At 39.1% G+C, this 72,089-nt stretch overlaps 1 protein-coding gene across 1 annotated transcript; it reads left to right on the forward strand.

The window, feature by feature from the left end:
• Nucleotides 1–43,488: 43,488 nt before the first annotated feature.
• On the forward strand, nt 43,489–45,821 carry LINGO2 (leucine rich repeat and Ig domain containing 2). The gene has a single exon (XM_027088929.1). It carries the CDS (start codon nt 43,693–43,695, stop codon nt 45,511–45,513), a length of 1,821 nt encoding a protein of 606 aa, XP_026944730.1. The 5' UTR covers nt 43,489–43,692; the 3' UTR covers nt 45,514–45,821.
• Nucleotides 45,822–72,089: the final 26,268 nt, after the last annotated feature.

The following is a 72,089-nucleotide window of genomic DNA, read 5'->3' on the forward strand; positions in this document are numbered from 1 at the left end:
TACTAGAGAGAGTATCATATCTCAAAGTGCTTAATGACCTGGGAATCTTACCTCAAAATGAATGCCATTGTATTTCAGCTGGAGTTTTGCTGAATTCTGCAGAGAAGAGCTTGCCCCCCAGTTAATGAGCACATGCAAACTCTTAAGTCTTCTACATCTGCCAGATGAGTGCAGATGTGGATAATTAGGCCTGACCTTGAGCAGCCTATGTGGTTCACCCAGTTACAGATGTTGCAGCCAGTTGTCCTGGGCTTTGATTAAATTTGGTATAAAACCAGCAAGAACCATTATGTGTCAGAAATAACTGATGGTTTTGCAAGGAATCTTGCTGAATGTGTGTGAATATTAAATTCCTCTTTGGGAGATTATAAGTTCAATTGGACATATCCCTATACAAGAGGTTCTTTGAAAGCTGTGTCCATTAGAGCGGAAAATAACAGATATGTATGTGTGTGCTGTGAAAGTATAAATCAATCTTTTTAAAAATAAGATAAGCATTTGTTGAGCTCTTTATATGCTTTTAGCCCTAAGCTAGGTACTAAGGGTGAGCGCTAAAATATAAAATTACCTCCCTTTAAGGAATTTCTAACTAAGTATAGTGGTGAAGACGAGTACATATAAATATTGAGATATAAAGAAGTGATCAATTATTAATTCCTATCTCTTTAAACATAGATTAAGAAAAGTAAAAAGAGCTCCCATTTAGGATTTGTTATTGACAGAAAAGATTTCATGGGAGTGCAGCTTGATATGGACTTTTAATGATAGACAGTATTTGAAGAGGGAGAATTCAGAGTTAATATTGACATATTATTCATGAGGAACCAAGGATAATAATACTCAAATGATCCGCAATCCAGCCTCAAAATGCTAGTTACCAAAAAAGCAAAGAAAATCTATTTCCTGACCTAGGATACATTTGAAATGGCCAAGGAAAAGAGGAATAAATCACCAAACATAGTGTATGGTATTATACACTCTAGATTATATTAATGTAAATTAAGTTGTAATTCAAACGTTAACCTTACCTCCAGAAAACTGGACAAATGTTAGCATCGTCTGTAATTTTTCATATTAGTCAGTAAATCCTCTTCATTAACAATGGTGGAGTGGTTAATGCCTCTTATCCAGAGAATTATTGATTCTACGGCTGACTTCCTGTCTAATGACAACATACTCCAACTAATATACGGAGAAAACAGTTCCGAGGGCTTCCCTGGTGGCGCAGTGGTTGAGAGTCCGCCTGCCGATGCAGGGGACACGGGTTCGTGCCCCGGTCCGGGAAGATCCCACATGCCGCGGAGCGGCTGGGCCCGTGAGCCATGGCCGCTGAGCCTGCGCGTCCGGAGCCTGTGCTCCGCAGCAGGAGAGGCCACAACAGTGAGAGGCCCGCGTACCACAAAAAAAAAAAAAAAAAAAAAAAAAAAACAGTTCCGTTGGTTCCACATGTGGCCTTTTCAGTGACGTTAATATGGATCCACCCATCAGCTTCACATGCCCGTTACAGGAAGTCTGTCAGTTTGCTTTTGCACTGCCTCTTATTTAGACAAGATCCATTTTAGAAAGCGATGCTTCAGCCAAGGCTCCATTTACTTAGTTAACACTCCCTCACCAAATGTTCATTTATTACAGAGAAAGCAAAGCAAACACCAACTGGAAATCTCCCACTTTAGCCCATTAGCGTCATCTTCCCTCCTTGCCTTCTAATGCTCATCCATATGTACATATAACGTGTCCACAGTATTAATCCAAGTTTATTCTTTTTCACTTTACATTATATCATCAGACTCTATCCTAAGGAGAACGTACTATATAGCACAGGGAACCCTACTCAGTGATCTGTGGTGACCTAAATGGGAAGGAAATCTAAAAAAGAGTGGACATTTGTATACATATAACTGATTCACTTTGCTGTACAGCAGAAACTAACACAACGTTGTAAATCAACTATACTTCAATTTAAAAAATTAAAAAAAAAACAAAACTCTATCCTAGTTGCTACAAGAGCTTCTATAATGACTAGTTTTCTGGCTGCACTGATTGCTCCCTTCTCTATTTTTCCAAAGCATGCTATTCTCACCTCTATTTTAACATTTACCATGTTGTATAACTTACGTGTTTTTTTTGTTGTTGTTGTTTGCTTCTTTTCCCTGTGTACTAGACTATTTCACCAAGAGACAGTTTCTTTTGCCTCTGCTGTAGTGATTTGCACAGGGTATGGCACAGAGATTCAAGAAATAATTGTTAAATAAATTAACGATGGTGCATACATTACTTTGAGCCTTATGTCATAATTTATGTAACCGCTGTTTCTATGATTGAAATGCTATCTTATTTTTTTCACTTATATATAGCCCCTCTTGGAATGAGTACTCAAATTTTAGAAAATATAAGGATTTGAGACAGTGTATGAAGCTGACAGTGTTGTCAGTAATAGGTTAGGGCAAAAGACTGGAAAGGCGTTTTCAATCAAAATTCATCAAATTGATGGTGAGTTACTGAGGTTCACAGCCAACTGCATTATTATCACCTTTGCAAGTAACTTGAAAGAAGCAGTAAAGCAATATAAATCAATCTGAATACCCAGGGTGGGAATTTCCCATAATCAAGGTGTGGGTTTAGCTGGAGAAAGCAGTGAAAATGAGTATGGATTTGATGACAGCTGGAACCTTGTGGAAATCAAGAGGCAGGTGAAAGAAGATGGGGAACAGGGACACGTTTTTGAAATGGAAGACAGCTCAGCTGACTCATGGAAGGCATTGAAACACATAATATTTTAATATGATGGTCCATTCCCCACAAAATAATGCAAATACATAACGGGATTTCCTACTACATAAAGAAAATCATATTCCTCAATTTTTGTCTTCAGAGATGCTCTACCTCCGTAGGCATCCTGTAAAGTGGGAAAGACAGCTAGTCTGCCAAATGTGAAGTTACATAGTCGCTGTGTTATGGCCAGCGATGTTGTTACTCATCATCAACATTTGAGTTGTGTTCCTGTGTGTTCAAAGTTGCCCTTCACGTTGTCTGCTCCTCCCTTTTTGTCTGTATTCTTTTCATGGGCAACCAACTCCAGTGTTCTAAAAATAATGTTTCTACACCTGGCTTCTGCCCAGCCTTGAGAGAATGGCACTAATTATAGTTCCCAGAGAAGAGGAGCCCAAGTGAAGCTCTCAGCTATCTTTGTGTTATCATCTGAGCACAGATCTTGAGGGCTTATGGGGGTAACCTTCGAGGTCACCTCGTCCATTTGCTTGTTCTCAGGTAAAAAGACCAAAACCACAAGTGAATCATCCCAGAGAGGAAAAATTAGCCTCTCTCTTAGCTCTGACAGAGAAAGCAGTAGACACCACCAGTAACGCAGTACACGGAAATTCTTCCACTTGTTTATCTTGCTTAACCAAATTCCATATGTAACGGCGTGAGTTCCTTACTATAAGTACTTTGAGAAAGAAGAACAGAGCTTAGAGGAATCATTAGGATTTGTATTATTTTTCCTCGAGTTTTGATTCATTGATGGCTCTTCTGTATAGTGTGAAGTTTACCTGCTATGGTCCTGACCTGCTCAAATGTACTTAGTGGGAAGTAGGCAGGAAAGGATTCTTGCCCCTTGGAAAGTGACTCTCTTTACCGGTGGTCCTGAACTTCTTGGCTTCTTTTTTTTTTTCTGTGGGATCTTCCCGGACCGGGGCACGAACCTGTGTCCTCTGCATCGGCAGGCAGACTCTCAACCACTGCGCCACCAGGGAAGCCCTTTTTTTGTTGTTGTTAAATTAATTAATTAATTAATTTATGGCTGTGTTGGGTCTTCGTTTCTGTACAAGGGCTTTCTCTAGTTGCAGCAAGCAGGGGCCACTGTTCATCGCCGTGCGTGGGCCTCTCACTATCGCAGCCTCTCTCGTTGCGGAGTACAGGCTCCAGACGCGCAGGCTCAGCAGTTGTGGCTCACGGGCCTAGTTGCTCTGTGGCATGTGGGATCCTCCCAGACCAGGGCTCAAACCCGTGTCCCCTGCATTGGCAGGCAGATTCTCAACCACTGCACCACCAGGGAAGCCCCTTCTTGGCTTCTTTAGCAGAGCAAAGTCAGTTCTCTGTTTTTAGGTATGGTGGAAAGAACGGATGCCAGGTAGCAGTTAGTGTGTGATATTTATTTCCATGGCATGAACATCTTATTTCTACAGAGAGCAAAGCATTTGATGCCTCTTTGTCAGAGGTGATGTAGTATATCAAAATGGTTAAGCACACAGACTCTGTGTCAGACAGATTTGAGTTTTAATTGTTGAATTGCTATTTTTGTAAGTCAAGAATAGTAGAATATTAGCAATTTCATAAGATTCAGTCTAATAACTAGACAGTGTATATCATCAGTAAAAGTGGGAGAAAGCATGTACTATTTGCTAAATGAAAGTTATCAAAAATTCATTCAAAGGAAAGACTACTTAATACATGCTGGAGCAACAGGGGTGGACTTATATAGAAATGGGGCTTAATTGAAGCCTCTGAAGCTGGGGCTCCTCTTCATTCTTTATTTCTCTTCTTCTCTTGCATCCTAATGAGCTTTCCTAACTTTGCTAGCAATGTAGAAGCAAGAGGAGAATACAGTCAGTAATATCATAATAACTTTGTATGGTGTATGATGTATCAAAATATTGAATCACTATATTGTACTCCTAAAACTAATAAGTCAACTATACTTCAATAAAAGGAAAAAGAAGCAATAGGGGGAAAACAATAGATTTGAAGTCATAAAACTTGGGTTCAAATCCTGGCTCTACCACTTTCTTGAATGAAGTTGGTCAAATGATTTTACCTTTTCAGGTCTCTCTTTCCTCATCTGGCCTGTATGAGAAAAATGTCAGTCTTGTTGGGTGAGAACTAAATGAGACAGTATATATGAAAGAGTGCAGGACAGTGTTTGACCCACAGTTATCTGTGTTCTTTTGTTCTGGTCATGGGGCTTTGGTTCCAGTAGCACATAGTGACAGTACAATTGCCACACGAATGATAATAATGATGGCCTTGTGGCCACATCTACCCAAAGCATTTCATGGCTGCCCAAAGCATGTCTGCCCAAAGCATTTCGTCCCCCAGTGCTTGCCAGAACCTTCCCTTCATGGTGTAGTTTCTTCTGTAGTTCCCATACACACACACACACAGTTCAATAGGTCATTTAATAAGTACTTACTGCAAACACACTGTATACTTTGAGGACGATGCAATGGATAAGATAGAGTCCCCACCTGAATGGAGCTTATAGTTCCATTGGGAAACTAAACAATCAAAAATGAATAAATAAACATATAATACAGTTCCAGGGAGTGACAGAAGCTTTGAACAACAACAAATCAGGATGAGAGGAAAGGATGATAGATGGACCCTTGATCAGAATCCGGAACTTAGTGAAGGAGCAAATCAGGCAAAGATCCAGGAAAGAGTTTTCCAGGCAGAAGGAAGAGAGATTGCAAATGTCTCAAGATGGGAATGATCTGGTGACATTCAAAAATATCAGTAAAGTTAGTGTAGCTGGAGATGAGGGAATAGAGGAAGAGGACAGAAAAAAATGACAATATAAACTTTGTCAACCTGGCTTTAAAAACAAGAGTTTCTTGTGTGGACTTGGAAACAACGAGGGTGAAGAGTGGGGTAAGGGTGACCTGATTGCTCTGGGTGTTGAGTGGAAATTAGGAAGGCCAGCGTGTGAGCGCCTATAGAGGAAGGAGGTGGAGGGGTGACTGCATTCATCTAGGCAAGAGATAATTACAGCTTGAACTAGGGTGGCAGTGGTGGAAACAGTGAGAAGTAGTTCGTGTCTCAGTCTTTACCTTTTGAAGATAGAGTAATCAATCCCATTGCTGATGAATTGGGTGAGGGGCATGTAGGAGAGAGGAATCAAGGATAGCTCTTGATTTTTGCCTTGAGCAGTCGGATGCTTGGGGGTGCCATTTACGGAGACGGGAGGAGTCAGGGAGCAGCAAGTCTCCAGGGAGGTCAGTTGGGGTGTTTTTTTGGGGGGAGGGGTAGTGGTTGATACTCAAAGAGTCATAAATGAAGCTGGGCCCCTCATTCTATAAGTGGAACTTTATAAGTCCACATGATTTTATGGACTCTTTCCAAGGCTATGGTCTGAGCAACAGATAGTATCATTCATGCATAAAGCCAGGGGTCGCTTCACATATGATCCCACTTCTCCCATAACCAAATGACTTTTTTTGGCATTCAAAGTAAATAATTTCAAATCGAATATCTTGTTTACTTAATATAACAGCAGTCTAAAGCTATTATCTCAGCTGTTCAGGGCATGGTACTTTCCATGCTGATGTTGAAAATCTAATTCATACTTAAACCAATTATTTTTAAAAAAGAGAAACTTCCCTGACTGTAGACATACTCCACCCCCTTGAAAGTGTTGAGCATTCCGATTCAAAATCAAAAACTGCTTATTAAGAAGATCTGATAGGGCTTCCCTGGTGGCGCAGTGGTTGAAAGTCCGCCTGCCGATGCAGGGGGCACGGGTTCGTGCCCCGGTCCGGGAAGATCCCACATGCCGCAGAGCGGCTGGGCCCGTGAGCCATGGCCGCTGAGCCTGCGCGTCCGGAGCCTGTGCTCCGCAACGGGAGAGGCCACAGCAGTGAGAGGCCCGCGTACCAAAAAAAAGAAGATCTGATATAACAGATACTTGGCTCAGTGTAAAAATCATCTCATTTTTATCCTTATATATATGCTTTCAGGTGGGTTTTTGAACTCCATTATATTGAGTAGGAGACTGAAATGTAGGAAAGTTAATAATTACCTCAGGCTCACAAAACAAGTTGGTCATTAGTGAGATTTCGTGAAAAAGTGGGAATTACTACTTCTCACCCTCATCCCATAGAAAACAGCCCCCAACGCAGGTCTTCCTGACTCTGAGTTGAGAAGACCTACAGGGAGGCTTCTTTCATGCCACTTATCCTTTTAGATGGTGGGAGAACATTCCAAAAAGAAAAGAAAAACAGTGCCACACATTTTTCTACCTTTATACATATCTCTCCATCCTCTAGCTCCTTTCACCGTAGTCTTAAAAGTCATCACGTCACATATTGCCTTTAAAACCATGTATTTTAGAATATATAGTTCTACATCATCTGGAGAATGGTTTCAGAGACTTTGGGGAGAACATGCTCAAGGGAGAAACTGGGGGTATTCTAACTTTTTATGTTGCATGCGTACTGTGAATTGTATGCCTGATGCCTTGCTATGGATCTGCTAATTTTTTTAAAGAGAGACATAGTTTTATTTATTTATTTGTTTGTTTGTTTATCCAGCCTTATTGAGGTATAATCGGTATACAAAAAACTTCACATGATTAACGTATACAGTTTAGTGAGTTAGGACACCATTAACGTATACATGTACACTTGTGTTACCCTCACCACAATCCAAGTAGTAAACACTTCCATCACCTCCAAAAGTTTTCTTCTGTCCTTTTGTTCTTTTGTTTGTTTTTCTGTGGTAAGAACACTTAACATGAGATCTACCCTCTTAACATATTTTTAAGTACAGAATAACGTATTGTTGCATGTAGGCACTATTTTGTACAGCAGATCTCTGGAACCCACTCATCCTGCCTAACTGTAAATTGTGAAATATTATTTTGACTAACTAAACTTTCACACATTCACATCAAAGCAAACCCAGAGCCAAAAAGAAGTAGAGAAAAAATAGATACATGTGTATACATGATGCACATGGCTGATGTGTTATGACACCCATCTTGAGGCATGAGAATCCACTGATAGACACACCCTTTCTCCTCACTTGGAAAGAAAAATGTCATAACAGTTCTGTTGTCTCATTTCCATGCATTTATATCACACCTCGACTGTCAAACTAAAATAATTCAGAGTCAAGAGACACGTGACTAATTGCTTTTTTTAAACAGAAGTGCTCACTTTAGATTAGCCTCTCCCCCCAAAACACCATTGTTTACAGCTTTTATCTCATCATTAAATACCCCATTCTCTTCTCCTCCCCAACATCTACTGTGATAATTACATCTTAAGCAGATCATTAAAACTCTGTAAATCTTTCCCCATTTGTAAAATGGGAATGCTATTAATACCACCACGTATGGTGTCATAAGGACTTTAAAAAGTAATAGAGGATGAATATAAACTAGTAACACCATTCTCCTCACCCCACTCTGCTTCTCGAATGTAAACATTTAGAGCAAGAGTTAGCTATGATGTCTAATTTAGAGCTAGAAGCACAGACAATGGATTAACTATGATGCTGACTTTGTCAGTGTCCTATAGTGGATTTCCATTTCCTTAGCCCAGAAAAGCAGGGTGCTCTTTTTTTTTTAATTGAGGTATAATTGATGTACAATGTAATATGTTTCAGGTGTACAACAGTGATTCACAATTTTTAAAGGTTATTCCATTTATAGTTATTATAAAATATTGGCTATATTCCTTGTGTTATACAATACATCTTTGTAGCTTACATAGAGAACAGACTATTGGTTACCAGTGGGGAAAGGGAAGGGGGGCCTAACAAGGATAGGGGATTAAGAGGTACAAACTATTATGTGTAAAATAAACTGTGCTCTTTCTATATTCCTCTCAGACCTTAAGCCAGAGCCCAAGCGCAGGCCTATTGACTGTTAGTTTCAACCACCAGGTGGCATTGAGGAAATGATGTGTTTCCCTTCTACTGAGAGCTTTGAAGGAAGTTTTTTTTTTAACATCTTTATTGGAGTATAATTGCTTTACAATGGTGTGTTAGTTTCTGCTTTATAACAAAATGAATCAGTTATACATATACATATATCCCCATATCTCTTCCCTCTTGCATCTCCCTCCCTCCCACCCCTCTAGGTGGTCACAAACCACCTAGCTGATCTCCCTGTGCTATGCAGCTGCTTCCCACTAGCTATCTATTTTACGTTTGGTAGTGTATATATGTCCATGCCACTCTGTCACTTTGTCCTAGCTTACCCTTCCCCCTCCCCATATCCTCAAGTCCATTCTCTAGTAGGTCTGTGTCTTTATTCCCGTCTTACCCCTAGGTTCTTCATGACCTTTTTTTTTTTTCCTTAGATTCCATATATATGTGTTAGCATACAGTATTTGTTTTTCTCTTTCTGACTTACTTCACTCTGTATGACAGACTCTAGGTCCATCCACCTCACTACAAATATCTCAATTTTGTTTCTTTTTATGGCTGAGTAATATTCCATTGTATCTATGTGCCACATCTTCTTTATCCATTCATCTGTCAGTGGACACTTAGGTTGCTTCCATGTCCTGGCTATTGTAAATAGAGCTGCAATGAACGTTTTGGTACATGACTCTTTTTGAATTACGGTTTTCTCAGGGTATATGCCCAGTAGTGGGATAAAATAAATAAATGAAGGAAGTTTTGAAGTAGGAACGTATGTACTTAACAAGACAAATGTTCCGAAGACTCATTCCATTTCTTGACACCATTTCCCCTGGCCAGATGTGCTACAGCTCATTGCTCACCTATTAAAGCCTAGTTGGTTCTCACATTCAAGATGCATTGGGAAGGTCCACACACAGCCTCCCACTGCTAATAAGATGAAGGCAATGGTTGTTCAGGGCTCGTAAACCTGTGACCCTCATAGATCAATTTCAGAGCAATATTGTGCTTAAATGAATACAGTCACAGCAACCAAGAATAATTTTAAAACAACTCAAACGAGCATTACTCAATATTATGAAGGGGACAGGAAATCCCCCAGCAATAAATTTTAAAATCCCTTTCCAGGTTCTTCCCAATCCATTGCCACACACAGTACAGCTCTGCTTCTCAAACCAGTGAAAACTCTTACAGCCCTTGTTTTTGCTTCCCCCTGCCTGCTTTTCTATCATTTCCCCACTGTACAGCCCTGGAACTGCCCAAGACTACATCTTGCAGCTGAAGAGAAGGGTAGGTTCTAATGTAGACCTTGCCAGAAATCTCTAGTGGGTAAGCAGAGAAAACAATCTGGGAAAACTCAAAAATTAATCACTTACAGTTTGTTATAAATTGGATAAAAGCCTTTTGTCAGAGATATTGTTGCAAAAATTATCCAGTCTGTGGCTTAGCTTTTTTAAAACTATTTCTTTCAAAGAGAAATAATTGTTAATCTTGGGCAAAAAAAAAGTGTTATGGCAATAAAAAGTAAACCCTGGCAGAATGTGAAACGAATCACTTATATCTTGGCATATTGTACCCACACTTAAGAAATGCAACAAACAGTGCTGCAAATTGCAAAAGGAACAATGAGATCTGGTTGCAGAAAACACTGAATTAGAAATCTAAAGTTTCATTCCAATCAATTGTAGAAACTTTAAAAGGTGACTTTACCTCTCTGATTCTTCACTTTCTCCCTTTTATTGATATGGAAACCAAGGCTTTTCTTAGTAAGATGAAAAGACTGACATAAAGTCCCGAGGGTCATCGGGTAAGCAGGAGAGCTCTAGGAAGGCAGGAACCATGTCTTTATGGGCTTTTGTATCTCTGGTACCTACTTGACAGGGCCTGGCACGTGTAAGCACCCAGTGGCTTTTGGATGGATGCGAGACTTGTACCTGGGCTGCTGAATCCAGAGCCAAAGCCCATGGCCTATCCCACTTGGTATCTCACTTCCTCACTGTGCTTCTTTTCTATTAATGTCCCACCCCCTTCAGATGATTGACAGGCACTTCTAGTCCACGCACTAAAGGTACAGAATACCAGTCCTCAACCATGTCATTATTTTAATGGTGAGAATATCTCTAACGTTTAGTTTTTTTTTTGTTGTTTTTTTTTTTTTTGGCGGTACGCGGGCCTTTCACTGCTGTGGCCTCTCCCGTTGCGGAGCACAGGCTCCGGACGCGCAGGCTCAGCAGCCATGGCTCACGGGCCCAGCCATTCCGCGGCATGTGGGATCTTCCCGGACACCCGTGACCCCTGCATCGGCAGGCGGACTCTCAACCACTGCGCCACCAGGGAAGCCCGTTAACTAGTATTTTTGAGTTAACATTTAGATGTTAATGTTAACAGAGCCTCTAAGCTGCATGTATTTTTCATAACTAGATGGCACAATTTGTTCCCATTGCTCTAAAATTATTACCCCATTTTCTCTGAGAAAAAAATGATGCATTCATACCCTTATTGTTAGCATCATGATTTAGGAGGATATCTCAAGGTCACTTGGTTGTATTTAATTAGAAATTACTATTTTAAGTGTTACGTGTTTTTATGTGTCTAGTGTATTATGGGATGGAGTCAGGGCAACAGAGAAGAACCAAGTAGGAAAGACAGAGCGTGTATCGTGTACTGTATCCACAACTGATTGATGACACGCATGTAGCACTTTGCAGTTTACAAAACGTGCCTATTTTCTGTTTAACTCCTGAACGATCATGAGACGTTGGTATTATTGTTAACCGGTTTACAGATAGGAAGCTGAGGCTGAGCACCATTTAAGTGACTTGTTCAAGATCACAGAGCTGGGTCTGAGATTCCCAGCTAGGTTCTCTGCTCTCAGAACAAATTTTGAGCCAGGACAGTAGGACAATTAAGGATATATCATCTTTGGCCAGATTGCTTAGTATTAATATCCCAGTGTTGCTACTTATTAGCTGTGTGAGCTAGATAAGGCAAGTCATGTCATGTTTCTGTGCCTTAGTTTGCCATTCTCAAAATGGGAAGAAAAATAGAACTTACCACATTGGGTGTTCAGGGGAATTGCATTCATGCATATAATTTTCTTAGAAAATTTTCTTAGAACCAGCATGTTAGGAAATACTTAATAAGTGTGTGTGTGTGTGTGCACGTGTGTGTGTGTGTGCACGTGTGCGTGTTTTCACTAGACTGAACTGTTTCTCACATTTCTGGAAATCTCTCACACATTAGCTCCTAAAGTACATTTCACTGCCTTTCATCAAAAGAGCTGATTCTTGGCGGCAGCCTGATTATAAATTATGTATAGTGTATTTATGAGGAGATCGTGAGTATGCATCAGCACATCCATTTGGGAACAGGGTCCCAACGTGTAGAAGATGAACACAGACAAAACCCTGACCTCTAGTGTAATCTTCATTAAGGTGCTTCTCAGATAAAATCCCTGTGCTTCAGGAGCTGATTGCCGCAGTAACCCTGCAGCCCAAAGAACATAATGCAAGCTCTAATTTTAAATATCATGCAGGAAGGGAAACTTACAGTTTTCACAGAGTCTGTAGATCAAACACAAGACGAGAACTAAGTGTCTGCCCAGTGTGTCAAGCATGGAAGCAGGCAGTGTGGCTTTTGAGTTCTTCCCTAGTCAATTTTATTGATTAAACCTCAAACTCTCTAATGTGGTTCCTGTTGCTTGGATGTCTAAAAGCAGCCTTTGAACAAAGTGAGGAGACTCAATCCAGGCAGTCAGGGAGTAGAAATACCGTTCAAAATACAAGCTGTATCTGCTTTAGAGCCGCTAAAAACCAAGGGACCAAACTGAGTCTCAAAAGGTTTAGGGTCACACGTGCTGAATTCTATCACTTGACTTAGAGATGCCAGGTTTGATTTGCTGGCCCTTCACTATGCTAGATGCACAGGAGACTCTGCTCTTTGAACCAGGCTGGAGCAGCAGCAGCCCCAGGGCCCTCCTGGGTGGGTTAAGACAGCTCCTAGGCTGCCTGGTTGGGTGCATTTCCTTGTCAGCCTCATCTTTCTCACCATCTTCGTTCAGATCAGGCCATGCTACAAAACTACCCTCATTCTGCCTCTGGGAGACCATATGGGGTTGCAGAAATCACGTGAACCTCAGGGTCAGGGAAAACTGGGTCTGTTTGAGTCCATGATTTGCTTTTTATTACCTGCGTGATGAAGGGCAACTCACTTATCCTCTTTCTGCTTCAATATCTTTTATCTTTAAATGGAGATAAAACATAGTAATTTACAACGTTGTCAGGAGGATTAAATGAGATAATACATGGGAAAGTATTCAGCACATATCAGGATCAGGTACTTAAATGTCAGTTCAGGGAGAGAGAGGAAGAGAAACAGAAGCCGTTTGTATTGACTGACTTTTAGAGAGAGAGAACTTCTAGAAAAGTACAGATGAGTATCTGACTTGTTAATAAAATTTTAACTTGACTGAGATCAATAAAATGCCCCACGTGTTGACTACAAATACACACTCATCAGCAATCCCCAGGAAAATCTATCAGGGTTATTTCCTTTCATTAAAGAGCAATATAAAGAGTGATCAACTCTCCTAATTGACCTGTGGTTTGCTTTCATACGTGACACTTCTGTTCTGCACAGAGGGCACAAATCTTCCAATTACCTTTAGTTCATAATTCATTACATCACATTAGAAGCTAAACATGAACACAGAAAAAGGACCACTTGAGGGGCACTTCTCCTATTGCGTTCTTATCCCCCAAAGCTGCCTGAGCCCCCTCATGGTTGATGTGTGTAAGAGCCAAAGGAATATCTTCACCCACCCCAGGTTGGCCAACCTCTTACATCTGAAATCAAAGCAACTGCATAGTGGCGTCAAGAGACAGCCCTCTCACTCAGGACCAGAAATGAATAGCACACCAACTAAGGAAGAAGGCATTACAGGCCTGATGACACAAGGAGGCCTGGAAAAATGCCAAGGCAAAATCTGTAGTTTCATAAAGATGGTGAAAGGCATGCTAATCGTCTTGTTGATGGTGGTCAAACGTTGAAGATAGTCCCTTTAAGGGCAGTGACAATACATTCTGTCTTTTGGACTTAGAAGCAAAAGTACTGGATGTCCAGAATCCTGGATGATTATCTGGTACTGGCTATCTTTCTGGAAATCTGAGTGCTTCAGACTTAACCAGCAAAATAGATTATTCATTAGGGAATTTTCTTGCTAGTTCATTGCCAGGGAAGTGACTGAATGAATGAATGAATAAATGACATAGAAAGGTACTGGGCATCCTGCAAGTTTGAGGACATTATAGCCAGAGCTGTGCCTTTCTCTACCTCTGTTTTGGACTGGCTTTATTACTATACATTATTTTTTTTTAACATCTTTATTGGAGTATAATTGCTTTACAATGTTGTGTTAGTTTCTGCTGTATAACAAATACTATACATTATTTCGTTTCTTCTGACTGAACAGCAGTCCTTCCTTTGCACCTTTGTCTCTTAGCATCAAAACAAGATTCTTGCCACCCAGTGAAAGAGAAGCTAAAGCACCCTGAATAGCTAGTGTTGGAAACAGGTACTCAGTACCCTGGGCCCTGTCCCCTTCGTATGTCAACACTGGCTGGAACGGGAACCCAGCTCCCTTAATTAGTGAGAAAGGATGACTACCCAGGTGCAATGAGACTCTTCCTCTTCAGGAACCACACTGGTTTTCTCTGAACGTGTTTTCCTTTATTTGTTAGCCATATGAATATGCAATTTTGTCAAATGTTCAGTTTTTTGTCTGTGTCTACATTGGGTTGTCTGTCTTTTTAGTATTGATTTGCAGGAGTTCTTTTTTTTTTAACTTTGTATTTTATATTGGAGCACAGTTGATTAACAATGTTGTGATAGTTTCGGGTGTACAGCAGAGTGATTCACGTAAACATATACATGTATCTGTTCTTTTTCAAATTCTTTTCCCATTTAGGTTGTTACATAATATTAAGCAGCGTTCCCTGTGCTACACAGTAGGTCCTTGAACAACACTTTTAGAACAACTCTGGTTTTCAACTGGTTCTCATTTACATGAAGGGTTTGGTTTGCTTATTTCTGAGAAAGAGTTGGCTTTAGTATTTCCTTTGTAAGCCTTTGTCCTTTAATATGTGACAATAGAATTCTTCCACTTATTATGACGGGATATCTTTCATTTTCTTATTGTCCTTAATATCAAAGGATCACAGTGGAATGTTCTTCCAAATTGTCTTGACGTTGCAGAAGTGAGCTGGAGGGGAAGTAAAATGCATGCTTCTGCTTTCCATAAAGATTATGTACTTTATCACACCTCTCTTTTTCTTTTCCATTGAAGTAGGTTACTAGCAGAAAGAGAATAGAAAATGACATAAAACAAAATTCACAAGATAATTTAAAAACTACCTCATTGGTACGATCATTTTAAAATATATATTTACACATGATATTTAATCCTAAAGATCATCCAGTTCAGTTCTTTCAGGACATATAAGAAAAACAGACTAAGTGACCTCTCCCAGATAACCGAGTGAAAGAGTGACCCAGGAGTACGTTAACCCTATGTCTTCCCACTTCACTGCATTTCCTTCCCGTGTGTGTTAAACTCATAGGAAACCGAAATAGGACATAAAGATCAATGACTTGAGGGACAGTAAAATGGAAATGAAGATGGCAAATCCTGGCACAAGAGTTCCACTAACCTTGCACTGCTAATTGATCTGATCCTCTTTCCCGGTGAGCCCACACACACAGCCTTCTCAACCCAGTGCTTCGGGTAGCCATTCCCATGGATTAGATTTGTTACACAATGTGAAGCATATTTCCTATTCTGGGTTTAGCAGTTAAGTGCATGGAGTTTGGAATAGGATTCATCAATGTTCAAATTCCAATTCCACCACTTACCAGCTGTGTGACCCTGAGCAAGTGACTTGACTCCTCTGAGCCTTGAGTTCTGTAAAATAGGAGGTAGTTTTCCTTCTGGGGTTGGTAAATGGTGAGTGAAGGGCTTGGCACAGTGCGTGGCATATAGTAAGTACCCTCTCAATCAGTGATATCAATTATTATTCAAAAGAATCAACCACTTTTCTGTATTTTCTACTTTTCAACTTTGAAGCATTAGGTTTATCAAAATGTGTGTGGGGAGAGTTTTATGGAGCTATTCAATGGCATCTCAGGCCTTGTTGCTGGATTCTATATTAAAAGTAAGTCTAGGAGAGACTCCATTTAGAAATAAATTCTCGGGCTTCCCTGCTGGCGCAGTGGTTGAGTGTCCGCCTGCCGATGCAGGCGTTTGTGCCCCGGTCCAGGAAGATCCCACGTGCCGCGGAGCAGCTGGGCCCATGAGCCATGGCCGCTGAGCCTGCGCGTCCGGAGTCTGTGCTCTGCAACAGGAGAGGCCACAGCAGTGAGAGGCCCGCGTACCGCAAAAAAAAAAAAAAGAAAGAAAGAAATTCTCCCAGGTAGAACCTGTTTGTCTCTTTTCAGCCACGTGATCAGTGTCCCTCCAAAGTATTGTTGCATTGAATTGCAGTTCAGCTAAAGATCGCTCATTTAGAGGCTAAAGAAGGCTGGCAAGAGTTTAGAATTCAGGATGGAATCAATGTCAAAGCTGAATCTGGAGATGAATTGTTCTTATATCCATCCCATCCCAGAAGCAAAGGGTACAAGAGGCAAAAACAATATAAAGTGTGGCCAGGTCGAAAAGGCTCTTTGATGAGATGTCCTTTCCGGAGATGCTATCCAGGAAGAGGGAGCTAAAAGCAGTAGAGCACACACTCGACTGAACCAAAAATGTTTTCATTGATGCCCACTGGGGCTTGTTTGCAGAGCCTGAATCTGGGGCAAACAGCTTGACGCATCTCTTAATGCCTGGTCTCAGCACTTACTTGAGATGTATTTCTTTCCTGTTAAAAACAGTTGCAGTCACTCTTTGGCATGAATTGTTTTCTGGAAAGCATGGTGCCAATGTGAGACTGTTGTATTGGCTGGTGAAATGTTTAGGCTTCCATGTGATTGGGGAGCAGTTCAGATAATCACTTTAAATATTTCACTAACATAGTAGTAATATTTTAAATAAATATTTTAAAAGTATACTGTGATAGAGCTGCTGTTTAACATACCCACACTTTTTTATTTTTAATAAAATTTGTCTCCTGAGGATATGTCATCAAGAGCTCTCCCTAGAATATTATCATTTGTAATAGATGCTTCTGAATAGTTTATTTCTATTTATACTAGTAGCTGGGGAGTCATGGTAACCTGGGGAAGTGCAAAAGCAAAACATATTTTTCTTTTGAGGACATAAGGGTAAGCCACAGTAAAATTGTCGGTTGCCCTTCGAGTTCTCTGTCTCCTGAAGTAACGAATTAGTCACCCAGAGGGGCATGAATATTCCCATCAGGCAAAGCTTCCCCGGTTGTCTGGGAGGTTTAATTCTCAGATATTGACCGTTAGGAGTGACTGTGAAATGCCACCTCCCGTCTTCGTGCCTATAGTGTGGTTGTGAGCACCATTTCTCCCTTCTGGTCGTCTGCTTTTTTGAAAGAGAAAAAATGGAGACAAAGTCCTACTTTTAGCATGATGCCTAGAGTCTATTTCCATGAATATTGAATAATTACTGAGAGAGAGCCTCTTATGAATTTTCAGGTGTGTGCTTCCAGTTCATTTTTGTTTTCCATTTACATAAAAAGTAGATTGGAACACGAGTCTTTGTCGTTGCCTTAGTGGAATCTTCTCATGGGATTTCTCACAGAGATTTCTGTGCTCGAAACCAAACTTAGATCAAAAAATATACAGAAGGTTCTGCAAAATATCATGGGAGTGGTCCAGCTCATAGTGTATTCCTGTCACACAGAGAATTCTTTTCCAGCTAGGCTGACTCGTGGCCCAGCATCTGCTCTCTTGGGAACTGTAGAAAGGGTACAACATTTAGATTTGCACCTTCATACAACTTAATGAATCTCCTTCCTACAACTTAAATCCTTTGAAAAAAATGAAGGTAAAATGTTTGAATAGTCTTTATTTTAGAAAGAGGGGGCCGTACAGTGCAGTGGATAAAAGTAGAGATGACAGAGCCAGACCTACTATGAGCATGTGACATCAAGTCCATTTCCTAAGGGCTCTGAGAATCAATCGTGTCATCCAGCAAACAGATGACAGCAGTACCTCCTTCATACAGTTGTGAGGAGTACATGAGATGATACACAGAGAAGCCAGCACAGTGTCTGGCATAGAAATTATAGCTATTTCATTATTCAGAGGTTTTCTGAATTCAGGTAATTTGGCCTCAAAAATTATTCTATGGAAATATAAACTCTGGATGTGCCTAAGCAGAAAGAGGTAGTTTAAGTCATGATGTAACAGTTCTATTGCAAAGAGGGACTCTGGTTCAAAACTGGAGAAGTCTGTCTTGTAAGAATGGTCCATGATCCTTCCCAGAAAGCTGACTTCAGGCAGAGACGTTGAGGACAGGTCCCTCTGTGGGGAGGGCCAAGCAGCTCTCCACGTGACATTCGAACTCAGGCACCAGCTTCATCTGCTGTAACAAAAGGATAGTGAGGCAGGCCATGTGCCAGGAAGGAAAGCCCCTTCCCGTATTGTTCTATTTCACTGCTGGAGCCATCATTTCATTTACTTCCGTCTTATGTTTGGGCAGGTTCACATGTGGCACTTTTACAGCCTGTGTGGAAAGCTAATTAGTAATAATTCAGTTAAAGTCAATGCTTTTCTTTGGGCAAGGACATTGTGGATCAATTTTAATCGAATGTGTCCAGTTCTATTGGAATTATAAACTCTTTCACAGTATTAGAGATACTGTTAAATCCACATACTTTGTACAACCTGAATGGGATTAAAGACAGGCAACTAATCTCCCCTGCATTTTCTTATTGGGAGAAAGAGATTTTTAAACATATTTTTTTACAATTTTCAAATTATTTAGAAACTCACGTCCCATTTGGCGTGTAAGAGATTTCTGTCCCAACTAAATTCAGAGTGTTACTAAAATGCCCTAAATGTGCAATCGATTGATCAAAGCCAATTTTAATTACCTTTTTCATTAACTTTGCATCCTAGAAGTTGTGTTGGATCTAATCCCACTTGACCCAGTGATGTAAGTAAGACAGTTATTAATGTCCCCATTTGATAGATAAGGAAACTGAGAGATGGAAAAGTTAAGGGTCTTACCCAGTTAGTGTCAGGATCAGATAGAAGCCAAGGCTCCTACCTCATAGTCCCAATAATATCTCGTCATATATAAAGGCTTTCCAAGTGATACAAGCCATAACTATGCCTTTCATCTGTCCACATATGGATACGTCTCCTTTTTTTTCTGTTGGCCGAATGAAGAGAGCAACTGAGCAACATCAAACCACTAGCACAGCTAAAAATTGGTCATGGTGGGAGTATTTACACTATGGAAATTAGCAATGGATAGGTATCTGCCTATATGCCATCATGTTAACCAAGGCAACTACATAGATATTCTAGAAATCTACCACAAGCATTCTGATTTGGCAGGTGCTATCGTAGATTCCAATTTAGTATACTTGGGATAGAACCCCCAGATCTATATTATATATATACATATATAAAATTTAATTTATAATATTTATAGTACAAATTTTAAATTGTGTATCATTCAGAATTCAAAAGGGACAAGAGTAGATATAATAAACATTTTCTTTCCCACCTCTGCCTCTCATCTACCCAGTTCCCTTCCGTGGAAGTAACCAATATTATCTTTGTATTCTTCCAGAGCTGTTTTATTCACATACAGTCAAGACATCTTTAAGTATTTTCTCATATTTTATACAAACGTGGATCATTTTAAACAAGCTCTACAGGTGATTCTGGTACAGCTAATCTTCAAATGATCAGTCAGATCCTCTGGAAAGAAAGCTAACTCTTCTGGAACTCAGGAATTCCTCGTGGTAATCTCAAACAGTGGTTCTCAAATTTCAGTGTGCATCAGATTTACCTGTAGGGCTTGTTAAAACACAGACTGCTGGGCCCACTACCTTGAGACAACTCATCTAAGGCAATATTTATTAAGTACTGTACTCTCAGCTTAAGTCAACTGCCTTCCCCAAATACATCACGAGGGGCCATAAAAACAGCAGTATGTGGTCCTTATAGGTTGCAGGCACTGTTCTAAGCACTTTACATATATTAAACTTGTTGAAGCCTGTGACAATACTATGAGGTAAATACTGTTATTATCCTATTTTACAGAAGGAAAATTGAAGCAGAAAAGTTAAGTAACTTCCCAACTTCATTCATTCAGGTGGCAGGTGGTAGAACTAGTCTGACTCAAGAACCCACAGGCCTAACCATTAGTCTGTACTGCCTTCCAGTCCTCAAGATGAGGCCTAATAGACACTTGCTCTCAAATCATCAGCACCACATGTGATGAAGAGTGTCTCTCACTTTACTACATAGCTCCCAAATGTGAAAATGTAGTAACACAAAAGAAAAATTAAATATGTATATTTTAAACAGAAGAAATTTTCGTTTTAAGAAATGCACATAAAATTATATTAGTTTCTCTTGTAATGAATTTGAGAATTTTTCAATTCACTTGCAGCTCTTCAGAAACAGTTTTGTAAAAGGAGGCACACCAGGATTTTGTACTCAATAACAATATTTTTTAATTTAATTTTAATTTTATATTAGAGTATAGATGATTTACAATGTTGTGTTAGTTTCAGGCATACAGCAAAGTGATTCAGTTATACATATACATGCATTCATCCTTTTTCAGATTCTTTTCGCATGTAGGTTACTACAGAATATTGAGTAGAGGTCCCTGTGCTATACAGTAGGTCCTTGTTGATTATCTATTTTATATATAGTAGTGTGTATATGTTAATCCCAAACTCCTAATTTATCCCTCCCCCCAAGCTTTCTCCTTTGGTAACCATAAGTTTGTTTTCAAAGCCTGTGAGTCTGTTTATGTTCCGTAAATAAGTTCATTTGTATCATTTTTTTAGATTCCACATATAAGTGATATCATATGATATTGGTCTTTCTCTGTCTGACTTACTTCACTTAGTATGATCATCTCTAGGTCCATCCATGTTGCTGCAAATGGCATTATTTCATTCTTTTTTATGGCTGAGTAATATTCCATTGTATATATGTACCACATCTTCTTTATCCATTCCTCTGTTGATGGACATTTAGATTGCTTCCACGTCTTGGCTATTATAAATACTGCTGCAATGAACAACTGGGGTGCATGTATCTTTTCGAATTATGAATTTCTCTGGATATATGCCCAGGAGTGGGATTGCTAGGTCATATGGTAGTTCTATGTTTAGTTTTTTAAGGAACCTTCACACTGTTCGCCATAGTGGTTGTACCAATTTACATTTCCACCAACAGTGAAGGAGAGTTCCCTTTTCTCCACACACTCTCCAGCATTTATTGTTTGTAGACTTTTTGAGGATGTCCATTCTGACCACTGTGAGGTGATACCTCATTGCAGTTTTGATTTGCATTTCTCTGATAATTATTCATTCCTGATCTTAGAGGAAATGCTTTCTGCTTTCCACTGTTGAGAATGATGTTAGCTAAGGGTTTGTCATATATGGCCTTTATTTTTAATATTTTTTTAACATCTTTATTGGAGTATAATTGCTTTACAATGGAGTGTTAGTTTCTGCTTTATAACAAAGTGAATCAGTTATACATGTACATATGTTCCCACATCTCTTCCCTCTTGCGTCTCCCTCCCTCCCACCCTCTCTATCCCACCCCTTTAGGTGGTCACAAACCACCTAGCTGATCTCCCTGTGCTACGCCACTACTTCCCACTAGCTATCTATTTTACGTTTGGTAGTGTATATATGTCCAAGCCACTCTCTCACTTTGTCACAGCTTACCCTTCCCTCTCCCCATATCCTCAAGTCCATGCTCTGGTAGGTATGTGTCTTTATTCCTGTCTTACCCCTAGGTTCTTCATGACTTTTTTTTTCCCCCTTAGATTCCATATATATGTGTTAGCATATGGTATTTGTTTTTCTCTTTCTGACTTACTTCACTCTGTATGAGAGACTAGGTCCATCCACCTCACTACAAATAACTCCATTTCATTTCTTTTTATGGCTGAGTAATATTCCATTGTATATATGTGCCACATCTTCTTTATCCATTCATCTGTTGATGGACACTTAGGTTGCTTCCATGTCCTGGCTATTGTAAATAGAGCTGCAATGAACATCGGGTACATGACTCTATTTGAATTATGGTTTTCTCAGGGTATATGCCCAGTAGTGGGATTGCTGGGTCGTATGGTAGTTCTATTTTTAGTTTTTTAAGGAACCTCCATACTGTTTGTCTGGTTTTGGTATCAGGGTGATGATGGTGGCCTCATAGAAAGAGTTTGGGGGGTGTTCCTTCCTCTGCAATTTTTTGGAATAGTTTCAGAAGGATAGGTGTTAACTCTTCTCTAAATTTTTCATAGAATTCACCTGTGAAGCCATCTGGTCCTGGACTTTTGTTTCTTGGAAGGTTTTTAATCACCATTGCAATTTCAGTAGTCATGATTGGTCTGTTCATGTTTTCTATTTCTTCCTGGTTCAGTCTTGGAAGATTGCACCTTTCTAAGAATTTGTCTCTTTCTTCTAGGGTGTCCATTTTGTTGGTGTATAGCTGCTTGTAGTGGTCTCATATGATCCTTTGTATTTCTGTGATGTCCATTGTAACTTCTCCTTTTCATTTCTAATTTTATTGATTTGAGTACTCTCCCTTTTTTTTCTTGATGAGTCTTGCTAAAGTTTTATCAATTTTGTTTATCTTTTCAAGGAACCAGTTTCTACTTTCATGGAACCAGTTTCTACTTTCATTGATCTTTTCTATTGTTTTCTTTGTCTCTATTTCATTTATTTCTGCTCTGATGTTTATGATTTCTTTCCTTCTACTAGCTTTGGGTTTGGTTGTTCTCTTCTCTCTAGTTGCTTTAGGTGTAGGATTAGGTTGTTTATTTGAGGTTTTTCTTATTCCCTGAGGTAAAAGTGTATTGCTATAAACTTCCCTCTTAGAACTGCTTTTGCTGCAGCCCATAGGTTTTGCATCATCGTGATTTTGTTCCCTTTCATTTATTTTGTGATTTGATGACTATCTTTAGTGTTGTGTTTTGACTGCTTTTTCGTTTTTGTGTGTATATCTATTGTAAATTTTCAGCTTATGGTTACCATGAGGTTTTGATATAGCTATATATATAGATACAGATATATAGTTTTAAGTTGCCGGTCTCTTAATTTCAACTGCATTTCCAATACCCTGCATTTGTGCTCTCCTCTTCTCACAATTGCTAGTTTTGATATCATATTTGTGGTGTAGATGATTTCCTACCTTTACTGTATGTTTGCCTTTACCAGTGAGCTTTCCTATTTGTAATTTTGTTTCTAGTTGTGGCCTTTTCTTTTTCAACTAGAGAAGTTCCTTTAGGATTTGTTGTAAAGCTGGTTTGGTGGTGCTGAATTTTCTTAGTTTTTGCTTGTCTGTAAAGCTTTTGATTTCTCCATCGAGTCTGAATGAGAGTCTTGCTGGGTAGAGTAATCTTGGTTATAGGTTTTTCCCTTTCATCACTTTAAAAATATCCTGCCACTCCCTTCTGGCCTGCAGAGTTTCTGCTGAAAAATCAGCTGATAACCTTATGGGGATTTCCTTAGTATGTTATTTGTTGCTTTTCCCTGTTGTTTTAGTATTTTCTCTTTAATTGTTGTCCATTTGATTAATATGTGTCTTGGCATGTTCTTCCTTGGTTTTTATCCTGTATGGGAATCTCTGTGCTTCCTGGACTTGAGTGTTTCCTTTCCCATGTTAGGAAAGTTTTTGGCTACTATCCCTTCCAGTATTTACTCAGGTCCTTTCTCTCTCTCTTCTCCTTCTGGGACCCCCTATAATGTGAATGTTGTGTTTAATGTTGTCCCAGAGGTCTCTGAGACTGTCCTCATTTCTTTTCATTCTTTTTTGTCTATTCTGTTCCATGGCAGTTATTTCCACCATTCTGTCTTCCAGGTCACTTATCCGTTCTTCTGCCTCATTTACTCTGCTATTGATTCCTTCTAGTGTATTTTTCATTTCATTTATTGTATTGTTCATCTCCTTTTGTTTGTTCTCTAAACCTTCTAGCTCATTGTTAAACATTTCTGTATCTTCTCAGTCCATGCCTCCATTCTTTTTCCGAGATCTTGGATCATCTTTTTTACCTTTACTCTGAATTGTTTTTCAGGTAGATTGCCTATCTCCACTTCACTTAGTTGTTCTTCTGGGATTTCATCTTGTTCCTTCATCTAGAATGCATTTCTCTGCCATCTCATTTTGTCTAACTTTCTGTGTTTGTGGTTTCCATTCTGCAGGCGCAGAACTGTAGTTCCTCTTGTTTCTGGTGTCTGCTCCCTGATTGGTAAGGTTGGTCCAGGGGCTTGTGCAAGCTTCCTAGTGGGAATGACTGGTGCCTACCCCCTGGTGGGTGGGTGTTGTCCCTCTAGTGGGCAGAGCCATGTCAAGTGGTGTGTTTAGAGGCGGCTGTAGGCTCGGGACAACTTTAGGTAGCCTGTCTGCTGGTGGGTGAGGCTGTGTTCCCACCCTGTTGGTTGTTTTCCCTGAAGCGTCCCAACACTGGGGCCCACAGGCTGTTGGGTAGGGCCAGGTCTCGGTGCCAAAATGGAGACCTCTGGGAGAGCTCACAATGATTAATATTCCCTGGGGCCTCTGCCACCAGTGTCCGGTGAGCCACAGCCATCCCCTGACTTCCCAGGAGACCCTCCAAGACCCACAGGTGGGTCTGGCCTAGGCTCCTATGGAGTCACTGCTTTGCCCTGAGGCCCAGTGCATATGAAACTTGTGTGCACCCTCTATGAGTGGAGTTTCTGCTTCCCCCAGTCCTGTGGAGTTCCTGCACTCAAGCCCCACTTGCCTTCAAAGCTAAATGCTCTGGGAGTTCCTCTTCCCTATGCCAGACCCTCAGGCTGGGGAGCCTGACATGGGGCTCAGAACTCTCACTCCTGCGGGAGAACTTCTGTGATATAGTTGTTTTCCAGTTCGTGGGTCACCCACGTCGTGGGTTTGGGATTTGATTTTCTCATGAAAGCGCCCCTCCTACCATCTCATTATGGCTTCTTCTTTGTCTTTGGATGTAGAATATCTTTTTTGGTAGGTTCTAGTCTTTTTTTGTTGATGGTTCTTCAGCAGTTAGTTGTGACTTTGGTCAGAACTTGGTGTTTTCGTGAGAGGATGTGAGCTCAAGTCCTTCTACTCTGCCATCTTGTGTCTCCACCCTCCGGTCAATAACAATTTTTTTAAATACAGGGAATTTGTTAGCACATTTGATCACATAAAGTTTATATACAAAATTATATACGATATATAAAATACTGCCCTAGTTAATATATATGAAGTTATTTAATTCAAAGTGGTAGGTTTCAGTTACTTATGTGTGTTCAATCCAAATTGTACCAGTTTTGCAAGAGTCAATTGATAATTTTTCACAAAAAATTATCAATATGCTGATATAAATATGCTGATATCATGTCAGGTAGATATGGGCTTTAGTGGGAGTATTTACACCATAGAAATCAGTAATGGCTAGAAAACAGGGTACTTTTTTCTTTTGGAAAACTGGCTGTTAAACATTTACCAGCACACCACTATTCCAGTAGGTCAGGTGTCCTGAACCAAACACACACATTTTCCTTAAAGGGCACTTTTAAAAAGAAAGATATTTTAAATAGTACGTTACTAAGACTGGCACATTAAGTAGAGAGTTAATCACAGTATTGACTTCTTAACTCTAATCACTGAATTTTTGCCAGTAACCAAAAATGTGGATTAGTCACACAGAATTGATCTCTGATCCCTTTGCTGTTATCTAAATAACTATTTCTGTAGTCAGAGTCCCCAAAGCTAAACCCATGAGGAAGAAAAAGTGTCCCCAGATCTTTACTCTTATAGTCCTAGAATGCGTATCAGAAGTCTAGATATTTAATAACTTCTCTGGCAACAAAATGAAGCATGTGGAGTGTGTCTGGGGCAGGTTTGATAAGTTATCACAGTGTTTCTAAATCTCCCATCTTTCAGTCTTACAGCAAATATTTTCAAAAAACAAGTAGCATTTGGGGATTTTCTAGCATTAAATAGGCTTGGAATTCCCCAATTAGGCTGAGAATAGTATTCATATATTTCTCCTAGTGACTCTTTTTAACCCCTAAAGTGATAAATTAACTTTCTCTTCACTCACCCTAATGATGGCTGCAGTTTCAACTTCTGAGTAAATCAAATGCATTTAATGATATTTTAATTACCTACTCCCTGTTCGTGAAACCCAACTATCAATGGTCAAAAATTACATTCAGTAAATAGGAAGAATAGTGCTTTTACTCTGGGAACTTTGAGTGTTCTGATAATCCCTGAATAAAAGCATGCATTACTATGTGGCAAGGAACGCAGTCATGGTTGTTCCATGGAACAACCATGTTCCAAGGAACAAGACTGGCCTTGTGTGGATGGTGTTGCAGGTTTGTCAAGGACTTTCCCATTATCCCAATAAATAGTACCCATAGGCCTTTGGTGACTTAATAGGAAGCTGACTCTGCCTTATGTTTCCATGCATTCCTGTCCTTCTACAAAACTACACACGTTCCCCAGCACTCAAAACCCACCCAAAAGCTTTCTCTAGAGACCTGTGTTGACTCCTAATAAAAGAGTGCAGAGAAATGAAAGGTTTTCAATTGGAGCTGTTGACCTCAATCCCAGAAAGACTATAAAGGGACCCAGATGGTGTTGTCACAGAGGACAGCAGCTCAGAGCAGCCTCTCTCCTGCATCCCCAACATAGCAGCCTGGGACCTTCATTCTCACTGGTCCAGAAAATACAAAGTCAGCTCTCTCATCTGGAATACCCCAAAATTTCTACTTGGATGAAGGACAGTAAGGCCTTTTATTCTTTAAATTGGCCTCGCTGGTGAAGAGATTATAGATTGGTGGTGGTGGTGAGCCACATTCAAATCCCAAGGTTTCCATCACTGGACAGGTCAGTGTTATCCCAGACTCTGCACAGTGGAGCATTGACTTGTTCAGGACAGGTTGTTAGAGGACTCTGAGGAGGATTTTTGAGAAGATAGAGAAAGGAGGATTAGGATGAAGAGGGGAAACATTCCCTTGTTAAACAAACTTGAAGAAAGCCTTTCTCGTGTCCCGGGTTTCCTAAACACTGCTATTCTCTTCAGACAACTTTATCTAATTAACATCTATTTTTCACTTCTTTATGCAGTAATCAGAGTTCAATTACCAGAACCCAGCTGCTGATGCTAAAAAATACTGGAAAATTATATTCATACAATAAATCCTTAGATGCCCTCACCGTCTCCTAAACCAAGACAAAGGAGTTTGATTACTCAACATCCTTCTCTTTCTTTTACCTACATACCTTCATTCCCCTTTTATAAATCCTTCTGTGACTTTGGTTCCATTCCAGGACCCATTATTGAAGTCCCATGGCGAGAGTGTCAAAGAAAAGAATAAAAACAAACATAAACACTAACATAGACATTTCCATCTAAGGATAGTAAAGGACTTAAATATGTACATAGTCTAATATTTTTTATTTGTCTTTAAGGACTCAAACTTAATTTGAAGAGCATTTTATCTAAAGTTAATATTCATGTGTCTGTTTGCTACAGAGAATTTTATTCTCCAGAGGAAAAATGTCCTCAGTTTGCACATTCTTTAAGCGTTAGCTTCATAAGAGATGTGGTCTTTGAAATCCTTCCCAAAAGGTCTTATAAACAAACTTGACATATGATTAATTAAATGCTTAATTATTTTGATAATGATTAATTCTTGAAAGGTCAAATTTCTAATTCCATCAAATTACTTTTTGTGTGCAGGAGGTCACATTTTATAATACTTTGGCCACCTTAAGTCTTTGTTTAAATAAGATGGGAAAGAGGTAAGGGAGAGTCGGAAGAAAGGAGGAAGATGGAATGAGAAAAAGAAAGAAAGAAGGAAAAATGGAGAGAGGGAGGACTAAAGAAAGATAAGGGATGAGAAAAGAAAGAGAGCTTGTGACTTTATATGATTGATGTGAAGAATACAGTTAAACAGGCTTGTTATATAGAACTTGGAGTGTGACTTTGCCACTTTAAGTAAAAAGAGGAGAGAACCAAGATTTGGTAAGGGCTTCCTATCTGCCAACTACTCTATGTACTTAATTTATTTAAAAATCTCAACCAGTAGTTGAAAGGTAGAGATACTATCCTTAACATTATGAAACTGAGACTCCCTGAGTTTACGTGCCATGGTTAACATCTCCCCAGTTGCAAGATCAGGCATTGGAGTCAGGTAAGACTGTCCAAAATTTCCCATTCCCTTTCCATGTCAGCTATTTTCATGATGTGTCTGTTTCCATAGCATACCATTATGCCTGGTTTCTTGATAGCTGGTTGCCAATTCCAAGTCTTTGAACTTGGCTTCCCATTATAACATTTTTGAAAGAAAATAGCACGGTCCACTGTACAAATTTCTCACACTGGAGTTCAGAACAAGGATTGAGAGTCAAAGGCGGTATTTCCTCAGGTTTAATAGAAGTCAAAAGCATCGCTCTTCCCAGGGCAAAAACAGAACACAAAAATCAATGTTGTTTACTTAGGGTAACTTCTTACTGTTCCAGTCCCCTGGCTGTAAAGATAACGTAGCCCTCAAAAGTCAGGAGAATTTGCTCAGTTCTAACCCCAGACCATTTACTTAATCTTAGACAATTTTTTCCTAAAACTAGATTAATCAATTAAGATCAAAAAATATATTTTTCGTCATGTTGATGTTGAAAGAACTCAGTTTTGAGGTCAGCATCCAGGGGAAGAATAGTTGTAACAGAACCCCTGAACCAAGGGAAACCCCAGCCTGTCATCATCAGGAGGGAAATCTACATGCTCCCGGGATAGTGGCCAAATGCCTCCTTTGACTGGGACAGTTCACGTTTTTTTACCTGTTGCCCAGAATATTATGAATGGTGCCCCCCCCAGCTGCACAGGAGTGTCCCAGTTTGGGTGGTATCCTCTATGGTCACTCTACCTGTATAAAACCTAAATCACCAGAGTGGACACAGGTGTACCTCCCCCCAACCTTGGGTTTTGCCTTAGTAAAGCTGAGGCCTTAGTAAAGCTAAGACCAATTATATAACAAATGCTGCTTATGTAATTCATAAAATATGTTGAAAAATAGCAGTTCTTTGTTTCTCTGCTATGGCAGACCTACATTTTTGCAGAGATGGGCAGAGGAAGCCCAGCTAGGCTTTGGAGTCAATGACAGAGCTGGGTTAGAATCCTCGCCCTGCCACTTGCTACAAGAATGGCCTTGACCTGGCTGCTCAGCTCTCCCTAAGGCTCAATTGCATATTCTGTCAAGAGACTAGGAATAATACCACCTACCACCCAGGGTTGTTTTTACCAGTGTCACTAGGGCTTTAGAACCACAGAGACCTTAGTTTGAATATCACTTGTACCACTTCTTTGCTGCACCACCTTGGATGAGTAAATTTAACCTAGAGACTCAGTTTTCTTGTCTATAGAAAATGGTAACAAGAACAGTTCTTATCTCAGAGGGAGGTTATTTTGACGACTAAATAATATACTGCATATAAAGTAAGCATCTAATAAATATTTTAATTGTCATCATTTTGGAATATAATATGGGGAGATACTTAAGGCCTATAAATTGTTAAGATTGCCTTTTCTCTGGACCCACATTATTAGGTACTAACTGGCCTAGTTTAAATCACAGTGGTCTTATCTGAAAACCAAGTTAAGATTTCACCTGGTTTTAAATGGTCAACCAAAGGTTCACATAAACATAACTTATGAATTATACCCCTGAATTGGCTGACTTAAAACCTCGAATGACATTGCTTTCCATGAAACAAATTTAGAATTTGTAGAATTATTTCCTTAGGTATGCTGTTTTATACTCTCTGAGCTCTTTCATACCTTATCTGTTTTTCATCGTCATTTTTAGTCATAAAAAGTCTCAGTTTGCCGAGCCATTTATTGGTTTTCTTTCTACACAGTTTATCCAAATGAAGATAATTAGCATGTATATTACATAAAGGTAACCATAATATTTAAGATGTGATTCCCTATGATTCCAGAAATGTTTACCAAAATATGAACTGGCAAACATATGTAAGCCTCCTTAATATGTGTATATATCTATAGCTAGATGGATAGATACACACACGTATCCGTGATGTATATATAGTGTGTCTTAAACATAAATAATATGAATGTGTAATCTCCAGGGAGACACACAGATACCAAGTCAATCTAAAACACACACATGTATATATGTGTATATAAATTAAAGTTCTCAGCCTTGTGTATATATTTTCAATGGAAAGAAATAAACAAGAAATTGAGATGTGATTTCTCTGATCCCTCATTAGAAATAACTCAGTTGAAGGACGGAATATTCATGAATACTCTATCAGCAGCAACTGATGCCAAGCAATAAGATGAAAGGAGATGCCCAGGGCTGCATGGAGAGGAGAGGGTATTAGAGGAAGGAGACGCGAGTTAGAGAATGTTGAGAGTGTAGGCAGAGGGCTTGAGTGCACGTCCCTATTCCAGCATTTGTCAGGTATCTGACTCTGAAATCATCCTTTCAGTCTCATTCCTCCTACAAAATTCTAACTGAAATATCGGAAGTGAAAAGCTTGTTGCCTATTTCCCAAAGTGTGGGATGCATTCCAATGCGATCCTCTGATTTTAGCAGGTACAAAATGTTGAGTAACCCTGAATTAATGAGGATAAAGTTATTCCCTTTTGAGTTTACTGTCAATCTTCTGATTACAAGGAAGACTCGGTGTAAAGACCTCTCCAACCCTGGCCATTGTCCCAAATGGAGATCCGGTCTCTGGCTCAGAGCCTTGGAAGATAAGAAATTTTAGCTGGAACGTAATATTATTTTGTTTCCATTGTTTATGTTTTTAAAATTATTTCCCATTTACTACTTTCCATCCTGGTTTTCCATTTAAAATCGTATGGTAAATTTTTACTTTTAGGGTATTTAGGTTTTAAAAATGAGTTGATTTAAATAATAGTGCACACTGATTTAACAAAAATCATGCCATGGTAACAAAGGACTGGCATCTGGAAACATTGTGCTCCCGTTCTTAGTACCTATTCGTAAAGGGTTACCATGCTTTGGGCAAGATACTGTGTTGAGCACAAGAACACTGTCCTCACCCTTTTTCCTTCAGGACACAAATAGGCACCTTCATGTATGAAAAGAGCTACTGCACAGATCATATAGGCTGAGGCTTACGTGCAGTTCCCTTTCCAGCATCTATGACTTGAGTCCTTTTCCACTGACTTACCCCAGATTTGTGCTTTGGAGGCACCATGGTTGAGAGCTGCTATTCCATTAAGGTACTTGGATGCCAACTCAAGGAGCATAGATTCTAGTAGAGAAGATACGATATGTACATACATACTATATGGTGGGAAATCATAAGGTAGTTATAGAGCACTATAACATTGACAGGGAAAGTAGAAAGAGTAACCGAAAAGGGGACCTGCCTTCTTTCCTAACTTGATAATGATGTGGCCGATTAAGTAAAAGCTATAGCAGTTCATGTCTATGTCTCAGTTATCCACTAGAACAGAGGCTTGCTGTGATTGAATTTCAAAAGGCTTTCATTATATTTTTATGTTCTGTTCATGTTTTCAAAGGAATGTAATGCACGTTGAAAACATTTTTTAAACAAAAACAAAAAAATCCCACAATTGATAGATTGTTGCTACAAGTAATGGGTATTTATTCTGACACTTAACATTTTGGTGTATTTCTTTTCAATCTTTTGTTTGATGCATAAGGCTATTTTCCTATAATTATATTCATAGTATAGATACAAATTTATATCCTACTTTTTTTACTTAACATTTTTACATGTAAAAATTTTCCAAGTTATTAAATATCTCTTATAACCATGATTTTAATTCCTGCATAATCATTTAAGGAGATGAATTACAGATAATGTAATTATTTCTCCATGACTGGACATTGTTTTATGTAATATTTTAACATTACATAATGTAGTAAAATGCATCTTTGTTTAAAGTTGTAATTTGATTCTAATTTGGGAAAACTGAATCATTAATTTGTTTACTGGACAGTTTCCCTACTAGACTATTAACTATTTGAGAACAAGAATTGTATTAACTCTACGTCCCCAGCTCTCTGCCTTGAACATACGAGGTACTTATAATGTGTTTATTGAGTTGAATTGCATATACTTTCTTTTTGGGTAGTTTCCCACTCTTTTCTGGAGGAAATTCAAGCAATCATTTGGCAGCCATCAGTTGCTAAAATAAAGTCAAGTATTTACTAAAGTTAGAGGCAAAAATCTATTAGAAGTGTCTTGAGATATAAAAATTACATGTTCTTGCTTAGCTTTTTTGCTTTATAGCTTTCACTTCATTTGCCTTCATTTTCTCATCTACGAAGTAGCTAGAAAAATGATAAAATTCCCATCACCCAGCAATCTAATAATGATTTAGTTATACCTAGTTGTACTAATTAGCCTTAGTTATACTTAGTATACTTAGTTATACCTAGTTGTACTAATTAGCCTTAGTTATACTAAGTCATTATTAGCATTATTAGTATGACAGTATTCTTAACAGAATAGGCACATAAATGGAAATATTAGATGCAACTCTCTTATCTGGCAAAGATGGTTACCTCAGTTTTCTCATTTGTAATATGAGATACTTAATAGACATTAATATCTACCTTAATAAACAAATCCAGTGCTTCCAGATCGCCTTTCCCTGAAAGTGACTATTTAATCAGGAAAGGTTGTAAGTACTCCCTTCAATGGAGATTTTAGATGTCTAGAAGATATCATTTGTAATATTTCCTTTCTCTAAATAAGAATGATAATAGTTAACATGTATAGAGATCCGACTTCATATACACTCTCATGTTTTATTCTCACAATAACCCAGTAGGTTAGTTACAATTACTCCCATTTTAGAGGTAAGAAAACTGAGACTAAGAAAGGGCTAAGATTTAAACACATTTTTATTGTTGCATACCTATGTTCTTAGCCATTACCTTATACCGCCTTACAGATTTGGAGCACTACATAATATATTTGTGAAGCCATCAGAAGCCAACTACAATATATTTAATAATATAAATTTCAAAGAGACACATCTCAAAGCTAGACAAAAACCACTTTCATCTGTAAAAGATTTAAGTAGAACAGGCATATTCTGTATGTCCAAATATTTCTATGTAGGCCAAAAGGAGACTCAGAACTATAGCAGAAGAGCAAATGATTTGCATTTCAAAGAGATCAAAATAAACACAAGAACAGAGGGCGCTCCACTTTCAGGAAAGATTAAACAGAAACAATTAATGACTCTGGACAAGCTTTACTAATTGTTTACTAGTCACTTGAATGCAAAATGAACTCATGTTTTGAAGTAGATATAGTCCAGTGGAAAGCTGTTTCAGAACCATGAAAAAAGATACCAAAGTTTAGCTGAGAGGGAAGATGAGGGAATTCTGTTTTTCTCTGTTCTTTTTTTTAAAAAAGCATTACTATTAAAAAAAAAATTTAATAGTTATAGTTGCTATCATCTATTTGAGATGAATTGTATTTAGTGCAAATGTATGAGAAAGGATGGAAGTAGTACAGGGTAAATTGTAAGAACTCTGCCTTTGAAGTAAAAATTGCACAGAAATACTGGCTCCATTACTGACTAGGGCTATATAATCTTAGGTAAATGACTCACAGGCAAGAAGGGTGCTTCCGCCTTCTCCTCAAGTCAAGAGGAAAGTGCTTCAACAGGCTTTGTGGAATCCTTCAGAGTCTTCCACTGTAGTTAAGAACACACCATGACTTCAGTCTGACTTCTTCCTGGGAAATCTAAAGAACAATTGTTAAGCTAGATAGCCTCTCTCCGGCACAGTAAAGGAAGTTGCTGCTGTACTGGGATTTTTCTACATTGGCGGCGGTTTTTTATGGGCAAATGAGTTTTCCCCATACCAAATGAGGGCAACATGCATGAGAAAGCCAGTAAGGACAGTGTCTTAGGTCCTCTACTATAATGCCATCTGGGAGGATAATGGGACCTCAGCAAACATTAGCTGGAGGTGAATATTCCTGGGGACTGTGGGATGACTACTCAACAAACCAGAATAGAGACTGACTCATCCAGGTCAAGGGAACTACGAATGAGATATCCCTTTATTGTGGCTCCCAAGGAGCCCTAGAAATTGCCACATAAAAGGGATCAGCTTTAAAATCTACAAGTCCCAGAGAACATTAAGTTATCTACGACGGTTCTAGTTAAATAAGAACTTTCTTGATCTCCTTACCCCTTCTGAATTAACCATAAAGGGAAAACAGAGGGTAAAATTTAAGATGCTATGTGATGACATCCATGAGTCCTGCTTGTTCAGTTTACTAGTTGTATGATCATTTCACATAAATTTCATTGCATTAAATCACATTAACAGCTAATTTTCGTACAGATAGAATCTCACATCTATATAGACTATAAATCAAATGATAATTGCAAGCATCTAACAGTCTCTATCCAAGTAACTCAAGATCAAAATGCTATCTTTAGCTATTTACAGAATTGGTCATCTGCATATGATTAATTGAGAGGTATCTACAATGGTGGATAGCTGTTTACCTACCTGCAAGAGCCACTGAGTAATTTTATCATTCCACTTGTGAGTTTTGTTTTAAAAATATAAGACATCAGATGCCTTCCAAACCTGGCTTTCATGTTGGCTGTTTCCATTTCCCCCTTGATTGTTAAAGAAGAGTCTTGATATTGAAAGGTTCCCTTTCCTCCCTATCAAAAATAAGTTGAGAGAAAAAGGTAAAAATACAATACTTTGGAGGTTAATTAGGGATCACATAGAAGGATAATTTTTATTTTGCAGAAAAACAGTTCAAGTCCAATGTTTCCTGCCAGGTCGGGAACTTTGGGGTTCAATCTCAAGTTCACTCAGGTCCTTCGAAGAACTTAGGTAACCCTGGTGACGTACACTAAAGACTTAAAGTAAGGTTGAGTTCTCTTGGTTTTCAAATGTCTTATACAACTTTCACAACTCTTCAGTATCTGATTTGGGCACAGACCAGTATTTATGAATTTGTGGTTTTAGAAACCTGGAAGTTACCATCTCAGACATACTTTGGACACTTTTTTCATTAAATCCTCTACTTTCTTTTCTTCCCCACCTTACCTCCCTCGTCACCCACATCTCTCCATTTGGGAAATAGCTTTACTGGAAATAAATAAACAAATGAATCTATCATTTGGTAGTGTGAAGGTTTAAAGAGATTTCTGTGCTATCCATTTATTGTTTTGTGCCCTTGTTCAGTTGCCAGTCAGAAAACTAAATTAATCATAGAATTCCCAGGCTAAGAAATTTATCATTACCTTATCAATCATCAAAGCAGCTGTTTCTCTTCTAAGCTTTCTTTTTCAACAACATACAACCACCATCACCTCTTTCTTTTCTTTCTTATGTTTGTTTTTGTTTTTTTAAATGATGGCTGTTTGAAACTCTCCTCTTCTCTTTATCACTGTATCATCCTTTTGAGGATTTCCTTCTCAGTATCTTCCAAATCTGTCCTCAGAGGAAATCCGTGTCTTCTTTGCAATGCCTTCTGACAGATACTGTTTCAACAAACAAACCATTATCCCGTTAAAAATTTACAATAATGGCAGCTCTTTATGTACTAGTCACCTTACATACACCATCTTTAATGCTCACATTTATCCCGCTTTATTACCACAAATTAACGTAGAAGATAAAGAGAATCCCAGATAGTATCAGCTTACCCATGTCCCACGTCTAACAAATGTCAAACTCAGTTTGAGCCACGTATTTGCGTCCAAATATTGTTTCTATTTTTCCATTGCTTCCTTAAGTCCTTTATGGTTGTTTTTTGTTTGTTTCATACTTTAATAGAATGAGTTGTAAAATACACTCAGCACACAAAAAGTTGAAGTATGAAAATATCCAACTTCGCACACTAGGTTGAAAAAGGTACTCATCATTGCGCCTAAGAGTCCCTTTGATCAGAATTAATAGAAAGGCCCTAGTCGGCTTCCTATGGATTTTAGTTTCCAGCTTTATTCTTAATGAAATGAAGTTCATCTTGTCAAACCGTCGTCACAGTCAGACATTAAGAGAAAGCTTTGATTACAAGACTTCCGCTGACAGTGGAAGCTAAATGGAGTCAGCAGTTTGCCCTTCTAGACTAAAACTGAGAAATATTGTGATGAGAATAATAAAGCACAACCTTCCTACACAGTTTCCAAACCACATCAAAGAACTGTGATGAGATATGGCCCCATATTATCTACTTCTGCTTAGCTGCAAGACGGAAGTAGAATGGGGGAGCTGTCCAGACCAGAAGAGAGCTCTTCTGCTGCCTGCTTGCTGAGCCCTTATCCATCCTTCTTTGTGATGGTTCTTCACTTTGGAACCAAAAGTACCAGTTTTTTAAGGAACAAGATACTTGCTTCTATCCACCTTTAGTTGAACTCCTTTCTGGTTAAGTTGCAGCCATGATTGAATTAGATACTGTCATTTCCATGTTGGACGTAGAGCCCGATTAAGGGATCCAAGCAATAAAATAATCTTTCCCTAAAACACCACTGAAAGAAATCAGCTAGGATGTCAGTTATCTCCTTCTCTAACTGGTGATATGTAGATTGGACAGACTCTGCCAGAAAAGACTACACTCTGCAGTGGAATTTATAAAAAAATAACTCATTCTTTACCATACGTCAAAATAAACTGACAAGTACAGAGTGTGTAATAAAACTTTTACCTTGAACGTAAAATCTGTAATAGACAGTACATTTTCCCTGCCTTACCAAAGAAATACCCAAATATTTGAAAAATATTATTTTCAAGAAGTAGAAAATCATTTATCTGCCCACACATCTTGGCCCAGTGATGGACACATTTGTAGGAACTAGGAATTCCTCATCCTGTTACTGTTAAGCTCGCCATCTCAGTGAATGACACCAGGTCCCATCCGGTGGACAGAGGGCTAGACATCATCTTTGCCTCTTCTCCTCCACCCCTCACAGTCAATCCATAAGGAAAGCATTTCTACTCTGTCTCAAAACACCTCTCGAGGGCTTCCCTGGTGGCGCAGTGGTTGAGAATCTGCCTGCCAATGCAGGGGACACGGGTTCGAGCCCTGGTCTGGGAAGATCTCACATACCGTGGAGCAACTAGCCCCGTGAGCCATAATTACTGAGCCTGCGCGTCTGGAGCCTGTGCTCCGCAACAAGAGAGGCCGCGATAGTGAGAGGCCCGCGCACCGCGATGAGGAGTGGCCCCCACTTGCCACAACTGGAGAAAGCCTCGCACAGAAACGAAGAGCCAACACAGCCATAAATAAATAAATAAATAAAATTAAAAAAAAAAAAGAAAAAAGAAAGGTGAGGAGCTGCAATTAAAAAAAAAAAAAAAAAACACCTCTCGAATCTGTCCATTTACTAAAGCCTACTCCTATGACCCTGCTTGAGACCACTTTGTTCTGGCTTGAATTAATGCAACAGCTTCCTGAGTTTCCAGCTTCAAGGTTTCCCCTCCTGCAAGTCTATTTTTCATGCTGCAGTCAGATTAATCTTCCCCAAATGTAAATCTGTTCATATCACTCTTTAGCATAAACCACTTTAATGGCTTGCCATTGCCCTCAGGATAAAGTGCAAACAGCTTATCACACTTTACAAGCCCCTTGTAAATCATTCCCCTAATTACCACTCAGCCTCTTTTCCTCTCCATTTCTCTTGTGTTTTTGCTCCAACCGTTCTGAACTGCATACTTTAATTCCCCAGTCACAGGAGTGTTCTCCCTTGTTCCCATGTCTCTGCACACACTGTTCTCTGTCTAGAACTCACTATACCTCCCTCCACTAAGGATGGTGGGGGGAGGCTATAAACGAGAATATACTGTTGCAAGGCTACTATATATTTTACCTGAAGCAATTCTTTAAAAAGTGTAAGTAAATTGTGGTAAGTTAGAGAGGTATACTCTAATCCATACAGCAACAAATAAAAGTAATGTAAATAAATACAGAAAGAAGAATTGAAACGCATACTAAAATCTAACTGTTTAAAACAGAAGACAGGAGAATGAGAGGAGCAAAAGAATTCAAGAGATTAGCAAAATGGCATGCTTAAATGCAACCATAATAGTAATTATATTCTATTTAAACGGGCTAAGCAATCTAACAAAATGCAGAAATTGCAGATATCATCAGACATTAAAAAGCTAGACGTAACCACATGCTGCCTACAAGAGATGCTCTTAACTACAAAGACACAAATATGTTGAAAATAAAAGAATGGAAAAATATATACCACGAAAACATTAAGCTTGAAAAGCTAGAGTGGCTATATTAATCATTCAAAGCGACTTAAAGACAAGAAGTATTACCAGAGACAAAGACAGACTCTTTCTGATGATAAAAAAAAATTCAATAAATCAGAAGCTGAACATCTGCTTAATATCAGAACTTCAAAATATGTGACACAAGAACCTACATAACTTAGGGAGGTATAGACAAATTCACATACATATCTGGAGATTTTAACACGCACCTCTGTCACTGATAGAATTACTTAGAAAAAGTTCCCAATCCTTATTAACACAAGCAACCATATTAATCTTCATGACTTTTGCAGACCACAACACCCCAAAACAGCAAGTACATATTTATTTTAAGTACACATGGAATAGTAATTAAGATTGATCGTATGGTGGTCCATAAAACAATCTCAGTAGATTTTAGAAGGTTGTCATTTTGCAGTTTGTTCTCTGACCACAACAGAATTAAATTAGAAATAAAAAACAATAAGAATCTAGAAAAGACCTAAATACTTGGAAATAAACTAACTCAAAACTAAACCATCCATAGGTCAACGACGGAAACAACAAAGTAAATTTGAAAAACTTTTTGACTGAATGATAATCTTTTAAAATTATATTAAAATTTGTGAAGTGCAGCTATGGCAGTCCTGTATAAATATCCTGAAGGGATATTTATACTTTTAAAAGCTTAAAGAAAAAAGGTGCAAAATTAGTGATCTAAGGTTCTATCCTAGGAAGTTTAAAAAAAAAAAGAGAAAGCAAACTGAACCCAAAGTAAATAGAGGGACAGAAATAATAAGCATAAAACAGAAATTAATGAGAAAATATAAGTAAAAGTTTGTATTTGAAAAGTTCAATAAAATTGACAAAATTCTAGCTAAACTTATCGAGAAAAAAGAAATTCACAACTTAGCAATATCAGGAATGAAAGAGATGACCTAGAGAGCTTACAGACATTAAAAGAATAATAAGGGAACTTTATGGCTTCAGGCAAATCTGATAGCTTAGATGAAATAGACAAATTCCTTAAACAAATTACCGAAACTGACACACACAAAATAGATTATCTAAATATTTCAATATACGCAGAGGAAATTGACTTACCTGTCAAAACATTCCCACAGAGAAAACTCCAGGCTCTGTTGGTTTCACTGGTAATTTCTATCAAATATTTTAGAAAGAAACAACAATCCTACACCAACCCTTTAAAAAATAGAAGCCAAGGAAATATTTTCCAACTGATTTTATGAGATCTCTATTAGCCATAGTAACGCTACACAAATACATCACAAGAGATCTAAAAACCAGAGAAAAAATTCTCATGAAACAGAAAATTTACCAAATACTAGCAAAACAAACCCAATAAAATGTGTGTGTATATATATATATATATATATATATATATATATACACACACACACACACATACACACTTTATATAAATGGGGTTTATCCCAAAAGTTGAAAGTTGGTGTAACATTCAAAAACATCAATATTATTTACCATACTAAAAGAATAATAACAAGACCACCCGAATAGATGCAGAAAAGCATTTTTCAAAATTCAATAACTCATTTATGATAAAAATTCTTAGTTAACTAGGAAGAGAAGAGAGCTTGCTCAATCTAATAAAGGACATCTATATAAAAAAAAGAAAAAACCTACAGCTAACAGCAAACCTAATGGTGAAAAAAAAAAAAAGGAATGGTTTCTCTTAAGATTACGAACAAAGTAAGGAAGATAGCTTTCAGTACTTCTATTCAACATTATCATAGAGATAGTAGCAAACACAAAAAGGCACAAAAATAAAGGCATAAAAGTTAGAAAGGAAGAAACACTTGCTGAAGGAAATTAAAGAAGACCTGAATAAATGGAGAGTACCACATTCATGGGCTAGAAAACTAAACATTGTTACAATATCAATTCTCCACAAAAACCTATAGATTCAACACAACTCTTATCAATGTCCCAGCAGACTCTTAGAAATTGGCAAGTGACGCTAAGATTTATATGAAAATTTAAATAACCTTTAAAAATATCAATGCAAATTTGATCCCTTACTGTAAAATATATCCATGACATTTTACATGTCAAAGCAATTACAAAAATCAAAGTAGTTTTGTTTTTCTGTTTATAAAAGTAATACAGGTATATTGTGGAAAGAAAGAGAATGCATGTAAAGTTATAAGAAAATGGAAATCACATTTAATCCCACAATCTCATAATAATGGTCAACACTGTCATTATGTCATCCCAATTTTGTCCTTGCCTACATATATATAAACGTTAATATATATTCACACAAATAGGAGTATATATCTATTTCATTTTTCCATGTTAATAAGTATAGACCTAAGTCTTACGTGTTATTGGCTACGTGATATTTTATAGTATGGTTGTATCTTAATGTATAACTAAACTCCTACTATTACATATTTCCAGTTTTCCTATATTCTATACAAGCCTGTACCAAACATCTATGTACACCTATGTTAAATTATTTCCCTATGATACGTTGCTAGGAAAAAAGAAAAGCTTCATAAGATCTACCCTCTTTTTATGGAGGTGGTACATATGTTTATGGCATAGATTGTGGTGATGGTTTCATGGATATATACTTATCTCCAAACTCAAATTCTATACATTAAATATGTACAGTTTTCTGTATGTCAGTCATACCTCAATAAAGTGGTTTAAAAAAATAAAATTTACAAGGAAAAAAATGGTTCAAAGAGATGAACATATTGAACTTAGTTTTTTTTTAATTTAATTTATCCATTAACCGCCTCATTGTTGTACCTGAACCTCCTGAAGATTATACCAGTTTATATTTCTTATATCAGTTCCTTCTACTCTTGTTAATTCTGGGCAAAAATAATTATTGAACTTTGTCAATCTGATAAGCAAAATGATATACCCCTGTTGTTTAATTTGTATTTCTTTGCTTACTAATGAAGTTAGCCAGCTTTTCACATATTTATTAGATGCTTTAAGTTTTTATTACATTCATTGCCTAGTTTTCTATTGACATTCACCTCTTGTCCTTATTGATTAACAAGAACCGTTTGTTTAGTACTATGTTTAATCCCTCATCTATTATAAGCCTAAAAGATATTCTCCATTTTAGCAATGGCCTTTGTGTTTGTGTCTGTTGTTTATTTGTGTGTTATAATTTTTTAACTACACACAATTGAATAGATTCTTCTCTTTCATGGTTGCTAGGTTTCATCACAGAAATAGGCTTTTCAGTTCTATTATTGTAATATTAATGAATTTTCTTCTGATTCATTATTTGTTCTTGCATTTTAAACTTTCTTCTAGAATTTATCTTATTAGAACCAGTGAAGTTGATGTGCAAATTTTCCCACTAAATATCTAGCCACTTATATTTTTCTCACTGAATTAAAATGCCACCATTCACATATACTGACTTCTCAAATGTATTTAGATATAATTCCTTACTCTTTCTGTTTCATTAACTCTGTATTTTTGTGTCAGCATGATACTATTTTTTATTAATTTTTGTAATTTATGTTTAAATATTTTGTAGGGTAAGTCTGTTTTCATTACTATTTTTTAATATTTCTGATATTTCTCATATTTATATTCTTCCAAATGAACTTTAGAATTTTTCAAGTCAAAAATATCTCTTTGAAATGTATATATTTACTAAGAATTAATGTCTTTATAATATGGAATCTTTCTATTGAAATATATATACTATATCCCTCTTTTTAGTAAGTTTTATTTTGTTTCCTTAGTAGGGCTGAATGGTTGTAATACTTTGTGTATTTCTTGTTTAGTTTATTCTAAGGAATTTAATTTTTTTCAGAGATGCTGTGACTGGAATCATTTTACACAGTAATATTTTCTAAATGATTTATATATATGAAAATTATTTTCATTTTGTAGTATGTTAATTTACTTATTCTCTTTGTTCTAATAATTTTTCAGTTGATTTCTTTTGGTTTTCAAGACAGATTTTAGTTTGACCTACAAAGATAGAATTATTGGAAAAGATGTGGCAAAACTAAATCTGTGTTCTCTATAATTGATTTTGCTAGCGCTCTTTGCATCTTCACTTTTTTCCTGCATTTTAAGGCCATTTTTCTAGTGATTCAGTATTAAGTTTGTTCCTAGTTGTTTTTTTTTTTTTTTTTTTTTACGGTACACGGGCCTCTCACTGTTGTGGCCTCTCCCGTTGCGGAGCACAGGCTCCGGACGCACAGGCTCAGTGGCCGCGGCTCACGGGCCCAGCTGCTCCGCGGCATGTGGGATCTTCCCGGACCGGGGCACGAACCCGTGTCCCCTGCATCGGCAGGCGGACTCTCAACCACTGCGCCACCAGGGAAGCCCTAGTTGTTATTTTTTATGGATAGATTTGTTTAGATGTAGACATAGCTATACATACAGACAGGGACATATATGTAAACATTGACTGGAGAATTTTACAGCTCAGCAGCAAATGCTGAAATTTCATCAAATACTTTTTTATCTAAAAATATTGTCTTAAACAACTTACCTTTGAGTAAAATATGGTGTTTTTGGATGAAGTGCACCCCCAGGGATCTCAGGTTGAGAAGCACTGCTCCATAACACACCCCTCGCTATTCAGTTGAGCCGTAAGTTCAGTGTCTGCTTAACTATATACATTTAAAACATACTCATTTCCAATCTCATTTGATACCTATTTAAATTCAGGTTAACATGTTTACTGGGTTTGAATTTAAATATGAAGAAATGATAGTCCATTTATTATTCAAAAACATTTTTTTCCTTAAAATGATGACTCTTCTCACTCTTACATATTTAACCCAAAATCTTAAAGAAAGCATTTTCATCATCAGAGCGGCTATGATGCCTGGATTCTGCCTCATCTCTATGATAAACACGAAGAGTACAGGGAGATTTTGAGGATCTTTTTGTTTACCTCAAAAAAGAAAAACCCTTCATAAATCAAAATTTACTGAATTATGAAAGAGGTACACCTTCTAACTGAAAGGAACTTTTTAATAGAAAACTTATATATGAAGGTAAAAAGTCTCATCCTCTTTCTCTGAATGTAACTTTGTTTTGTACTTGGAACCCAAGGGCCTGATGTTGAATGAAGCTTCTGTTAGCTTCATTCTGAACAGAGGATGACATTCCCAAACATCAGAGATGCAGACACTGATTCAAACTGAACAGGTGTCCTCTTAGCCATTGACCTCTGCTTCGGTCCTTTGAGTTCAAAACAGAACCTTTTGTGAAAGGTATTGTTTTGCTCCACAGTCTGTGCCAGACACTGTCATAGTCTCTTTGCAGTTGTCCAATACTGAAATTGTCATAACTCTAGGAAGCTACTATTATCATCCCCCTCATTTCCATTTTACAGCCAAGAAAACTGAAGTACAGGGAGACGCAGTAACTTACCTGAGATCGTGTAGCTAACAATGGCAGCTCTCAGGTTTAAAGCTCAGATCTGTAGCGTTCCAAATCCAGGGTCTTCCTCATTGTACTCACTGTCTCATTTATGTCTCTTTACCTAGCTATGTCCTAACTCAATTTCTCTTCCTCCTTTCTTTGGCCCCTTCTCCTGCAGGCCCGTGACCAAGGTGTAAGACTAAGAGGGGGAGTCATGCTTCACACGGCCTTATCATGTTGGCAGCCATTCCTGGGTCTGGCTGTGGTCTTAATCTTCATGGGATCCACCATTGGCTGCCCTGCTCGCTGCGAGTGCTCAGCCCAGAACAAATCTGTTAGCTGCCACCGAAGGAGACTGATCGCCATCCCAGAGGGCATTCCCATCGAGACCAAAATCTTGGACCTCAGCAAGAACAGGCTGAAAAGTGTCAACCCTGAAGAATTCATCTCATACCCTCTGCTGGAGGAGATAGACCTGAGTGACAACATCATCGCCAATGTGGAGCCAGGAGCATTTAACAACCTCTTCAACCTGCGTTCCCTCCGCCTGAAGGGCAATCGCCTGAAGTTGGTCCCTCTGGGGGTCTTCACGGGCCTCGCCAACCTCACCAAGCTTGACATTAGTGAAAATAAGATTGTCATTTTACTGGACTACATGTTCCAGGATTTGCATAACCTGAAGTCTCTAGAAGTGGGGGATAATGATTTGGTTTATATATCGCATAGGGCCTTCAGTGGGCTGCTCAGCTTGGAGCAGCTCACCCTGGAGAAATGCAACCTAACAGCGGTACCAACAGAAGCCCTCTCCCATCTCCGCAGCCTCATCAGCCTGCATCTGAAGCATCTCAATATCAACAACATGCCCGTGTATGCCTTTAAAAGACTGTTCCACCTGAAACATCTAGAGATTGACTATTGGCCCTTACTGGATATGATGCCTGCCAATAGCCTCTATGGTCTCAACCTCACATCCCTGTCAATCACGAACACCAACCTGTCCGTGGTACCCTTCCTTGCCTTTAAACACCTGGTCTATCTGACCCACCTTAACCTCTCCTACAATCCCATCAGCACTATCGAAGCAGGCATGTTCTCGGACCTGATCCGCCTTCAGGAGCTTCATATAGTGGGGGCCCAGCTCCGCACCATTGAGCCTCACTCCTTCCAAGGGCTCCGCTTCCTTCGTGTGCTCAATGTGTCTCAGAACCTACTGGAAACTTTGGAAGAGAATGTCTTCTCCTCCCCTAGGGCTTTGGAGGTCCTGAGCATTAATAACAACCCACTGGCCTGTGACTGCCGCCTTCTCTGGATCCTGCAGCGTCACCCCACCCTGAAGTTCGGTGGCCAGCAGCCCATGTGTGCTGGCCCAGACACCATTCGTGAGAGGTCATTCAAGGATTTCCATAGCACTGCCCTTTCTTTTTACTTTACCTGCAAAAAACCCAAAATCCGTGAAAAGAAGTTGCAGCATCTGCTAGTGGATGAGGGGCAGACGGTCCAGCTAGAATGCAATGCTGATGGAGACCCACAGCCTGTGATTTCCTGGGTGACACCTCGAAGGCGTTTCATCACCGCCAAGTCCAATGGAAGAGCCACTGTGTTGGGCGATGGCACCTTGGAAATCCGTTTTGCCCAGGATCAAGATAGCGGGATGTATGTTTGCATCGCTAGCAACGCCGCTGGGAATGACACCTACACAGCCTCCTTAACTGTGAAAGGATTCACTTCAGACCGCTTCCTTTATGCAAACAGGACCCCTATGTACATGACCGACTCCAATGACACCGTTTCCAATGGCACCAATGCCAATACTTTTTCCCTGGACCTTAAAACAATACTGGTGTCTACAGCCATGGGCTGTTTCACATTCCTGGGAGTGGTTTTATTTTGTTTTCTCCTCCTTTTTGTGTGGAGCCGTGGGAAAGGCAAACACAAAAACAGCATTGACCTTGAGTATGTACCCCGAAAAAACAATGGTGCTGTTGTGGAAGGGGAGGTGGCTGGACCCAGGAGGTTCAACATGAAAATGATTTGAGGGTCGACCACTCCAGCTATGGTTTCCGTGTCATTGTTGGTAACCAGTTAAGACAGCCTGGCACAGTAAAGCACTAGGTTAAAAGGCAGCTTAGTGCCGCTGCCCCTGTGTCAAAGCAGGGTCCGGAAGCAGGAGGACTTCTGATGGAGACTCGCCGCCTCAAGGCAGGCATGTGTCAGAGCCCTTCACACAGTGGGATACTAATTGTTTGCATTGCAAATATTGGCATTCTGGGGATCTCAGTAATGAACCTGACCTTTGGCTTATGCTCATGGACAGTTATTCAACATTTTCTACCACTGCAAAAACAAAAGAATAAATAAAAAGGAACAACCTACAATGTAGGATTTACATATTAAAAAGACACATTTGTCTAAAACATACTCTACAGAAAAATTTGTATCTCTGCTTCTCATTTGTTAAAGCCTTGCATCATACCGTATTGTTGGTTCAACACCACAAAGAAATCAATATATTCTTTACTCTCTTTTTTTTGGAAACATATATGCTGTATATGTTTTAAAGCAATATGAATGAGAGGTTGTGCTTTTAGTTACTCACCACTATTGATCCAAGTGTGATTTCACCTTCCTTTACATAGAGATAACCCTGAGACTAGATCCCTGGAGTTATGGGCGGATATATGTTGAAAGATGTGTTTGTCTGACGTAGGATGCCAAGAAATAGGACCCAAGGCAAAAATGCTCAATTCTGTTAACTTCTGTTACTATAAATAAAGGCATGTGCCTAGTTTTGATACAGAATGGAATATTTTTTATACTTGTGATATCACACTGGACCAGTTTACTGTTACAAAGTCCTTGGTTTCTCCAGAAGGTGGTGTGCCACTGTTTATACCTGTAAAGTGCAAGGTAGGTGTTAATAATGAAAATTATTCATTTAACCACAACGTGATTTTACTTTCATCGATTGCTACTAATGGGTTAATAGAAAATGGAAGAGGATGTGCTTGTTATATATACTCATAGGGCACTATTCAGCTCGTAGCTAAGATCAACTATTCAGATGTTTAAAAGCTCTCTGGATAAGGAGGAGTTCTTCTCAGATTCCAGCGCAAACCAGGGTGATCCATGCATTACACGATCCATGCAACTAAGGATCTGTTTAAAATATGATAGCTGTCTGAAGGCTAGATTGCTTCCAGTCTAAGGAATCATCTAGCTACTGCAACTCTGCTGTTGTCTATTCAAATACTTTAAACACAGTATTATCTTTTTTTTTCCCCGGACCGGGGCACGAACCCGTGTCCCCTGCATCGGCAGGCGGACTCTCAACCACTGCACCACCAGGGAAGCCCCACAGTATTATCTTAAATGGACAACTTAAGGGTTTCTCCCTGCTTCCTCTCCAAATAGATACTGATTTTTATTTTGAAAATTGTCTGGTGTAGACAAGAAGAATCTGTCTTGTTTTTAAAGAAGTGGCGAAAAACAAGGTAGATTAAGCAGCACTTACTGATTTTTTTTTTTCTCTCCACTGAGGAAAAACTAAGATTTACCCCTATAAGTAGGTTAAATCGTGCTGACCCTTTCACCCCTCTGAATGAAGGCTGTTTATCCAGTTCAGTTTGTGTTACTGATTGGTACTCAAAGTTAAAATATTATAGTTTAAGAACAATGGCGTCATGCCATTACCACCAGTGACCTGGTTCAAATGAGACATAATTCCATTTGGCTAAAGGTTGAGTCAATGGTTTTCAAAGCATATACAGTTGACCCTTGAACGTGGGAGTTAGGGATGATGATGCTGTGCACAGTTGAAAATCTTCATATAACTTAGCCCTGTGTATCCACAATTCCACATCCATGGATTCAACCAACCTCAGATCGCATAGTACTTACAGTATTTACTGTTGAAAAGAATTTGTGTATAAGTGGACCTGCACAGTTCGAACCCATGTTGTTCAAGGTCAACTATATTTATGTGATCTGAGAAAGCACTGAATATATAGAGTGTATTCATGACATATGATATATGTAATTAGCATAGAACAGATAGATATCTACACTTTTCACTTTGAGAGAGACCTAAAAAAGAGCACCCTTTTGGACAGCATGTAAGCTGGAGTAGAAGGTCTCTGGGGTTTGTTTCTTGACATATCAGACTGGAGGTTTGACGTTCAAAAAGCTGGCTTTTTTGAGTATTTGAAATTTTGAGTAACTTCAATAAAATTAAATTGACCCCAATAAAAAAGTGACAGGTCCAGAAATTGTTTGCCAACTGGATAGCAACATGGTTAAGCCCATTTCTCCCTTAACAAAGGGTGGAAAATGAGATAGAAAGATTGAAGGATTGCCTGCTTGAATCATTTTTCATTTGACTTTCCTGATGATTATCATACATCACTTAGAAATTCATTTCCCTCTTATGGCAATTAACTACCTTATTTATATCTAACAATACAAATCAAGATCTTACAAATTCTATCAGAATTCCAACTTGTGTGCAAATGGAATGGAGTCTTTCAAACTTAAGAATGAACAAAGTTAGAGAGTCTTCCAAAAGTTAGTGGAGAGTACTTTGCATGGAGTAAGTACTTAACTAATTGGCCAACAAAAAGAGAGAGAGAAACATTTAGCAGTTAGTAAAAGGGCTTTATAATTCTAACTGCTATTTTCTGTCAAAATAAAAGTTGACCAAAAAGCTTAGTCAAATGAAATTGGATTAAAGTTAACTCATCCGTGAAAAGATTTAGTTGTTATTCCACAGGAAGAAAAGAGATTGCACTCTCTCAGGGGTTTCCATACTCTGATCCCTGGAACACTAGTTATTTAAGACCTTAATAAGCGTTCTTCCCAAAAAAGAGTCCCATAGACTAATAAGTTGGGAAAATGGTGCATTCTGTAACCACCTCGTGGAGGTTCAATATCTATTTGAGCCTAATAAATCCTCTGAAAAGTCCAATAAACAAGAATCCTGTTTAATTTTGTTTACCTTGGGGTTTCTCTAACTTATCTGAGCATGAAGCACTTCTTTTCATGATGCAACTGTTAAACGTCTTGAAAAACTAGAGTTCCACAGAACCCAGTTTGGTCAACATTGCACTAAAATAGTACTCTCCCGAATTATTCCTAAACCCAATGTTTCCAAGAAGAGTAAAATTACTATTTGAATTTGGCTCCAATAGATTACAAAAAAAAAAGAAATATGCCACCTGGATAAGTGATCTGATCATAAAAATGTACTGGCCAGATAGTTCTAGGAGAATCTGTGACTTTCTGTCTGAAGCATCATAGTAAAGGATTTATAGGTAACTGAATGGCCACTTAATTTTCTACATTCTCACTATCTGTTCAGATCTTGGGTTCCTTTTTATAACTGCAAAGCTCTGATCTTGGGTTCCATTGACTAGAATCTTGGGGCTCTAGGATTGAATTTCACAAAGGGAATTTTTCCTTATGGCCTCAGTTTACCTCTTTGTCAGGTCCAACTAGACTGTGGTAACCAACAGCAGTTTAGATCAGCAAGTGGGCCAAATTTTCCCCTGAGTAGTCATCTCGGGGTCATCATCTTCCCAGAGTATTTGTTCAAACTGTCCTAAGAAGAAATACAGTTGTTTGGCTCAGCATTTAACTCTGGGTTGACCAGTTCTGTGTGCATATTAAGCATCTTCAGAGAAGATTTTATACTTCCTAGGCATTAAATTTCTAGAAGAAAAATTCCCCAACTAGAGCCCTAATGGCCAGAGAATTGATCTATGCCCCCAAATGTCTGAAATACATGTTATTAGAGTTATATATGATAACTCACCAAACGATTTGGCCTAATGTGTTCCTGGCAAGGGATTTCTACTTTTTCAAGTTCTCATGTCACTTACTTTTTTTTCATTTTCATTGCATTTATAATTATGAGCTTCTCAGATATTCTCAAAGTTTGAAAATGTAAACCAAGAATTGCCAAGACTTGTATTTCCTAGTCCCAGAGGACATTTTCAGAGCTCTGGTTCTGCTCAAGTTCCTCAGAACTTTTGCTTATCACCAACAACTCCCCAGTAGTATAAAGGCCTTCAGGATTTGCTCTAAAGTGTTCAAGGTGGATTCTTTTTCCATTGCTCTGTCAAATATTCTGTTCTCTTCAGTTCTCAGAGGAGTCCAGAAATTACAGTCTTCCAGGACTTTTTCAAAAAAGAATTATTTAAATCTCACCTGCATTTAAGCCTGACCTTTGTCATTTTCCATGACTCAAGCGGGAACAAATATGTTTATATATTATAAGGTACAAAAGACAGGATGTGATCTTGGAGAAGAAAAATTGAGTAGAGCCCCATGTAGATTAACTTACCCTTCCAGGGTCTCTCTTTATCTCCACATCAAGACATTTGTTTTAACTTCGGGGACTGTGCTCAGAAGTTGTTCAACACCACAGAATATGTCTTGAGGCTTTCTAGGAAAGAAAAAAAATACACATCATTTTCAACTTAGAAGGCTAAGACCTGACCAAAAAAATACCAGAAGTTTAAAGAAGGGTTGGAGGGAGACGTTTGAATCCATTTTAATCCTATTTCCTTTATTACTATTTTTTATAGTTATCTTCTAACTGAAGAAACATCAGAGGTTATACTCTTCTTTAACTTTCATCAGTGTCTTTTTTGTCCCTATTACCTATGTCCTGGTCACACCTATATAGCTCACATAAGCCATTCCAAATGGATTTTATGCCATGTGAACCTAGTAACAAAGCATGTGAGGCCAAAGCTATTCATTCTACTTAGTATTTAGGTAAAGATTTATCCCCTTTATTCCTGGGGTTAAAGTCCTAGAAACATTTCCCATTAGACTAATATCAGTACACGAGGTGCCTGGTGATTTCCATTGACTTTCCACCATTGGCTTTGAGAGCCCCATCCTTTCTTCTAAAATCCTTGCTCTCTTCTGATTGAGGACGTTCTGGAGTTATCCTTGCCCTCGTGTGTGGAAAGCCTTGAGGAATGAATCATTACCTGACTTGTTGATTTTAGAGTTGCGTGTTAGGCAGCAGAGTGTGCTTCCTGGTACTTTGGCAAACATTTGACATGAATCTCTGTTACTCTTCCCTTAACTCCTCCAAAAGCCGTTCCAAAGAGAGCCTTCTCAGTCTCACTCCAGCAAAAGTCCTGCTACAGGGAAAGGACAGCTTCACAGTCTAAGTCAATAAGATCAAAATGAGAGCTGATTTGCCATGATATTTAGCTAAGAAGTTACCTAACAAAAAATGGGTTTAGCAGCCATAGGCCTAGACTTGCAAGATTTAGCCAAGTAAACCATGCTTTAAATCAACAATGAATGACAGGTTTTCGAATCTGAAGTTGGCTTTTCTGTTTTGGTAGCAGTAAATGTAGCTCTGCATATTTTCTCAAAAATGTTAGAGAATGGAAACTGCTTACCTGTTGTGAGCTTTTCAACAGATTGTCTAGGATAAAATGTTTGCAGCAAAAAAAAAAAAAAAAAAAAAAAGACATAATTAAGAAGTTTGTAAAAGCTTTGTTTTTCTAAAACAGGCCTGAACTGAAGCTGATGTTCCTCTTTCAAAATATAGGAATCTGATCAAGACAAGCTTGCAAGTACCCAGACTGCCCTTCTCCAGTTGGCCAAAGTCTTTAATACCTCTTCTCCCCTCCCCTTGCCCCTCTCCCTGGAGAACATTCTGAATAGGAAGGAGGAAAAGATCAGGGGCTACTAACTCCCCTGAGACAGCTCACAGAGAGAGGAAAGCTTTCGTACCCCCCCCCATTCCTGCCTTCTTTCCTGATACTACAATTGAAAGGATCCCTCATTCTCCAGTTCTGCCTTACCCACCACTGTCACCCCCCAGCTGCTGTCATACCTCATCAGTGAATGCTCTCCCCAGGGAAAAGTCTCCTCTCATTAGTACTCAGAAATTCTTGGGCAATTGTTAAACTGGAAATTGCTTTTTTTAAAAAGCCCTCCAGCCTATCTCACATAACACTTTAAAAGTTAAGACTTACCATTCACATAATCACAAGCTGACAGCAATCTGCAGGTTGAGTGATTCTGATTTTTTTTCTCTCTCTTTTCTAGAAGCAGGTGGGTTGATATGCCAGCCTTAAATAGAAGCTTTATTTATAGCCTTAGCAGAATGAGCAAAGAGCTGGCATAATCAAGAGAGTACTGCATATTTTAAGGAAGGCTTTGCCTTTAATATGCAAAATAGCCATTAGAAGATAACAAAAATGCAAATTCACATTCTCCTAAATTGGTTAACTGTATTAATTCCAATAAAGTTCAAAAGATAACCTTCCATACTACAAATGGGTCAGAGTCAAAGAGGCTGGGTCCATTCTACAAGGACAAACAAAAAACAAAAACCCAGAAATTTGGATGCCATGTTAACTTTCTTCATTTTCTTGAAAACTTCCTATTCTAAATTGCTTTAATATTTTTAATCTCCACTACAATGAAATCAATGTAATCTGTAATACCATGTAATCAACAAATGAAGATTAAGCAGGGGGATAATTGAGACTTGCAAAAAGAATTCAATCTTTACAACAATGTGTGTCCAGCAACACACTGAGTCATATACATATCTATGTGATGGCAAGAGAGAGGAACTGAGTCATGAACAAACTTTTTAGAGGCTCTTTGGAAGGAAACGTGCTCTTTTCCTCCCCAGTTATAAAATCAAGTGTACCACACATACATGTGTGTTGCTTTGATACGCAAGTCAGTTGTCTTACATTTTATCCTTTTCCATATGGTATGAAATGCCCCAAATAATCAGTTTAAAAGCTATTGTTTATATATACATATATAAATATGAGGGGGAGGGTGATTGGATTTTTTTTAAGTGTATAAAATGTAACTGTTTTTAAAGTTGATAAGCTTGAGCAGGAGAAAAAAAAACAACAACAGAATTGTGTGTCTGTGTTTTTCTTTAATGTCTTATCAAAGTCTTATTCTGGGACCATCCCACTACGGGAAGCTACTAACCAACAACGTAGAAAACTTTTTTTTTAAATGCCTGATAGCTTGTTTTTGTTCTCAAAAAAAATTAGTGCTAATGACAAAAGTATCTGGATTTAGGTTTATGCCTCATTGACTATATTGATTGTGGGCATGTTTTATTTTTAACATGTAAAAATAAGTTCACTTATTTTATTAACATGTAAAGTAAGTTAAGAACACATGTTTTCTTTATTGATGTAAAGGGCTTAAGTATCTGACATCTCAGTTAAATCCATTTGGGTATTATTAAGAAATGAAATGTAATAAAAGACAATTGGAGTCATCTATCAGAAAATATTTCCTTATTGAGAGAGGTAGGTTATATGAGCCTTACCGGGAATATGAGGTTGCATAAATATCTTTAACATTGTTATTAGAACAGATAATCTACAGATAATTCCAGTCAGAGAAGCAGCAGGCCCAGGGCAATCTGATTCTACTGCTGGGGTGAATGGAAACCACTCAGAAGGGAATCAGAGGCCAGGTTTTCAGGTTCATTGGAAGCAAAATTCCAAGGGGCCATGATTTGAGCCGCTGAATATTCCAAATTTAGGTCATATCAACCGCACTAGAAATATATTCTACCTTACTGAAGATAAATCCTGTATCACTTGCAAAATCATCTCATCCATTTGAGCTGGTTACAAAAGCAAGTAATGGCCATGACTTTAGATATGAAATGTATTTGATCAAGAACTGCAGGGTTCAGCAAGCCATACACACAACATCATCATCTAGTCACCTTCCCTGAGTTAGCTTTCACTCAGCCAACTATCTATGATCGAGACATCGTGTAAGATAAGGTGCAAAATATCAAAAAGAGAAAAATCTTTTCTCTCGTCTTCAGGCAAATTGGTAACAAAGGAAAGAAGACTGTCTAGTATAAAAGAGGAAAAGAACTGAAAATGTAAAAACTGCCCTTTGTGCACTCTTTCTTCTGAGAGCAAAGGTGCTCTCTCCTCACCTTTGGTGCTTAAGGGAACAGGCTTTAGGGAGGTGTGCTCAGGGAGCGTCATCCTGTGGTTTCATCTTCACCCCCTAGAGCTTGTTAGATGCCTTCCAGTGAAGAGAGAGTAAGTGGAGGAAGCAGAAACCTGGCAGGAATGGGACCTGGAAGCCATACTGCTAAATACAAGAAAGTCCAAGATCCACCTCCAGGCAGCAGCAGATACTCAAACTCTGAGGCTGCTAGCAAGAAAGCCGCCTCGCTATTCTTTAATTGCAGAATGAAGAGCTTACCACCAGAAAGGCGCTTCCTTCTCCTGAAAGATTTGTTGGTACTGCCAAAGCTGCGTAACTAAGAGTCACAGCTCTGACAGTGGGCTTTCCTTTTATACCACTAAACTAGCATGACCAAAACGGAGAAAGATTTTCCATGAGTATAGTTTTGAGTATGTTGGGAATACATCTCTACCAACTAATACATCACAAGTTAGGTTGTCCAGTAACCTGTTCCCTGATCAAGTTATTCCCTGATCAGGGAAAAGATAGCCCCAATATTTCAGGACTTTTTCTTAAATAAGGATAAGAGGAAAGAAGACAATATAATGAAGTTTAAATGAGAGCCAAATGTACCCTTAGCAGTCTGGCTTCTGGCTCTGTCCTTATGAGGACATTCTGACCATGTGTTGCTTCATAAATTTCAAGCTTCATAAATGCTTCAAGCCCATCAGAGTTTTGAGTTTCTGAGTTGGGGGGATGTTTGTTGGTCTTTTTCTCCCTCTCATTTTCCTTAGTCATGGGCATCCTGCTCCAGCTGTTAATGTTTCTGTGTCATTTGAGACAGTATAAATAAAAGTTATGAGTTCCTACATACTCCCGTTAAGGCAGATAAGTATATTATAGAACCCAATATTCTTTTCATAATTACCTCATTGTCAGACCTAAAACCCAGGATGTGAAGACTAATGTGGAATAAGGCCAAGTTGAGGAAAAAACTGAGAAACCTTAATGGGATTCCTGAGGGGAAATTCACCTAGGAATTCTGCCACCGATGGATGGAAAAATGTGAAAACACTGGCTTGTAGGGCTTGTCACTCGGTGCCTTTCATCAACTCTTATAAACAACTAAATGCAAAAATTATGACCCTCTATAAAAACTTTGGATTGAAAGGAAAACTCTTGTTATAGCTCTACAGGCATTGTTTCATTCCATAATACTCTGAACTGGGTAAATCAGAATGTCAGAACATGTCGATAAGTCTTTCTATATAGTACATGTAGTTTAATGCCAGACACACACACACACACACACACACACACACAATTACTAAGAACTACCAGGAGAAAGATAAGGAAAAAGAAAAGGCAGATGGAAAATATATGGTTTATCTGAGGATTCTCACGATTCTGTTTGCCTCTAATAAAGAAAACTAAGAACAGAACTCAATCACTAAGAAAATAGGGTCTGAAAGATGAAAACCCACGGAAAGTCTCTGTGAGAAACAACATACTACTACATAGGTTACATCTTTACTTGAAAGACCTATATCTTAAACATTATTGCAAAAGTTAGTTGTATATTGAATATATATTGAATATATTGAATAATTTTGTTCACTGTCATATTGGAAGATAAATCTATTTAGCAGATCCTCCTCATTTATATAAGCCTTTTCTAACGACAGCATCGCTCCTCATATTCTTAAGCACAAGAAATCAAGCATGCTGGTACCATGGCATAGAGACAATTCACTACATTTAATCTATTCTTTCACTCATGGGCTATTAGCTGGATGTACAAAAGACTAACAGGTTACATCTATTATATACATTCAGGGCTCTCGTGAAAGTTAGATAAACACTTCTTTAAACACACACACACATACACAAACAAACCCATACCATAGTGTCCAGAGTTTCTTTAAGCCTCACTGTGTATCAGTTCAAACATCTTACTGGGAATTAATTTACTGAACACAGAACAAATGTGAATGCAAAGAGATTACCAAGTCAGCTCCACCATCTCGATTTACATCAGCTCTTCTATTTTAGCGACACCTGGAGAATCCAGTTGCCTCCACTTTAGTGGTCTCAAGAGCCTTCCACGGCACTGCAATTAAAAAAGAAAAATTTGCTGGTATTAATGGAGGGCTGGTTTCAATACATGGCAGCTGTTTTCTGTCCTGAGTCTTCTGGAGTAAAAAAAAATAGGTTCACAGAAACGGAAAGTAACTGAAAAGTGTTCCCTGACTGGTGAGTCAAGAGAGAAGTTCACTGTTTTAGTCCAATGTATTTTCAAAATAGGATTTGATAAGAAGTGGAGAGCACAAGCTTTTCAAATAAATGGCAATGAGAAAATAGGTATACTTAAGGGAATTTCGTTTTGAAGGGAAATGGATGGTCTTTATGTATGTAGCAATGCCTCTAATATTGATCTTCATAGTTTGGATTCAAAACCAGTAAGTACACAGATTCTATATTAAAAGTTATTTTAAATGTCTGTGTATCTATATCCTTTTAAATGCTGTCAGTATTAGCTCAAATACATGCCCACAGAAAATTCAGGAATCTACTGAACTCTTTCCTTCTCATTCTTGATTAGAAATTGGAAATCAGATTTCTCTAGTTCTAGTTTTAAAACATGTACAAAATTTAATTTTCCACCTATCCAAGCACAATCTCCATTCATTCACTCATTCATTCATTCATTCATCTACTTAATCATGTAACATCTACTGAGTATCCATTATCATAGTAACTTAACAGTACATCAATAAATAAAACTGTTATCAAATTGTAGTCCCAACTTTAATCCTGCATTTCTCCATATTAACTTTGGCTTTCACAGTTGATCACAACTTATTTCACATTCCATCATCCAAATCATGTAGTTTAGAGACGGGCCTTAGTGTCCAAATGGCCAGGTACTAATCTGGCTTTAAGGACCTACCTGCTTTAATGATCCACTCTCAGGGAGTCAGTGTAGTTAAGTACTGAAAAGACAAGGATCTGGAGTAAGAGTTCTAAGGGCTCTGTCACTGGATTCATGTTAATGGGCAAGATACTTAACATCTCTGCATCCCTATCTCTCAAAAGGACCGTAACACTACCTACCTCACAAGGGTGCTGTGAGGCTTATAGTAAAAGCATGAGGGAATTGTATGTAGAATAGGGGGCTAATACAAAGGTGCTACAGGATTTAGAGTGCCTGGACAAGGTCATTGAGTATGAACCCCTCTCCCCCTGGGAGGCCCAGGTCTGCTCCCTAATACAATTAGAATCTAATTGACCATCAGTTGGCTTGGTTTATCTTTAATATGATGTCTACAAGATTCATCACAAATTTCCCTCTCTTTGAGAGATGTTAGCTTGGAAAACTTATTAAACTAATTTTAACAAAGGATAATAAAATGATTCCCTTCCAGGTGCTGGGGGTGGGGGTAGTTATTTCAATATAAAACAAGAGTTTGAATGGATATCTTCAAGGGGATGCATTTCATTGGAGAAATTTATTGCCTAGGGTTTTCTGTTGTTTTCAGTCTGACTCCCCAGCTTTCTGTACCATTGTTTTAACATACATCCTCTTTTCCCTTTTGTTGGAAGGGAAGCTAAAATCCACCCGTTTCATGATGATTCTTTTCATGCTGTCTGTTTTGCTCAAAGGACGAATTCTTTTCAACAACCACTGTAATTATTTTCTTAGAGGGCCAATTTTAATTGCCATATTGTTTAGCTAAGCCCTATTGTGTTGGTGTCCTTCAAAATTGTCAGATGCTTTCAGATACAGGGGTGGGAGGGGGGAGCTGATAAGCACATTGTTGTAATTGATTTGTACGTTTGAATTGTCTTATCAGAAAACAAGGTTATGAATTTCATCTGTTGAGACACAAAAATAAAATACTTTCCTAAAAAAAGGTATTTGGTTTTTGAATGTTCCAAAATACCATTTATTCTTCTCTTCATCCTTTTAATGTTTCATTAATAGTGTTGCATTATTATCATATTTTAATCATAATTATAATAGAAGCTCAACCTTCTCCTACATTCATTGGTATAACTCAATTATATCTACTTGGGAAACAGTAAAATAAAATTGTTCAAGATTTAGAATTGAAAAAATTTAAGAAGAACCCATTCTGAGGGATCCACATTCAAGGCTGACTGTGGAATCACTTAAGACAGATGGGTGTGAAGAAACAGGCCTTCCAAGGTGGATGGTAACATGACCTCTTTTCTTTCCAGCAAAAAGTGTCACTGCAAGTGATGGGAAATAACCATGAGATATTATCTCTGTCAGTTAGGAAATGAGATGAAAACAATTAAGTTTGATTTTTTAAAAAACTTCTGGGCCAGGATTCTGCCATAGTCATTTAAAGAAACTTTACCAAAACAAAAAAATAAACATTGTTAGTGTCTTAGCTTGGACTGCCATCACAAAATACCATAGACCGGGTGGCTTAACCAACAGAAATTTGTTTCTCACAGTTCTGGAGGCTGGGCAATCCATCAGGGTGCCAGCAGGGTCAGCCTCTGGTGAGAGCTCTATCCTTGGGTTACAGACACCTACTTTCTCACTGTGTCCTCACATGGCCTCTCCTCGGTACATGCACATGGGCAGAGGGAGATATCTCTTTCTATCTCTCCTCTTATAAAGCCCACCAACCCTGTCAGATTAGAACCCCACTCTTATAACCTTATTGAACCTTAATTTCCTTCTAAAAGGGTATTTCCTTCCCTATCTCCAAATACAATCACATTGGGGGTTAGGGTTTCAACTTATTAATTGGGAGTGCTATAATTATTATAGTGAATTATTGTTATAATTCAGTCCATAGCAGTTGGTTTCTGCACATTAAGCAAGTGCTCCATCACCTTTATTTACTGTGAGCATGAGAGATGGTATATAATATTGAAACCATGACCCATAGCGTTAAAAAACCTATCCTGAAATGGTGCACCATAGGGTTTACAGAAACTAGTGACTAACAGAAATTCTTGAGCTAGTCTTACAGCTTGCTAGAAACCCATCTGCTTGTAGCCTACCTTGGGTGAGCAAGCTTGCCTTAGTTATTTTGTTGTAAACTGTATGCCCTGCAACCTTCACCCAGCCCAAACAATAAGATGTTTGTCAAAGTTGTTTTTCAGGAACTTGGAGTCAGCTGTGTCTAGTTCAAGCTGGCTAAGTCTGGTTGGGACCACTCACCCTAAAACTGGGCCCGTGCAGGTGTGCAATGAATGACCTTTTGATGTCAGAGGGCCAAAAATTCCACCCTCAGATCATGCTAAGCACCTCCTTTTTTAAACGTACATCCCACGAAGAAGCATGTAACTCAGATATGCCTGCAAAGAACACAGATTACCTCCCCTTTTCCCTACCTCCAATCACCTCTCTCCACTTCTAAGACCACCTTGCTTCTTTATCCCATAAATATCCCAAGCCCCTCTCCTTTAGCGAGATGGATCTGAGACTTGACTGCCTTGTGAATAAACCCCTTCTCTGCTGCAAATCTTGGAGTCTCAGCATTTTGAGTTGCTGTGCATGAGGGAGATGAACCTGGTTTGTTAACAATATTAGGAAGACAAGTCAGTGAAGTCAATATAAGCAAATGAAGTTGGAATGAAAAGGGATTTCAACAACTACAAAAGTCCTCTCCTTCTTTTCACTTACTTTACTACTCCTTGACTCTTCAGGACCTTGGCCTAGTTGTCATTAATTTTCTGCAATTGCGTATGACTTTTCATTCTGTTGCATCAAAGTCCTTAAAGAGCTGTGTCTTCTGGTTTTCACGACACATCCCCAGAGTTATGTTATGATTCTGCAAAAATCGTAGCCTCTTAAATCTCTTTCTCTCTTATTTACTCAAAATGTACTCACATTCCAGGTCAGCTGTACCATTTTCAGTATGCAGATTGGCTTACCCATGTGAGCTAAGTGGCAGGCTAATGGCTTGTTCTCCATAGTTATTTTGGTGCAGAAGCGTCAATCAAAGTGTTCTTGTCTAAACAAGCACCACAGTATTTGCTAAGACCATTTGCTTGACCTAAAGAGTCCCAAACTGTCTGTTTGAAGAAGATAACTGCCTAAATTAAAACTCACTCAAGATGCTCCCAAGCTCCCCTGTAGCTATTCCTACTGGGTTTGCTGATAGTACACAAACAGGGTGCCAGGCTCAGTGTGATAAGCCAGCAATTGTCCAAGTTACTCATGTTCGCTGAGGTTCCCAGAGAACCAAAATTCTGTATCAGAGGCTAGGCCACTAGACTTTGTCCCACGCTGGAACAAAATGTTCCAGAAATCAGGGAGGGATCAACTTTTCTTTTTCCGAGATTAGAGGTATGTTTACGAAGCTAGATCCTTTCATATTAAATACTCTGTCCTTGCCTTTTATAAACTCTAAAGGGGTCTAGGGTCCTAGCCTACTGGGGCTGTGCTGCTTTCTGAGGCTAGAATTTGAGTTTCTAAACCCCTCATTCCCTATTAATGTACATCTGACCATGAGTCCGCTAAGCTCCTCAAACTTTACTCCTTCAAAAGTCCAGAACGAGACTTAGCACGATGAAGTAATTAACAAGGGGCTGTTTTCTTTTATCTTTTCTAATTATAAAAGTACTATATGCCGGCTCATTGTAGAAAATACAGAGAGGACAGGAAAGAAAACATCCTTTATACGCCTATCTTTGAAAGGCAATCACAATTATTATCCCAGTACAATACTTCTTAGTCTTCTTTAAAGAGTAAACTCTGTTTTAAGATAGAGATCTGGAAGGTTTTGCTGCGACCGCCATGATTCATTCCCGCCCCCACCCCTTCTCCTCCACTTCCTGCTATTTCTCTCCACTCAACACTCCAGGGCCTCTGGTGCAGTGCTGAAAGAGCCCAGAAAGGAGAAATAACCTGCCTACTCCCTCATTCAGGGCGTCAAAAAAGGGTCTGAGAAAATCCTCTGCAGTGATCGTGGTGGGAATTGTGTCCTTAAAAGTTCACATTCTTCTAAAAAAAATTACTCTTACTCAGCCCAGTCTATATGACCCTCTTTGAAATTTACAGACGCAAATGAGAGGCAATCATGGGCACCCACCGTGTACCTGGAACTTTACAAAAACAAGCTCGTTAATCTTCCCAGAAACCCTAGATGTGGATGGGCACCATCTTGTTTTAATTGAAGTACAGTTGATTTACACTAGTGTATTAGTTTCAGGTGTACAACATAGGGCTTCAATGTTTTTAGAGATCATACTCCGTTTACAGTTATTACAACACAGTGGCTGTATTTCCCTGTGCTGTACAACATATCCTTGTTGTTTACCTATTTTATACATAGTATTCTGTGTTTCTTAATCCCATACTCCTATCTCTCCCCTCCCCTCTTCCCACTGGCAACCACTAGTTTTTCTCATTTTATAGGATATGCACCCGATGCTGTCCAATTTCAACATCCTCCTCTTAGCGCTCTGCCATGCTGCCCCTCAACTCTGAAACTCTCCTTAAGTAGAACAAGACCTTATAATCATGGCACAAGGAGGCCTGTGACTATTGTTGTTCTACATGTGTCCCCCCCCACCCCCGTTCCCACCCCCTGCACCAGCCCTGTATCTCGTACTCAACCCCGTTCTTCACAATAACATCCATCCGGATGAACTCTCTTACGCCTAATGAGGATCTAACTAGGAATGCTGTGAAAACACAACTGTAATTTGATATTAATTAAAACCTAAATGAGAGTACAGTGGACTCTTTGGTGCCTGCTTGCAAAAGCTTACTGACTATCTGAAAGGGCAAAGGGGCGTTTTTCTTCCTCTGAAGTTATCTCATGATTGTGATCATAGCCGCCACAGGGAGAAAACTTGTTGCTGATCACTTTCAAAGCTCTCCTGTCTTCATGTTGATAAAGCCTCCTTTTATTAGCTAGTTTGGGAACTTGGTTATATAACCCCCATACAACAAGAGTAGTCTGGGTTCTTTTTTCTGACACATTTTTCTTGATGAGAATGGGGTTTTCCTGGAGTTGAAGTAAAACAGAAGATAAGAGTAGATTGTGCAACCCATAGGTAGAGGAAACCTCATGTGCTTTATACGGGAAATCATCTCTCTTCTGCAGACCCTTCAATTTTTTTTTTATAGACGGACGGTAAGTCTTGGGATATATGAAACACAGAAGCATATGTGCCTAATTTGGGAACACTGGGTATTAAGTACAGTGGAAACTTCTGCTAATTAGGGAAGGAGAGAGGCAGAGACTGCTCTCTATTCCTAGAGGTTAATGATGCAGATGGACTCTGTGGGGCAGCTCTGGTTCAACCACCTCCCCCAGGAAGATGAATACTCCCTTCCAGTTACCAGGAGAGAAAAGAAGCATTAACAGTGGTTGCCTGCTGGTGTCGAATAAAGCAATCTAAGCGTGCTATGGAAATTCATCTCATTCAGGGGACAGATAAGCAGAATGACAGAGAGTGATTCCAACACAGAAAGCTTAATTTATTGTTTAGGTTTCCAGTTAAATGCCTGCACATTAAGCAGGGCCAAGGCCAATGGTCTGTGTGTGCTTTTGCAATCTTTACCGTGCAACATGGGTTATTTATGTGCCTTCTCATTTTGGTCATTTTGCCATAGCATGCTTTCATTTGTCAGAGTTACTACACATAGTACTCTTCCCAAATTCCTTACATTTTCACATGTTCCTGAGTTGGTATATGGAGAAACAGGCCCCCCTCTAGGGTGCTTTCAGCGAGATTAGAAACAAGCAAGCTGATATCTGGACTCTCTGTAAATCACTTAAGTATTTACTGAGTGCCTGCTCTGTGTGAGCTTAAATGCTGGGGATTCCACTTCAAGTAAGACCCCTAGAAAAGGAGGTATCACGTCACTGCCTGTCCTTTAACTACTTCTCTGTGTGGAAGTCATTCAGCAAGGTGCCTTTTATACCTGTCTCTGTCCAGCTTGTACAGTAGAAAACAAAATAAGTATATCAGCTCAGTCTTGGGAAGCTAGGCCAGGCACATAGTCCAGTGACACAGTTGGGAGACGACCTCAAACAGAAACTGTTGCAGGTCAAACATTCCATTTTACTATCAAGGAGCAGCTCTTCTGGGAAAAAAAAAAAAAAAAAACATCTCAGTACAGTGGCCTGTCCAAAATGAAAAGCCTTGGGATTGGGCTAACACAGACACTTTACATTTTGGAAATATCTTCAAGGAAAGGGAGATAAAGAGGTGTGTGAAAGAGCATCCCCTCTGTCCCAGGGAAATGCCTACAGTGGTGGGGAAGGGTTGTGTGAAGTCAGCATCCCCATGGTAGAGGGATAACCTAATATGGAGTTTGGCATACAGTAGGTGCTCACTAAGTGTGTGCCAGATAAATGGGCGCAAAACCCAAAGACAGGTCCCAGCATGAAGAAGCACATTCATGGACAAACTTCTATGCAGGAAGCTCTTTCACAAATCATTCACTCTTTGTGGGGTTTATTGGTGTCTATTTTCAAACACACACATAACAAATGTTCCTTATAGAATCATTAAAAAATAGAAAACTTAAAATTTCCAATCACTCTAAATGAAGAGATAACCACTGGTAACATTTAGGTGGTTAAATCAACATAAGCGTAAACCAATTTGACTACATACCTATGTGTTTTTAATGGGTACATATTGTTTCATAAACTTCTTTTTTCACTTCGCATTTTGCTGTGAATATCTTTCTATTTTAACTGGCTGCACAGAATTCCATTGTCTATTCATACTGTAATTTATCTAACCAAAGCCGTATGGTTGGATATTTAAGTTGTTTCCAATTTTTTTTCTTATTGTCAATGACTGTACCGAGTGTCTTGGGAGCGAATTAGGAGTGTCATGATCCTAATTATTTTGTAAGCTAAATTATCTGAAGTGGAATTGATGAGTCAAAAATAATGCAACTTTTTGAGGCTTTTGATAAATAGTGACACCAGAGAGATGCCAATTTACAGTTTGAGCAGTTGGGTAGAAGAGGGCTCTTATCCCTGAATGCTCGTGAACCATTTTAGGTTTTGATGAAAGCAACTGTAATATTGTCACTCTGTCCTTTTATATGAAGTATATATACTTAGATCCCACCTGACCCTGCATTACTGTCCTGCAATAATACCAGCCTCACCTCTTTACAGTATTTTTCACTGTCCTATCCTATGTAATTTCCTCTTAAGCTCTCACATTAAGAGGCATGTGTCTAACAGGTCCTTTCGAATTTGGGAACTGGTCAAATCTAAATACCACTATTCACTCAAGTACACCACAGAAGATTTACTCATTCATTTATACAATAAATGTGTAGTGAATACTATGTACCAGGTACTCTTCCAGACTGTGCTATAAAAACACTGAGTCAGAGAGAGAAAACCCCTAACCACAAGGAGCTTGCATTTTGATAGAGAGAAGACATTTCAAATAAATATACACTAAAGATCAGGTAGCCATAAGAGCTACCTAGTGTTCCAGAAAAGGTAGTCAGAGAAGTTCCTTCTGAGGAGACACCTGCATGAACTGACAGATCAAACCATACTTACATCTGGGGTAAGACTGTCAGAAGAAAAAGCAGAGCATGTGCAAAGGTCCTGAGGAGGAAGCGAGTTTGACATGTCCAAGGAACAGGAATGCCAGTGTTATTAGAGCAAAGTGGAAAAGACAGATGGCGCTAAGAAATGAGATTAGAGACAGGGCCAAATCAAGGAGGGCCTAGATGGCCATTTAGAAGACTGAACTTTCTCCTAAATGATGGGAAGCATGAGAGTTGTACACAAGGGTGCAGTATGATCTGATTTACATTTTCTAAATCTCACTTGAATTGTCGAGTGGAGAATAGACTATGGGCCAGGAGTAAATGTAGGGAGATGAGTTGCAAAGCTCTTATTACAGTGTCATCAACTTGGCATTTCAAGCTCTTGAATCCTGTTTTGGAAGGAGGCAAGACACTAAAAAGTGATATGAATACTCATGGTTAAAAGCAGAATCCAATCATCACATTACCTGGCTCAGTGACTAAAGGATGCCTGGTCATCCTCATATCAGCACTTCTACTGTCTATCAGATTGGTTTCCACGTGAATGTGTCTACAGAGAAAGTTATGAAAAGTGCTTATGCACAAGAGAACTCTGTCAGCACAGAAGATACGTGGTCCAGTATCCTTAAGCCCAAACTGTCACAAAAAGCCTGAGCCAACATATCCTCCTAAGGAAGAAGTCAAAAAACAGGGAGGAACTCTATGGCAATTCTGAGCTGCCCTTTCCCTTGACTCGGCCTGTCTTGCTACTGTCCAAGCTGGGCTCTGGAATAAGAACTGAGTTGAAAGCAACAGCATTGCAAATATGAGAGTCCAGTGACTGAGCTACTCAAGTCAAATGTCTATTAGGAAATGTTACGGAAGAGCTAAATTAAAGGTATGTTTCTGTTTCTAGAAACCTATTCACTGAGCATCATTTAAGCTTCTGAGGGGGTAAAAGTGGGATTAACTTTGTCATTATACGGTTTATTGGATTTTTTTTAATATATAAAAACAGGACATCGTGTTTTTCTTTTAAAAATCACACAGAAAATGAAAGGGACATTTGAATCCACAAGGAGATACACTTGACAAAAGTCTTAAGAAAACCAAAGTGTCTGGTTCTCTGTATGTATGTCTTTTAATTTTTAATTTTTCCTTTTCATTCCCTCTGACATGAATGTGTAATGCTGAGAATCTATGCTAATGAAGACTGTGTCCACAAGATGTATAATGCATGCTTTTTAATTAGTTCTGCTGCCATAATTGATTAACAATTTGCTTGGGCAGTACTATTACAAAGAATGAGCAGTGAAACACTGTATGCATCTAGTCCCTGCAGTAAAAAAAAGAGAAAAAAGAAAAGCACTGCTGGTGGCGCAGTGGTTAAGAACCCGCCTGCCAATGCAGGGGACACGGGTTTGAGCCCTGGTCTGGAAGATCCCACATGCCACAACTGAGCCCATGTGCCACAACTGCTGAGCCCGTGTGCCACAACTGCTGAAGTCCGTGTGCCTGGAGCCTGTGCTCCCCAATAGGAGAAGCCTCCACAATGAGAGGCCCGTGCACTGCAACACAGAGTGGCCCCTGCTCGACTCAACTGAAGAAAGCCCGATTGCAGCAACGAAGACCCATTGCAGCCATAAATAAATAAATACATTTATTAAAAGAAGAAAAAAAAAGGAAAGCACTGAACATTGCCATTGTTTAACACCTGCACCGTCAAAGTGAGCCTCTGTATTCCTATTGAAAGTCTGTTGGGAGGCGCTTGAAGCAGCCTAGAAAGAAGAAGAAATAAAAGACAAAATAAAAGGGCAAAAGGCCCAGAGGAATGACTATGGAAAACATTATAAGGGGAGGGAAAGAGATCAAGATGAATACAAAGAGTATGATAACAACCGTAACTCCATAAGCAATCTAGGGCAGATGGAGAAGATAAAAGTAAAAGCTGAGAAAAGAGAGAATGCAAATTGTGTGCATGTGTGTTACACATATGCATGATGGGAACATGCATATATATAACTGTGTGCAGAAAACAATGACCGAAGTTAACTATGGAAGCGTAAGGCTCCAGCACCAGCCCAGAGCTTGCTGATTCAGTGCCCACCCAGGGCCTGACGCAGCATTCCTCGCAATCATGCACCTCCCCACTCCCCTGCACAAGGTGAAAGGAAGAACCATTTATCATTGGCCCTCCAGCCACTGACAGAGCCTGTACTCTGAATGAACCCTGTGCTGGGGAAACAGGGCTAAAGAAGGCAAATTTCCTTGCTTCAAGCTGCTTACAGTCCAGTGGGAGAGACTGAGCCAACAGGGAGTTAGGGTGCTCTGATCTCAGAACAGGAGACCAGACAAACATAGACAACCGACACAAAGCTTGGGTGATCGGAGAAAGGCTTTCTGGCATAAGTGATTTCTACTCGGAGACAGTCATATGAAAAGTGGGTGGGGAAAAGGATGTTCCAGGCTAAGGGAACACCCTGTGCAAAGGACTTGAGGAAAGAAGGATTGGGGCATTTTAAAGAAATGTAAATAGTCCAGGAGAAATGGGGAGGGAGGCAGTAGATCAGGAGACTGACAGGTGGCAAGGTCGTCAGGCAGAGGCCTGATCTTGAAGAACTCTCTAGGGGGAAACTGGTTTAAACAAAATTTAGCAAGTTTAAGACTTCTCACAGACACACAGTACAATGAAGGACATTGTGAATTTCTAAGTGAGGGAGACAGTAGACAGAATTCTTTAGGTTCCCCCTCCCCTGCCATGCTATTCTATTTTTAGCAAATTATCTATTCACATCTTAGGTATTTAACAAAAGACCTGTTCAACACAGTCTGGGCACCACTCGCCTAGGTAAATTCATTTGAACTTATCTCTCCATCCTCCATAATCTACCCATCAGCCTATTCATTCAGATGTATATATTCATAATCAGCAACACTGCCCAGCAGTCCTGCTCTGGTCCTTTTTTCCTTTTATGATCATCTCCCTCTTCCATTCTCCCTAATAGCAATTTCAAAACTCCTCTCTAATCTCCAATCTTTTCCCCATGGCTCTCCACTCCCGGCAGATAACGTCTACTGCACAAAAATTAAAAGCCTTCAAATGGGAACTCCTCAGTTTCCTGCTATCAAACTCCTAGTATTCCCAACCCTAAACCCACTTCCCTCTTATCACAACAGAGGAAATGTCCAGCCCCCTCCTTCTTTCAATCCTGTCTCTCGTTTAGTTCAGCAAATTTACACTATTGGGTGTCCTTTCTCACAAAACTCTCCTATTAAAACAACACTAGCGGGGCTTCCCTGGTGGTGCAGTGGTTGAGAGTCCTCCTGCCAATGCAGGGGACACGGGTTCGTGCCCCGGTCCGGGAGGGTCCCACATGCCGTGGAGCGGCTGGGCCCGTGAGCCATGGCCACTGAGCTTGCGCGTCCGGAGCCTGTGCTCCGCAAGGGGAGAGACCACAGCAGTGAGAGGCTGCGTAGCACAAAAAAAAAAAAAACAAACAAAAAAAAACCACTATCCACTAACCCACATTCCTCCCCAGAAACTAATCCCTCTCGTCTCACAGAATTCCTGAAATATTGTGCTGCTATCCCTTTGTCTCTGTTTCCTCACTTCCCACTCTTCCTTCCACCTGCATCCATCCACCAACATTGCTCATGCTAAGGATCATCAATGCCTCTCTGGCACTAAACCCAAGGAACATTTTTGTTAGCACTCATTTTACTTTACCTCTCACTAGCATTTTACACTGTTAATCACAACCATCACTTAAAACACTTTCCTCCCTTGGCTTCCATGACAGAAGTCTCTCCTGGTTTCCTCCGACCTCTCTATGATCTTTTTATCAGCCTCCTACACAGGTGTATCCTCCTCCATCCCACCATTAATTGTTGAAGTTCCTCAAGTCTCAAGCTTCGTCCTTCGGTCCTCACTCTATACAACCTCCTTGGGTAATCGCATCTATTTCTATGTCTTCAGTTATATTCTGAAAATCTCTTGGATTCCATATACTCATCGCAGTCTTCGTTGCCACCATGTTTTTCTCACACTCTTGTTGGGGTCCCCAATTAGTCTCTGTGTATGCTTCCTGGCACCCTTGTAATGTGCCCTCCATGCTTCCACGCTACAGCTGGAGTGAACGCTTTATAGAGCAAATCTGATTATGTCAAAACTTTTCCTTTCTATGTGCATCATGTGTGCGCACGCACGCACACACACACACACACACACACACACACATATCCTTAGAACACTTTTATAGCTTTTTATTATTCTTAGGATAAACACCAAAGATACTTAACATGGTCTGTAAGGCTCTATATGCTCTGGCCCCGCCTATATCTCCATCCGCATTTCCCTCATTTCATACTTCTCTTTTGTTCAGTCTCTGTACTTCACTGTACTCTTATTCATTCTTTGGTTTCTCAGATACACTATCCTTTCTCCCCCCACAAGCTCCTTGCATATTCTATTCCCTCTGCCTGGAACACTCTTGCCCCTTCCTCCCTCTATCTAGCAAATGACTTCTCAGGACTTAACTCTCAATTCAATTGTAAATTCTTTAAAGACGCTCTGTGTGACAACCAGGCTCTCCATTCTAAACCCCGTTTGAAGCCAGGGGTCTTATCATGTTATTCACCATCCAAAAGTAGCTGATACTGAAAAATGTTAAAATAGGTCATTGAAAATCAATATAGTCCCACCTGGGAGAAAATATGTTGTAGACTTGGAGTGATGTCTTGTAACATATGTATATGTCTAAACCAAAGGCCAATATATCATGGCTTTTCCCCCTCAACCAAATGAACACATCTGGGAACCAAAGAGTAGAAATGTGGATGGTACCTCTCGATGGTGCATTTAATAGTCCACACTCAAAATGTTTGCCTTTTGATCCCATACTCAGCACTCTGCTTGTTCACAGGTTTAATACCTATGCAAGGGACATTTCTACTTGAAAACAGATACTTCCATGAGATGAAATCTGAGTTTCAGTATGGACAGTTGGGGATCATGTATCTTATGCAAAAAAAAGGAGGTCATGGGCTTGTCTGAGGTGATTCACACTGACAGTAACAGGAAATATTGCTGTTCCAACACAGTGAGGGCCACAAGGCGTTTAAACCCAGAGTATACCGTAAACCACCTTCTGTTTCACTCTGTAAACATTAAGCGCAGACTCTCTCAAACTACACATAGCTGGGACCACCACACACTTCGTCTTCTCAGAAGTAAATGTTTAGATTACCGTACAGGCAAGGAACTGTGACTATCTGAGATAATGGACAGAGAAAAGGGGAATGTGAAACAGTTAATAATGGGAAATGAAAAATAGCACATAACAAGGAACAGTTGTGGCCTCATGGCTCAACTCTGTAGAATCAAGATGGTACATCTCCTTGCGTGCCCTTGCGTGCTTCTCTTCCGCTCCCTCTCCCTTGCTACTTATATTAGCTATGTTTGTGGTGGTTCTCTCTCCCATTTAGTCCATAAGTTGCAGAATACTGAGGTGGATTTATGACAGCACAAAGTGGGAAAGAGGTATGACCCAGAGATCCTGGATGAAAGAAGAGAGATACCATATTACCTCTGCATGAGTTTTGGAGATGCGTCCTCCTGGTACTTATCCACTTATTCCTCGATTCAACAACACATCTAAAATAAATACAAATCTACAATATTTACGGCAGTCCACAAAATGCTATGTCAGAAAAAAAATGGTTCTCGATCTCAATTCTTGAGATCTTTCCAACAAGTTATAGCGAGACTTTGCCCTGCCTGGGGTATGGAAACTTTATATTTACTGTGCCCTTGCATAAGCAAGGACAAGAACTTCAGCAGCATGTAATTACATTTCCTGCCTCTTAAATCACAACCATCTTTATATGAGTGTCATCCACTCTGTTTCAATCCTTGCATGTTTTATAGTTTGTGATTATTCCTTTAAAGAAGGCTGGTAAGCCTATGATAAATCCCAACAAGGTTTCTTGCATTTTTAATAGCCAGCAAAACTGAACTGCGGATGAAGACATGAGACGGACCAATACATATTTCTCTGGACACACTGCTATGTTTGCCATGTGTCTGGAGACAATGCTATTTGGGTTACAGAATTTTCTGCATGACAGTTTTATCCTTGCAAGCCAAGTGTGGGTGGTTTTGTTGCTGTTCTATCTGGTGTTCTGAAGTTCCAAAGGAAAAAGTATATGTCCTGGGAGACTTTAATTCCAGTGCCTCCACATTTCCCAAAGAAGTTGGACATTGAAACGTAGGAGAAAATTATTTAATAATCAATAAATATTCTTTGCAGATCTTGTTAACCAAAAGAAAATGAGTAACTTTTATAGTGACTCACCCCACAAAGTTACTCAAAAGTGTTTTGGGGACAAAATCAATGGCATTCAATTATTGACACCTATTATGAATCACACAACATCCTAGGAATTTATCCTCAAAATATAGCAAAACCCAAAAAGTTACACACTTGACAATGTTAACTCTACACTGTGGCAAGAAACTGTAAATAATCTTTATGCCCAACAAAAGGGAATGACACGGTAATTATGGTCTATCGACAAGCTAGAATATGATGCAGCCAATAAAAATGATAACTTGAGAATTATAATAGATGCATGGACTTATACATAATGCTATCTGGTAAGGGGATAAAAGCATAATGCAGAACGCTACATGCAAGGTAGATCTGCAAGGGAGATCAGCTTAGAAAGAAAGACAGGTAATACAGTTAAAATAAAAATAGTTCCTGGTGGGCTTCCCTGGTGGCGCAGTGGTTGAGAATCTGCCTACTAATGCAGGGGACACGGGTTTGTCCGAGCCCTGGTCTGGCAGGATTCCACATGCCGCGGAGCAACTAGGCCCGTGAGCCACAACTACTGAGCCTGCGCATCTGGAGCCTGTGCTCCGCAACAAGAGAGGCCGCGATAGTGAGAGACCCGCGCACTGTGATGAAGAGTGGCCCCTGCTTGCCACAACTAGAGAAAGCCCTCGTACAGAAACGAAGACCCAACACAGCAAAACTAAATTAATTAATTAATAAACTCCTACCAACAACATCTTCAAAAAGAAAAAAAAAAAGTTCCTGGTGATGGTTAGTGAAATTAAAATTTTTCTTTTAACTTTTCAAATATTAATAAAATATCACTGACTCATAATCTGTTAAATTATAAACCACCCTGTAATCATAGAGTACTTTTAAAACTATAGAGCACTGTGATTTGGCTAACAGGTACAAGTAAAATCCTGCCCCCATGGCGTCTGGGTCTAGAGAAAAACATGAGGCTGTTTGATATGAAGTTCTAACAAGTTCATAGAAGAAAGAAGACCAGTGTAAGCAATCAAGAATGGCTTCAAGGAAGAGGTAGGACATCACCTGGGCCTCAAAGAATATAAGAGGTCTGGATAGGCAGAGGTGGGCGAGAAGGACAGCTCGGGCAGGGCGGTTACACATACAGAGCAAAGCCCCTTACACAAGAATCATGGTGGTGTTGTCTTATTTTTATTTGCTCTGACAAGGCATCAGCATAGGTAATGGAAGAAGAAGGAGTACCCTGATGAGAGGAGAAGATGAGGGATGTCAGAGATCAGGCTCTATTTCTACTTCCACCTTAGACTCATAAATAACTGAATGAACTAGGGTTTCTGCTGTGTGTTAACTTATTATCTGCTTAGCAACCAAGACCATTGTATCCTTATCCCACTGATCCTTCAAGATCACTAGAATCCAAATAGGTGCTCAATTGATGTTGGCTCTAAGAGAGTCAAGGCTTATTGCAAAGATGATCCCTCTTATGCAAAATTCTCTCTCTGGGGAACTGTAGGCATAGGGCTATGTATGCTTGCTAAGGCTGACATGTTTGCTAAGGCGTTCTCCTAACGCCCTTGCGTGTTTGCCTAAGGCTAGTGTGACACATATAAAAATAACCATTAGCTAGTGGACAAACATGCCACAAGCTGGTTCACGTTGCTAAAGTCAAAATATCACATGAAATAAGTCTTGAAATCTGTGGATTCCAGTTGGAGGAGTTAAAAACAGGATAGGATTCTAGAAAGGCAGCCCGTTATCCAAAATAACGTCACATCAATCTGCCAAGGTAAAAATGTTTATGGTTCCTTTTGCAGCTGAAATTCCATTCCTTTCATA

The sequence above is a fragment of the Aethalodelphis obliquidens genome, unplaced genomic scaffold (assembly GCF_003676395.1).
Source record: "Aethalodelphis obliquidens isolate GAN/ISIS:26980383/991018 unplaced genomic scaffold, ASM367639v1 scaffold64, whole genome shotgun sequence".
Classification (NCBI taxonomy): Eukaryota; Metazoa; Chordata; class Mammalia; order Artiodactyla; family Delphinidae; genus Aethalodelphis; species Aethalodelphis obliquidens.

Coding starts and splice junctions, on each gene's coding strand:
- LINGO2 (XM_027088929.1), top strand. CDS start 43,693: ATGCTTCACACGGCCTTATCATGTTGGCAGCCATTCCTGGGTCTGGCT.